Below are 72,089 nucleotides of genomic sequence, written 5' to 3'. Positions count from 1 at the left end.
GAACAACTTTGAATGTGAACAAGTTTGTACTTATCAGACTTATTTACATGACAATAATAATAAAAAAAGTAATAAAATATATACAAAGAGATAATGACCAATTAAACTAAAGATTAAAAAATAAAATAAAAGATTAAAGTCAAAAATTAATTAAAACGTTTAAATAGAAGATGGAAATAAATATTAAATAAAATAAGAAGAGGGTCCGACTCAGAACCAAATATGAGGTATTCTAAAATACCTCTCTGTCGAATTTTTCACCAAATATCATGGTCAAACGACGCGTGTCAGTGTATGAATGTAGGATCCTTAGGTCAAAAATTGGGGTATGACAGATGCCCCTATTTAAGTTTCTTCGTCCGAAGATTTGAAGATGGAATCTTTGATTCGATCGGACCGAAGAGACTTAAATACAAAGTACACCAATTTTGGACCTAAGATGTTATGAATGCTCGTGAAATGTTTGTATGAATGCAGGACAACAAAGATGATTTGACTTAACTGAGAAACAATAACGGGATACCCAAATTCGTTGAAGAAAGGGATCCGACTCCACTAGGGGATACTGTTGTTTCACTGGGGAAAATGGTTGTCTACTATCCGTATGATAGATGTATGAAGACAAATGACACGTATTACCTACTACCTGTATGGTAGTCGTATGAAGGTAAGATGAAAGAATGACATTGCCTACTATCTATAAGGTAGCCGTATAAAGACAAATGACATAGATTACCTACTACCCGTATGGTAGTCGTATGAAGGTAAGATGAAAAGGACATTGTCTACTATCTGTAAGATAGCCGTATAAAGACAAATGACATAGATTACCTACTACCCGTACGGTAGCCGTATGAAGGTAAGATTGAAAAGGACATTGTCTACTATCTGTAAGATAGCCGTATAAAGACAAATGACATAGATTACCTACTACCCGTATGGTAGCCGTATGAAGGTAAGATGAAAGAATGACAATGTCTACTATCTGTAAGATAGCCGTATAAAGACAAATGACATAGATTACCTACTACCCGTATGGTAGCCGTATGAAGGTAAGATTGAAAAAGACACTGTCTACTATCTGTAAGATAATTGTATGAAGACAGGTGACGAGATGTTGTCTACTATCCGTAAGATAGTTGTATGAAGACAACTTAATAAGACACACTGGGGATGACGCTTTTGAAATTGAAATTGAAATTGATCGGTGACATCACTAGAACAGCTAACGCTGGGGATGACACCTCTGAAATTGAAATTGAAATTGAAATTGATCGGTGACATCACTAGAACAGCTAACGCTGGGGATGACACCTCCGAAATTGAAATTGAAATAGAAATTGATCGGTGACATCACTAGAACAGCTAACGCTGGGGATGACACCTTTGAAATTGAAATTGAAATTGAAATAGATCGGTGACATCACTTGAACAGCTAACGCTGGGGATGACACCTCCGAAATTGAAATTGAAATTGAATTTGATCGGTGACATCACTAGAACAGCTAACGCTGGGGATGACACCTCTGAAATTGAAATTGAAATTGAAATTGAAATTGAAATAGATTGGTGACATCACTAGAACAGCTAATGATGTGGATGACACCTCTGAAATAAAAGAATAGTTTGCCAACTGTTTATTTACAAAACTTGCCGCTTGACACAACGATAAGTGAGGACCGGACCGAAAAGAGAGAATAAACTTCTGAGTGATCAATGCGACTATGTATGAATGATGTTGTGTACGATGTGTATGAATGAATGTAAAAGTATTAATGTATGTATGAATGAATGTATGAACGTAACTTGTATGACTGTATATACTCTACGTGACAAGTGACTCGATGAAACAAGACAGGACAGGTAAGATGGGAGACGGACTGACATCGCAGTACAAACACTCGACAAACTTCCTTGGAGATAATATTATTGTGAACAAAATCGAGCCGTTGACGGGGTGAAGCCTGGCACAAGGTAGCAGCTGATGCTCACGGGGATAAAGCCCATTGTTGACCAAAAGTCCGGAAGAAGTCGCCATTTGTAAACCTGCGCAGTGTGTAATTCCTATCGGCATGCTTCAGCAGTCATGTGTTTTTTTTTTGTTTGATTTTTTTCTTTTGAAAATCCCTAACTTTTGCCTGGACCGCCCTTCCGGGTTTTCAGTCCACCGGGAATATATTCCTTTTTTATGCCCCTAATTTTTGCCTGGACCGCCCTTTCGGGTTTTCAGTCCACCGGGACGCTCTCTATTGCCTAAGTCGCCTTTTCAGGTTTTCAACTTAGCGAGCTTTTATTTTTGTACTTCTTTTTTGTATTTTTTTTGACCGTGAAAGCATCTTGCTAGAAGCAGAGGTCCTCTTCATAATGCTTAGCCATGTTTCTCTTTCAGAATGTAACCGTTCTCGAGGCGGATGTTGATGTACACTTCAACTACTCATGAGTTCAAAGAGAGTGTGTTTGTTGTTCACACTTTTCAAAAGATGTAAAAAAAGAAGTTTCGTATTTTGAAAATTTTGCTTCAAGTATTGTCATCAAAAATAGAAGAAATTTTGCAAATAGAATAAATGGGAGTTCCAAATAAGTGGGCACAGGCTCAAATTTGATGAATTGAGTGGTGACCTGCCGAAGGCGTGGCTCCACGGATTTAAAAAAGTTTGGAAAATGGTAATTATAATGGGAAGGTACATTGAACACATATAACCGTTATTCTCCCTGACAACTTTGAATGCCCCAGTTCCGAGTCTTTGATCTGCAGATGCTTCGAATTGGAGGTTCTTTTGACGACTGGTTGCCCCATGTGGACTGTGCTGACTGATGCAGTTACTTGTCATGATCCTTAACTTTTGCATAGATCGCCCTTTTGGGTTTCAATCTATCAGGATAATCATCATTTTCTCTTGTCTCTAACTTTTGCCTGGACCGCCCTTTCGGGTTTTCAGTCCACCGAGACGCTCATTTTTGCCTGAGTCGCTTTTTCAGGTTTGCGACTTATCGAGCTCATTTTTTTGACAGAGTATTTCTTGACTGCACCGATATTCATAGAACATGCGAGTTTGTCACCATCCATAATTGTAAGAGTCATTGCACACAAGTCTTCATAATTAGGCGTCCAATTGCCCCTGGAGTCTGGTTGGAAAGTAGTACAAAGTTCCCTTCTTGAAATTCATGGGGACGAACCTTTTTGTTAGAAGCTTGTTTCAAACTTCTTTTGATATGTTCGTACAAGGTCGTCATGCGTTTAAATTCGATCAAGCTTGGACTTCAGCAGAACTCCTATTGACGGGACTTCGACCTCCACGGGAAGCACGACCTTCATGTTGTATATTGGGGAAGGAGGGAGCGTTGCCCCTGTTGAAGTGTGTATCGAAGCATGATACCCACGTCAGGTAACAGTAACATCTCATGACGGTCTTTGTAAATGACTGTCATCTTCTGGACAATGTTCTTGATTTTTGTTTGCAGCTTTGACGGCTAAGATGCCCCAGTATGTGAGAGATCTTGTCGGGAGTCTCTTCATTCTTGTTTCCTTCAGCTTCGGACACAAGGAACTCAAAGTTGGAAGAGAGTACATGGTTAATGTGTTCAACGGGTTCATTAATGCATGATTTGATTATTGATTTTGACAAGTTATGATTATGCAGATATTTGAGAATGATTTTTTTTGGTTTTTTTTTGTATTACCATTTTTCCAGAATAAGCACAAAATAAAATCAAAGTCGGGATCAAAACGACCTTTTTATTAATGATGGGAAAACATGAAGCAAAAGCCCTACACAAGTTTACTTTCGTCTCGGGCAGGACGAGAGGATGTTTTTGACAAGCGAAAAGCAACAAACAAACATTATTTGAACAAATAAGCAGTATGAGGAACATCAAAACGACCCAATTGCAGTTATCCACTCCATGTGTCACAATATTAGGCAATATAATTTGGCAGTGGATTAATTTGCACATCCGAATTCAACCTTCAAAGAGCAACATATTGGCTTCAATCAGCTTCTGGACTTCAATCTTCAAAGATAAACAGTGCTTGATGTCATGGCCGGGTGCCCCTTGATGAAAGGCACATGAGAGGTCAGGTTGATACCCAACCGGCAACTCGTTGGGCACTCGAGGAGGCTTTCTAGTTTTGACAAGGTTCTTCATGAGCAAGATGGTAAGCAGCTCCGCATACGTCATTGGGATTGGGTCAAACTGCATCTTTGGAGCCTGTTGTCGAGGCTGTTGTTGATGTTGGCGTTCGTGCCCCTGCTGGAACTGCGGCTTCTTTGACTCGCCCTGGAGCGTTGTGATCTCTTGTCCACACTTCTCCCTTTTTGTTTGCACGAGTGTCGAAGGTGCGAGTTGGCCTTGGGCGAGGACAGTCGGACCACTTTTGAAACAGATTGACCTCTCTGGAAAAGAAATTTTGTGAGACTCAGAATTGAGACTATGAAATGCAAAATGATGCATGATGCTTATGCAAAAATAGACACTTTTTTTTTTATCGAAGGACTTATAAAAGCAAATTTGTAAACATCATAATTGAAAATTTCATTGACTAATTAAAGTACTACAAGATAATTCCCTTTTAACAAAACTGAGCCAAGGGATGGACTCCAACGTACATCACAAAAAGCTAGAAAATAACATAAAGTGGTGAAACAGGTGGGAAACTCTTGAGCTCTTGTAGTAGACTACTCCTCGAAATCTGGGTGCGCCCCTGCGAAGAAATCCATGCACTCCTTCTTGCTTATAAATTGCGCAAGCGTCGCACTTTGGGCTTGGATCTGAGCATTTTTCTCGATCAATTGTCGCTTTTTGTTAAGGAGCTCATGCTTGAGTTGCAGTATTTCCACATCTTTATCCCCTACTTCAGACATAGCTTCTTCGTACTTCCTTTTCCAAGTAGTACACACACGGTTTAAGTCAGCCATTTTCTCCTGGTACTTCTCTTGGGTACTGAGAGGTAAGGGTAAAGGTAGTTCTGAGGTAGTTGATGACAAGTACCTCGGTAGAGGGTAAGGCATCTTATGCTTAGCAGCTCTGTCGATAACCCATTGGGTATAGGTTTCATAAGTGAGGTCCGACTTATCCCCCAATTGATTGCTGTTTTTCCTACGAATGGTACGCCAAGCTTTCACGAACTGGTCTCTCATACCTTTGCTATCGGTGAGGTTGAGATAGAATGTGCCCTCAAGTGCAATGTTGCAAGGCTTTTCTTTCATAGGATACCCGAATTAGCGTCTAGCAAGGATATGGTTGTAGCTGATTCCCCCATGTATACCGAGGAGAGGCACATTACCGAAATCTCCAAATGAGTCAATGATGGTTCCGGTGTCATAAGCTGGGTTGTACCAAACTACATCAGCTGGAGCAAGGGACATGATTTTTTCGGAGTATATAGCTTTGTCTTTGGAGAGGTAGAGTTGAGGTAGGTGTGAGATGTACCACCTATAGAGTAAAGGTGCACAGCAAAGAATGGTTCCGCCCTGCTTATCGGTTCTATGGTGGATGGAGTGGTAAGTATCAGCAAGGAGAGTAGGGACAGGGTTTTTGGTGAGGAAAATTTGGATGGCATTAGCATCGACAAAACCATTAACGTTGGGGAAAAGCACAAGGCCATATATGAGCAAGGCCAGGATGGACTCGAAAGCAACGGTATTCTTTGATGCACCAAAAATGTTGGCATTACTGATTAGGAATTTGGAAGTTAGCCCCTGGATTTTCTCTTTCCCTTTGGTAGTGAGGTTATCAGTTGTGTCGGATATCTTGAGGTGAAGGGCTTTCGCAATATCTGATGCCTTAGGGGCCCCCTCGAGACCACTGAAGGTACTATATCAAGTATGGGTAGACCGACCAAATAGGAATACTCTTCAAGGGTGGGGACAAGCAGGTAGTCCGGGAAGGTGAAGCAGTGGAGGAGAGGATCATAGAATTGGACCAAAGTCTTGAGGATCCCTTCGTCGAACTTTGTGTTGAGAATCTTGAGCAACTTCCCATGGTGAGACTGAAAACCTGCTGGATTAGTGATGACATCTCCTAAACTCCTCAAGCTTCCCAGATCTTGGCTTTGGAAGCTATACTTCTTAATACTCCTAGTAGCCATATCTACAATGTTTACAAAAACTTGTTTAAGTCCTTCGATATTTTTTTAATGAGAAAAGAGTTTGTTTATGAATGAATGCATGTATGCATGGTTATGCTAACACAAACGGTGAAAATATGGTGAGGTTAAATCCACATGTTGGAGTCAAGAGTAACAACGCCATTTGGTAAGGACTATGGTTTCATTTGCACTTGTAACAAAGGTTCTACCAAGTTCCCAAATTACAACTACCCTTATGAATATATCGGTGTATAGGAATGCTCCTAGTCCAATATCATCCACAAGGAAGTCTAGTTTGAGTGTAGTATCGCGTGTCAACTAAAGTCAAGAATGCTCTTGGTTTAGCCACCGCACTACGTCCCAAAAAGGCCAAGATGGGTTAAGGGTTACTAAGTTCCACGGCTTCGACGGACACTCACATTGAAAGTAATAACATCGACATGAATGCTCATGACAACAAGAGTACTACCTTCCGCGAGGCCTCCACTGACGTTAGGACTACCGTCTTATCTTATATTTCTCTCAAGTCCGGGTTAGGACTTATCTCACCACTCACGTTAGAAAGAAGAAAGAAGAAGGAAGAACAAATATATACACGAATTTCCATCTTTTATTATTTTTTTTATTTTTTAAGCAAGTTTTAGCACAAAATTTAAATAAGACCAAGTTAGGCTCAACCCTCTTAGGGGGGTCCCCAGTGAAGTCGCCATTTCTGACGCGTCATTTTTCGGAGATCAAGGCTATTTGATTAGCTTTTGACTCACTTGATTATTTCACGACTGAACATTTAATTTTTTTAAGAAAAGGGGAAAAGAAGTTCAAACACCCCATTTTGGAAAGATTTAGGGTTCGGGGGTTAGTTACATAAAGGGAAGGTGTTAGCACCCTTTATGTCCGTAGTACTCTACGGGAACCTCTTGGTTTCATTCAATTAATGTGCTATAACTTGCTTGTTTTTGAAAAAAATGGAGTTTGAAATGATAAAAGAAAGGAGACCTAGTTTATCTACATTTTATTGATTTGGAAGGACATGGTCCTCTGCCTACGTACCCGTGAGGGATCAAAACCTCGTAGTTCGGGGTAGAAATTGACGTTTGATTGGTTGAGTGTTTTTTTTATTAGTTTTGAAAAAGTTTTAAAGCAAAGAGCCAAGCGGCAAAATGGAATTGGTTTGTATTTTTTTAATATTGAAAGGAATAGACTTGAATTAAGATTAAATTGATTGAAGTTTGATTAAGAAAATAAAATGAAAAAAGGACGTCACTTGATTTAGGATCAAGGTTTATTTAAGAAAATATTTTTTTGTGATTTTTGGACTATTTGGATGTTTTTGTTGTTTTTTTGAATAATAGCTAAACTAAAGTTAAAACTATCGGAGCAAGAAAAAATAAAAGCGTAGGCACTTTGCGGTGACGTTGGATTGCCACAAAGACCATTAACCTAAACTAAACCTAAACTAGGAGCATAAGGATAAATCATACACGCACACATGCATACATGAACCTAAGCTATTACCAAAAACCTATTAATACATTTTACGATCTGCGATAAAAATAAATAAATTACATTAAGCCTATATTTACATTCTAAGTTCCATGCACGAAATAAATTAAATTACATTAAAGCCTAATTACATTCTAATAAATAAGAGAAACTAGATTAACATATGCAATGCTTCAACTAAACTAAAAAAATGCATGAATTATCTAAACCTAATATGCAAACTAAATTTCGCGTAATAGATAATGAATGACATAAACTAAAATATACACAAATAAATAAATAAATGAATAATGCATATGAAGCCTAATTTAAGAAATTAAAAAAATGCAAGAACAAATTAAAGTGCATGAATAAACATAAAAAATGATGCAGAAGGGGGTGCAGGCAGTATGTGTGTGTGCAGGAAACAAGCAGAAGGTGAAATGGGCTAAGAGTAAATGAACTGGGTCGGTGCAGATAGGTTATGGGTTGTGGTTTAATGGGTCATGTCCATGGATCGGTTTGGCATATAAAGACATTCCCTATGGTTTTTTCTTCATTTTGTTTTCACGTTTATCTCTCTTCATCTATTCTTTCTCAATTGCTCTCTCTTCTCTCTTGTCATTCTCATACATCTTCTTCTTCTCTACAGGAAATTGCTCTCAACTTCTCTCCCTAAGCTATATTCTTTCTTTTCCTTCCTCCATCACTCTTACTCTCTCATTCTTTTTTATTTCAAAAATTCAAAAAAAAACAAATAAAAGGTCTTAAATCTAAAAGGGACAAAAACTATACATTTGCGGTTTGCTTACTACGAATCGGTTCCGTCGAGATTGGTGCAAGCAGATTTGGCGTGTGCTGGATTCATGCTGCCGTCAATCTTTTGATGTGATTCGGTCCAAGACAGCAGCTGCCTTCGCGTTTTGGTATGCTTGCGACGGCTGTGTGAAACGGTTTGAGGGCTTTGACTGCTGCTTGCGACGGCGATGGCGAGATCGCCTTTGATGTTTTCTGGTCCGATCCAAAAGAGGCTTTGTGATACGGTTTGAGGGCTTTGATTGGAATTTGGTTTGGTATCGTGATTGGACTAATGCGTGTTGTTCCGACGTGATGATGATTATTGGTGGCTGCGTTTGAATTTGATCACTGGTATGTTGGGTTTGATTTATTGAGGCTGAAGGTTTTGGTTATGATGGTTTGTGCGTTTCTGTTGTGCGAAAGTCGCAGGTTTATGGTGTTGAATTGTGTGGAAAGTTGTTGCAAATTGCGGCTGATGGATTTTGTACGTTGAAAAATTGGCCTCCCTCCACTTGTGCTTTTGCAGGTTTAATTTATAGGGTACAGACTTTGATTAGGGTTTGTTTGAAAAGTAGCACAAAAATTGTGCTTCTGTTTGGGATGAAATAGATACGCGCTATGAACTTGGACTTGATGAACGTTTTCATGTGAACAGGCTGTAAACTTTAGATTGTTTGGGGATATGAACAACTTTGAATGTGAACAAGTTTGTACTTATCGGACTTATTTACATGACAATAATAATAAAAAAAAGTAATAAAATATATACAAAGAGATAATGACCAATTAAACTAAAGATTAAAAAATAAAATAAAAGATTAAAACATTAAAGTCAAAAATTAATTAAAACGTTTAAATAGAAGATGGAAATAAATATTAAATAAAAAAAGAAGAGGGTCCGACTCAGAACCAAATATGAGGTATTTTAAAATACCTCTCTGTCGAATTTTTCACCGAAAAGTCAAAGACTTAATCATGGTCAAACGACACATGTCAGTGTATGAATGTAAGATCCTTAGGTCAAAAATTGGGGTATGACAAGATTAATTTAATTTTGGCAGCAGTTAACAACTTTACCTATTCCTTCACAAATGTTGCTCTTTTATAACCTTCTTTCTCTTCTAATAACTATTCTTGAATTGCTTGAATTTTTTAGTGGCCTCTTCAGTACGCATTGTGCTGGGGGGACTGCTATATACTTCTGCAGGAAAAGGAAAAAAAAAAATAACAGGGAAAACAAAACATGACTGAGAGTGAGCGACGGTTACCACCAAAGGCCACCGCGATGGTATTCACCTTCACCGGAAGTAAGGCACTGGGGGGGGTGTTCCAAGCAGGGTGCCACCGGGGGGGGCGGGGGATAGGGGAGAGTGGTTTGACGTGAGACCGCGAAAGGGGAAAGACAGTCTAGGGTTAGGACAAGGCACGGTTCGGATTGGGGGAACTATGATTCAGAGGACTCACTTGAATTCTGCGAACAGTTCCTTTCTCACGATGGGCGGGTTATTCTGCAGTATCAAGGTATTACGGTGGAGGCGCGAACAGGTATGGAGGACGATCACCATCTCCTAATCGGCGATCACTATCAAGGTACATGTACCATAGCCGCGGTGCAGGTCCTGGTCATACAAATACTAGGGTTGAGCGTCAGTGGAATTCTGCAAAAGTTCAGAACATGACTGTCACACATGATCATAAGGCAGTAGCCGTAGCTGCAGCTAGTGCAAAGTCTGATTATCTTCCAGCTACGAGAAAACAGATGTAAGCTCATAATGGTACAAAACATTCTCTTCTTTCTTTTTATTTTACAAATGTACCGGACAACATTTCACATAGTACTTTAAGACAACGTTTTGAGGTATGCGGTATTATGGAGGATGTCTATTTGGCTAGGAAATGTAATGTTAATGGTGCTGTTTTGGTTTTGTCCATTATAGTAAAGTGAAAGATATTGATAAACTGCTGAAAGCTATGAACAATGTATGGTTTAGTGATTGTAAGGTGGTGGCTAAGGTGTCTAGTTCTGATCATTTTGGAAACAAATGTGATGAGGTTAGGGAACGGGGAGTGGGAGATAAAATTATAGAGGGAGAAAAAAGAAAGGTTGAGGGAGAAAAAATTATCGAGGGTGTCAAAAATAATCGAGAGGGAGAAAAAAGTACGGTTGGTGGGTTAGCTAGGGACGGCGTCAAACAGTTGAAGGGGGCGGGGTATGTTTCTGGCGGTAAATCGGTGTTGGAGGTGGGGACCATAGGTACGGTGAAGGAGTAGGATGTAGGTAGAAAGACTGGCAGTCATGAAGCACCATTTAAACAGGTGTACGTGCCCAAGTATAGATCCAATGCAAATGACTTAACATGGGCGAGAAGGGTTTGGTGGTGTCTGTTTTGAATGGGGATGCGATACTAGTGTTACAGTGACAAATTTTTTATGCGAGACAGATTTTTGATGTGGATTTTGAAAATCTTGTTATTATTCCATTGGAAGCTAATAAGGTGTTTTTGCGAACTATTGATGATGGGGATGCGAGTATTATTTTGTCAGATGCAACTGATTTTTTAATAATTTCTTTACCAAACCAGAGCGATGGAGTAAAGAAACTTTGATTCGTGAATGGGGTGCATGGGTGCCACTTAATGCTTGGAACATAGATTTCTTTAAATTATGTGTTCTTGATTGTGGTCGCTTACTGCGAGTTGATGGCATTAATTTGGATAGAGATCGTTTTGACTATGCACGGATTTCACTATCTACTTCATCATTGGAAATTATTAATTGAGGGCCTCGGTTAATGGTGGATAGTGTTCTTTTTTATATCCAAATTATTGAAGAGTGGGGCTTTTCTTTGGGGGAGGATGCTTTTCTATTTGATGAAGACAAATCTCAAGTTGATGAAAAGAATGATATACCGGAAGCACAAGCTAATATTGCCGGTTGTGGTGATGTCGACGACCTTTTGAATCATCTGTTGGCAGAATGGAAAAAGGATGTAAGTGGTCAACAATTTCGCCTTCCATCTCCTGAAAATTTAATGCCGGAGAATGCTACAGTTTCTACTATTTCACCGTCGGCCTGCATAGTTCCTCATGGTGCGGTGCCTTTGGTGAAGAAGTCGGGAACGATTGCTGCTGTAACAACCCGATTTTTCGCTAGATTTATTTTATTATTTAATTATGTGTGTTATGTGTGCTCATATGTGATTAATTGCCTCTATGTGTATTTTTGGTTGGGATTTGTAGAATTCGGTGTAAGAAGGGTATTTTCGTCATTTTGGACTCAGGGGTATTTTAGTCATTTTCTGTGTAGGGGTAATTTAGTAAATTCGTTGAGGAATGTTTCTAGTATTTAATGAGGGTTGTTATTTTACTAAGTTACCGGAGAGTGTAGTAATTTGTTTTGTCACCGGTAAGTGACCGTTAGTACTACATTTTACCGTTAAGTGAGGAGTAACATTTTGGGTTAGAATAGAAATGGGTTAGGCCCATTAAGGATTGTGAGTTGAGCCCAAATTAAGTAAAGCCTATTTAAACACTAGTGTTAGTAGAGGAATAGGGTTTTACCAACATTTTCACATTTCGGAAGAGATAGAGACAAGAGAAGAGAAAGGGTTTGAAGTAGGAGAGCTAGAGAGAGCTAGAGATCCAAGCTTTGGGAGCTAAAGTGAAGCCTTAGCTTGAGTTTGTGGAGAATTAAGGTAAGGGCGTTAGTCTTTGATCATAATCACTTAGTTGTAGCTTCTACCCTAATTTCTTACATAAGTGCTTATTTGAATAATTGATTAATTGTGAAATTAATTGTGAAATTCGTGCTTATGTTGTGATGCAATGTTTGGGTATGTAAATTGAATGCTAATTGAGTTGTTGATGATGAAATTGCAAGCTTAAATCATGTATATATGTATGCTTTGTGTTTTACCCAAAAATTGTTGATATGAGATGTTGTTGTTGATGAATTGATGAATTCATGATTGGTCGTTGTTGTTGATGTAGTGAGGTGTTGTTGTTGATGTTAGAAACCTTAGGTAATCATAATCATTGAGTTTGCTATGAATTTGTGTTGTTCTTGAAGTTTTCATAAAAATGGGTCAATGATGATTTTTGTTGTACGTATGTTTTGATGCAAGTTTTACATGATTTTGAGTGTCTTTTCATGTTTGTAAATGTTTAGACAAGCCTTGGGATTAAATTTGGGCATTGGGCAGTCAAAATTGGGGTTTTGGGGTGAAAATGGAGGTTTTCCCAAGAGCTTACAGTCACAACTCGCCACCGCGCTCGCGAGTAGAGGTGGACGCGAGCAGCAGGGCCTCCCTGGAGCTTACTCGCCTCGCGAGTAAAGCTACTCGCAACGGCGAGTTACACAGGGCAGCACCCCCTATTTCGCGTTCTTGCTTCTTTTTCCCTCGTTTCTGTTTTGATTTGATTTTTTGTGTAAACATGAAAGTTTTAGATAATCTTGTTATCTTTCCAAAGGCTTTGGTTTGGCGTGGAAATGATTTTTGGTTTTTAAGTTATGAGGAAAATACTCTTAGTAAATTTCACGAAACTTCTGCATAACTATTCCTAAGTCGACCCAAACCTTGTGGATTGTTTCCTAACTTCATACTATTGTTTTATGAGTTCATTTAAAGTGTTTAAATGGTCCCTAAACTGTGAATGTAGTGGACCTAGCTTGTTTTGATTTGAAAATGGAAAATTCCTTTAATGTGATACGAACATTGAGTTTTTATGATTTTGTCACATTTGGCCGGTGAAACGCCAAAATATCCTCTACTGCACTCACATGTGGCCTAGAGGTATACTTAGTTGAAGCATTGAATCTTATTTACTTGTTTTGGTTCAACAATTCCAATTATTTTGACAATGAGATACCGATAGACGAACTTTGTTGAAAACGGTTCCTTGAATCAATTACCTTGTAAATCTTTCATGAATATGATTTTTATATGATTAATTGATGATATGTGGATGATTGTGGATGATGAATATGATTTTTATCACGATATGATGTGTTGTTCCATTTTACTTGGTTTATCCGACTCATGATTTGGAATTAGCGGCCGTTGTTTATGTGTTGAAGATTTGGAGGCATTCTGTATGGTTCTAGGTTTGTAGTGTTCAGTGATCACAAGAGTTTGAAGTACTTGTTTGACCAGAAGGAGTTGAATATGAGGCAGAGGAGATGGTTAGAGTATCTTAAGGTTTTTGATTTTCAGTTGAGCTATCACCATGGAAAGGTGAATGTTGTTGTTGATGCTGTGAGTAGGATGTCGTTGCATATGTTTGCTTTGATGGTTAAAGAATTGGAGTTGATTGAGAAGTTTTGAGATTTGAGTTTGGTTAGTGAGTTGACGCCGGATGGTGTGAGGTTAGGGATGTTGAAGCTGACGAGTAATATTTTGGAAGAGATTAAGAATGGTCAGAAGGAAGATTTAGAACTTGTGGATCGAGTGGTGTTGGTTAACCAAGATAAAGGTGGAGACTTCAGGTTGGGCGAGAACGGTGTCTTGATGTTTCGTGATCGTGTTTGTGTACCAGATGTTCTTGAGCTTAAAAGAAGGATTTTGGAAGAAGGTCACAGAAGTAGTTTGAGTATTCATCCAGAAGCGACTAAGATGTATCAGGACTTGAAGAGGTTGTTTTGGTGGCCTGGAATGAAGAAGGAGATCATAGAGTTTGTGTATGCTTGTTTGGTTTGTCGGAAGTCTAAGATTGAACATCATAAACCGTCGGGTTTGATGCAACCGTTGTTTGTTCTAGAGTGGAAGTGGGATAGTATCTCTATGGATTTTGTTGGAGCTTTGCCGAAGACTATAAAGGGTTTTGATTCGATTTGGGTGATTGTTGATCGGTTGACGAAGTCGGCACATTTTGTTCCTATCAAGACCGGCATATCTGTGGCGAAGTTGGCTGAGACCTACATTGAGCAGATTGTCAGGTTGCATGGTATTCCTTCTAGTATTGTGTCCGATCGGGATCCGAGGTTTACTTCTAAGGTTTGGGAAAGTTTGCAGGCTGCTTTGGGAATTAAGTTGAGGTTGAGTTCTGCTTATCATCCCCAGACTGATGGTCAGACGGAGAGGACTATTCAGAGTTTAGAAGATATGTTAAAAGCTTGTGTGTTGGAGCAAGGTGTCAGTTGGATTGAATGTTTACCGTTGATTGAGTTTACATACAACAACAGTTTTCATTCTAGTATCGGGATGGCACCGTTTGAGGCTTTGTATGGTCGGAGGTGTAGGACTCCTTTGAATTGGTATGAGTCAGGTGAAAGTGCTTTGTTAGGACCGGAGGTTGTGCAAGAGACTACGGAAAAGGTTAAGATGATTCAAGAGAAGACGAAAGCGTCTCAGAGTAGGCAGAAGAGTTATCATGATAAGAGGAGGAAGGACATTAAGTTCCAGGTTGGTTATCATGTGTTTTTGAGGGTGAACCCTGTAACCGGTGTTGGTCGTGCTTTGAAGTGTCAGAAGTTGACTCCTCGTTTTGTTGGACCGTTTGAGATTGTTGAGAAGGTTGGGGTTGTAGCGTATCGGATTGAGTTACCACCATCTTTGTTGAATCTCCATGATGTGTTTCATGTGTCCCAGTTGCGGAAGTATGTGTATGATGCGTCTCATGTGATTCAAGTGGATGATTTGGAAGTAAGGGATAATTTGACCGTTGAGACTTGACCAGTTAGGATTGAGGATCATGAAGTGAAATGTTTGCGTGACAAGGAGATCGTTTTGGTTAAGGTGATTTGGGTTGGACCACTTGGTGAGAGTGCCACTTGGGAACCGGAGAGGAAGATGAGGGTTGCGTATCCAGAGTTGTTTCCTTTAGGTAATTTTCGAGGGCGAAAATTCTTTTAGTGGGGGAGAGTTGTAACAGCCCGCTTTTTCGCTAGATTTATTTTATTATTTAATTATGAGTGTTATGTGTGCTCATATGTGATTAATTGCCTCTATGTGTATTTTTGGTTGGGATTTGTAGAATTCGGTGTTAGAAGGGTATTTTAGTCATTTTGGACTCAATGGTATTTTGGTCATTTTCTGTGTAGGGGTAATTTAGTAAATTCGTTGAGGAATGTTTCTATTATTTAATGAGGATTGTTATTTTACAAAGTTACCGGAGAGTGTAGTAATTTGTTTTGTTACCCGTAAGTGACCGTTAGTACTACATTTTACCGTTAAGTGAGTAGTAACATTTTGGGTTAGAATAGAAGTGGGTTAGGCCCATCAAGGATTGCGAGTTAAGCCCAAATTAAGTAAAGCCTATTTAAATACTAGTGTTAGTAGACGAATAAGGTTTTACCAACATTTTCACTTTTGGGAAGAGATAGAGACAAGAGAAGAAAAAGGGTTTGAAGGAGGAGAGCTAGAGAGAGAGCTAGAGATCCAAGCTTTGGGAGCTAAAGTGAAGCCTTAGCTTGAGTTTGTGGAGAATTAAGGTAAGGGGGTTAGTCTTTGATCATAATCACTTAGTTGTAGCTTCTACCCTAATTTCTTACATAAGTGCTTATTTGAATAATTGATTAATTGTGAAATTAATTGTGAAATTCGTGCTTGTGTTGTGATGCAATGTTTGGGTATGTAAATTGAATGCTAATTGAGTTGTTGATGATGAAATTGCAAGCTTAAATCATTTATATATGTATGTTTTGTGTTTTACCCAAAAATTGTTGATATGAGATGTTGTTGTTGATGAATTATGATGAATTCATGATTGGTTGTTGTTGTTGATGTAGTGAGGTGTTGTTGTTGATGTTAGAAACCTTGGGTAATCATAATCATTGAGTTTGCTATGAATTTGTGTTGTTCTTGAAGTTTTCATAAAAATGGGTCAATGATGATTTTTGTTGTAAGGATGTTTTGATGCAAGTTTTACATGATTTTGAGTGTCTTTTAATGTTTGTAAATGTTTAGACAAGCCTTGGGATCAAATTTGGGCATTGGGAAGTCAAAATTGGGGTTTTGGGGTGAAAATGGAGGTTTTCCCGAGAGCTTACTGTCACAACTCGCCACCGCGCTCGCGTGGCGAATTCTACACGAGCAGCAGGGGCTCCCTGGAGCTTACTCGCCTCGCGAGTAAAGCTACTCGCAACGGCGAGTTACACAGGGCAGCACCCCCCTGTTTCGCGTTCTTGCTTCTTTTTCCCTCGTTTCTGTTTTGATTTGATTTTTGGTGTAAACATGAAAGTTTTAGATAATCTTGTTATCTTTCCAAATGCTTTGGTTTGGCGTGGAAATGATTTTTGGTTTCTAAGTTATGAGGAAAATACTATTAGTAAATTTTACGAAACTTCCGCATAACTATTCCTAAGTCGACCCAAACCATGTGGTTTGTTTCCTAACTTCAAACTATTGTTTTATGAGTTCATTTAAAGTGTTTAAATGGTCCCTAAATTGTGAATGTAGTGGACCTAGCTTGTTTTGATTTGAAAATGGAAAATTCCTTTAAAGTGATACGAACTTTGAGTTTTTATGATTTCGTCACATTTGACCGGTGAAACGCCAAAGTATCCTCTACTGCACTCACAAGTGGCCTAGAGGTATACTTAGTTGAGGCATTGAATCTTATTTACTTGTTTTGGTTCAATAATTCCAATTATTTTGACAATGAGATTCTGATAGATGAACTTTGTTGAAAACGGTTCCTTGAACCAATTACCATGTAAATCTTTCATGAATGATTTTATATGATTAATTGATGATATGTGGATGATTGTGGACGATGAATATGATGTTTATCATGATATGATGTGTTGTTACATTTTACTTGGTTTATGAAAAGTACGTGGAAATGTTATGATATTTGGTAAGAAGATATTGATGTGTGTGATGATGACTCTTATGTAAATTTGTGATTGTTGAATGCGTGGACATGTATACTTGATAATGCAATGTTGTTGAAATAGTCAATGTAATTGGAGGTTTACTTTTACATTGTCGTTGTTGTGGTGAAGTTGTGCATTATCGGGTCGTTGTTGTATGTCCATGCATCATAATCATATCGAGTCATATGTGAAATGTAAAAGAGGAGGTGTACTTTTACATAGGTGAATTGTAAGAGAGGAGGTGTTCTCTTACATATGATGTTTTTGTTGCATCATGGGTGACGACCTTGAGGAGATTTGGTACCACATGCATATACGTGTCGAGTCTAGGCGCATTGCATATTATAATGATGTTGTTGTGGCATGTGAATGATGTGGTTAGTGATGAATGTGTTGATAAATGCTAGTTGTGATACTTGAGTTGTTGCATGAATGTAATCGTGGGAGTTAATTGTTCATGTAATCTAATTGAGAAATGAATTGAATTAATTATGATAATTATTGTTTATTGATTATGATTAATGTAATGCTTACCCCCAGTGGTTTTTACCGCCTACTTGTCTCGGTGGATGGGTAGACGCTGTGCAGGATTAGTTGCTTGGTGAGTTTGCTTGGTGGATGTTTGGATGGTGGGAGCTTTCTCCGCTGTCGTGTCTTAGAGTCTAGGACAGGCTCTGATTAGGCTTTAGTGTCTTATGTCTGATGTTGATTTGACTTTATTGTCCATGTGTTTAGGACTTGGAGGATTTATATTTTGGTATATTTTGACCATGACATGTATTTGAGGAGTTATATGTTTTTCTCCGCTGAGACTGCTGAGATATTTTATATATATGCATGTTGAGTTTTGGATTGTGTTAGACGTAACGTCTATTTCTTGAATATTTGTTATATTCGCGTGTTTTGTCGCTTTAATAGAAATAGGGTGTTACAGCTTCCACATCGGTTATACCTCTTGCAGTGCCTCCCATGGTCGACACACAGTTACACTTGCAGGCTCTTGATGGTGTTGGTGGTACTAAGTCAGGATATCCTTTGATTGGTGAGAAGAAAGTTGTGAAGCATACCTCATCCTGCCCACCTGGTCGGAGAAGTTCAGCACAATTTGGTCCGTGGAGCTTAGAATGGGTCAATATACATTATAAAGAGGACTCTGGTACGTCACTTTTGTCAGAGCAGAAGGTTACTGTTAAATCTTCTTTGAATGGTCCATCGAAAGTTACCAAGAAGAAAGGTAATGGCTACTTTCGTCACTGTGCTCAAAGTTTGAAACACATTGCTAGACTTTCAAATGAAGACCGAAAGGAGGTTCTTCGTGCTTTTCGAAGGACTATGAAACAACGTTGAGCGGTGTCTAATGTGTCAAAGGACAAGGTATTGTCTAACATAGATTCTTCAAATAGTGAGTCTCAGTTATCTGTTAACAATGATTGGAAAAATTGGTTGGTGCTTCATGGTAATGACAAGGCGGCGTCTGAGGATGTCTATGGTATAGGGAAGGCTGTAATAATATGTTTGATGTTTTGTCCGGGGTGGGAAGGAAAAATAATGAAGGGGGGGTGGTCTGAAGTTGTGTGGTTGTAATGAAAATAATTTATTGGAATGTTTGGGAGTTTTGAAAAAAAGGAGGGAGGTGCGTAATTTGGTGAGGGAGAAAAATCCTTTTATTCTTTGTCTTCAAGAATCTAAATTATCTGTGTTTGATGATTCAGTCTATAAATCCATTTGGGGTGATGTAAATGTTGATTTTTCTTTTAAACCTTCATTGGGAGCCTCTGGATGTTTAGTTACTATGTGGGATGTTACGGAGCTCGAGGAGTGGTCGTCTATGTCTTTTGATCATGTTTTCGTGATTTTCGGTCGTTTTGTGAAGACTGGAGAGCAGTTTGTTGTATTTAATGTTTATGCTCGTCGTCAGCACTTTCCCTGAAATAATTTATCAAATAGATTGGGTTCTTTGAAAGATCAAAATATATGTGTATGTGGTGATTTTAATGTGGTTCTGTGCATAGAGGAACGTCGAAGTGTTGGAAGTTTGTTTAGTCAGGTGTGGAGCGAATATTTCAACAACTTCATTGACAACAATTTTTTGGTGGATTTACCTCTTTGGGGCCGCAATTTCACGTGGTTTCGAAGGCATGGTAAGTCAATGAGCCGCATTGATCGGTTTTTGCTTTCCGAGAAATGGTGTTTGGCTTGGCCTAATTGCTTCCAGCTGACATATCTCGTGGTTTATCGGATAACTGCCCTTTGGTGCTATCTATTGATGAAGAAAATTGAGGACCTAGACCTTTGACGATGTTAAAATGTTGGGAAACTTTTTATGGCTATAATAATTTTGTCTGTGAAAAATGGAGCTCTTTTCAGATAGATGGTTGGGGTGGATATGTCTTGAAAGAAAAATTGAAGTTATTAAAATTGGCTCTGAAGGAATGGCCTCAACGTCATTCTATTTACCCTGGTTTTTGGTAAACAAACGCTGGTTTCCGAAAACGGTTAACTCGAGAGATCAAGATATCAGGGCATATTGTGTTTATGTTTGGCAGAAAGTTTCAATGTTCTTGATGTAAAACAAAAATTAAACGTCGGGATCGATCACGCGTCGAATCCGCTGAAGCAAATTGCTTAAAAGAAAAAGGGTAAATTGCAAGGAATTTAAAGGATAAACTTAAATTGTATAAATGAATGTAAAGTGGTACACAAATTCATACATTTGCAACTTGTTTACTCGTTTCTCCTATAGCGCGGATAATTTGAGTGTGTAAGTTTTGTGTGTATGCGAATTTTACTTTTTAATCCTTTTGTTTGCAATCTCAAACCCGTCGAGAGATAATGTCTTTTGTTTACAAACCTGTCCTGCTCTCTAAGTAACCTGAGTGCATCTCGTGGTCTTTTTTCTGCTAAAAACCCTTTTTTCGATCAAAACCTTTGCACAACATGCTCCTGAGATCTCTAGTTCGGTCTTGCTTGTAATAATCAGAACTACTCCGTAGTTTGCCAAAAACATAGACAAACACCTATACAGAAATCGTTGAATGTAACCGCTAATAACCACCCTAGAGTAATAACTATCGTAGTTTGCTTAAGACTTCTCTTCGATATCTTGCTTGCTTGTCGAAGACGTTGTCGAACAAAAAGATCGTTAAAGATGGACAGAATGCCATCCCTGTCGAAACCTTCGTTGGCCAACACCCTCAGCATGATCAAAAAATATGTGGCTTCATCTGATTCTGCAAAGTAGGCTTGGCTTTGAAGGTGAGAAAAACACAAGAAGGGGGGTTGAATTGTGTTTTTGAAAAATTCTTCGTTTCTCCTAAAAACTGAACACACTGATCAGAAGCTAAGTGAGACAGCTTCTGAAGTGATAATCAGAATCTAAATGCAGCGGAATAAAACAGAGAGAGAGAGAAGAAGAACGACACAAAGCAATTATACTGGTTCCTTCCACAATCCGGAAGTAGTCCAGTCCCCCTTGCACTTCCAAGGAGATTTCACTATGAGTAATATCTGATTACAAATGCTCAAGCACACAAGCAAGAGACTTCCAATGCTCAAGCACACAAGCAAGAGACTTCCAATGCTCAAGCACACAAGCAAGAGACTTCCTTTGCTCAAGAACACAATCAAGAGACTTCCTGCTCAAGCACAACTGCAAGAGACTTCCTAACTAAACAAAATTACACAGAAAATTGTTTAAGGTTGAACACTTGATATACAATCAGAGGTGCTCACAATACAAATCAGATACAGACTCAATGGACTTAAGAATTTCTCAGATATGACTTTGAGACACAGAAATTCTAAGTGAATGCAGAACAATTTCAGCAGAGGTTTGGTACTTGTGAAAATCTTGTGAGTCTTTCGTTCAGCGTTCTTGCATTGCCAATTCTCTAAGTCTTCACTCCTTTATATAGAGGTGTGAGAGAGACGTTGTGAAATTGCCAGCACACCAAAGAGTCGTTGTTGAAGCTTGATCTTTCACCAATAATCTTTTGCCTGATTTGGCTGTTGTCCTATGAAGAACAAATTTGAAATCCATTCCTTATCCAAAGGAACATCTATGCAGGCGAAACCGTATTCTGGAGCTGTTTTCTTGTCTTGTAGCGTGGACACAAAACAGAGTAGTGGAGAACGTGGTTGTACAATTCGTACAAAGTACAATGTCAACGCTTTCGTCCAAATTGCAAGCACAAGCCTTCAAACACCTTTGAAATGACCGTTGCAAAACTCCACTAATCCTTTGTTTGTGTTTTCGAATCCAATAGACAGCTTTTGCATTGATGATTCTTCAATTCTTGATTCTTTGCAAATCCAGTTGATATTCAGCTTCTGGTGAAATGGCTTCTGATGAGGCAGCTTCTGATGATGCAGCTTCTGATGATATGACTTCTGCAGCTTCTGATGACGCAGCTTCTGATGATGTGGCTTCTGGACCTCTTGTCTTCAGAAGCACTATTCTTCAGGAGCAGCTTACTTCAGGAGCGCTATTTCTTCAGGAGCGCTTTTTCTCTTCAGTAGCAAGATGCCTTCAGGAGCGTCCAAGCTTCAAATTTTTGTTGTTTCCATAGCTCTTTATTTGCTCATTCAGAACCAATGATGATGTAACTTTATAATTATGGTCCTGTACACTTGAACAAATATTAGCTAGTCCAATTTACAATTTTTAATACCTTGTTATCATCAAAACCCTTTAAGGTTCATTGTTAAACACATTTTGTTCCAACAATCTCCCCCTTTTTGATGATGACAAACAAAAGTATTTAAAATTGATCAATTGTTGTTAATCTAATTAACAAGTTGACTTTGGGGTTCTGAGGTTTGTAAGCTCAGAATCTGAGGTTTGTAAGCTCAAACTCCCCCTGAGTCTGATAGTCTTTAAGGTGAGGTTTGTAAGCTCCCCCTAAGTTCTATCCAGGTTAATTAAATTCATTTTTCGCACAATAATATTATCAGAGCTTAAAAACAAAATTGAATCATTGAAAGAATTAATTTATAGATAAGAAGAATGGTTCAATTAATTTTACTTGAATTTTGATACTCCTTCGTTCGTTCATAGCTTATACCAATAAGGTAAAAAAATGATAGAAGGTTTTCAAAAATTTCAAATGCCATTAATGGGGCTCAGAGCCTTTAAATACTTGTCACATATACTCCCCCTTTTGTCATTATCAAAAAAAATTAAAATAAATTTAAGCATAAAAGACAAAAAGATATGAGAAAAACTCAAACAGGAGAGAGTATAAAAGAAAATGAACTAAATAAGTCAGAGCAAAATATATGAACATGTATATCAATTGTCAGAAGCAGCTAAACAGTCAGAATCAGTAAGCATTCAGAAGCAAGAGAAATAAGACAAGATGGTTTCAGAAGCAAGGACTAAGAAATTTTAAAACAGACAACAAACAAAGAAAAACACAAGGGTGTGCAACTAAGGGTTGGTTTGTTGTTGTTTCTTCATCTCTTCCATTTCTTCAATCTTCTTCTTCAACAGTTCTTCAAGTTGTTGTTGCCTCTGAAGAAGAGCTTGTTCCCTTTCTCTAGCTTCTTGCTGCTGCTGTGCCATCTGTTTCTTCAGAAGCTTACACAACCTGGCTTCTCTGGTCAAGTAATCCGTTTCAAAGAAGAAAGGCTGGTTTGCCAGGAGCAGTGTAGAACTTCTTACTCTAAGACTCTGATTCAGATTTTCCATTAGCCTTCTGACTGAAGCTTGCTTGACTCTGATGCATTTAACCCTTATGCTTTCAATTAGCTCAGTTGCCCGGTTCTGAAGAGATGCCCAGGAGTCATCATATGCACTTGTGAGATCAATTGTCCTTCGTTGATCCACAAGATTATGCAACTGACTCAAGATTGAGAGAAGCTCAGAATTAATATATCCAGATTCCAGGATGTTTGAGGGTGGTTGTTCAAGGATTTCAAGATCAGAATCACTGATTTCCAAATCTTGAACAGGGTTAGGAACTGGAATGGTAAAGTGTGTTTGTGTGTTTGAAGATGAAGGCTGGTCAGAATCAATGTGTGTGGTGGAGGTTGAGTCTTGAACATTGACTAGAGAGATGTCAACATCCATGGGAGTTGGTTCTGGAGAGTGTTCAGGTAAAGGTTGAAATTCAGTTTCAGTTGGTGGTTGTTGTGGTGAAGTTGTTGTTTGATTGTTGAGTTGGGGGTCAATGATGGCTATTGGTGATTGTGGGGGTGTTGTGGGTTTTTGTGGTTCAGGTGTTTGTTGATGGGGGTTTTCTGAAACAACATTTTCAGAAGCAGCTGCTTCTGGAGTTGTTTCAGAGGCCTTTTCTGAAGTTTTGTCTATGGGTAATTCACCTGAGTAGTGGAGAGCAAGATTGTCTAAGACAGAAGTGTCTTCTATTTGTTCAGGTGCTGATGGTGCTGATGGTGAAATGGGGAGAGAGGTGACTGGAATCTGAATTACTTGATCTGCAGGGCCAGCTTCAGAAGTGATCTTCTGTGGATCAGCAGATTGAGAAACTGCTTCTGAAGTTCCCTCTTCTGGAGCAGTTTCAAAGACGAGCATCATATCGTCTTCCTCATTGTCTTCAGTAGGTTTACCAGCAATGGCTCTTACTTCAGCCAGTTTATCTTTGTAGAACCTATCACAGTCCTCCAATCCCAAAGCCTTGAGCTTTTCATCTCTTTGATGAGTGTATTGAGCTTTTTGATCCTTTCTTTCTGATATAAGATCAGCAGCATCTGAAAGATCAATTCCAGAGTAGTATCCAGAGGCTGCAGCCTTGAGAACATACTCTATGTGCCATTGTGCAAGTCTTATTGGAATACCACAGATGCTGGACCTGATTTCATCTTCCATAAATGGCGCAAGACCCATTTCTTCTCTTGTTTTCCCTTCTAATTCAGGATACATTAGCACCATCTGACTTTCCTCAGCTAAGGATGCCGCTTTGTTGTAGAATTTTGCTCTTACCCAGAAGTGTCTAACCAGAGCTTCATATGTTGGTCCATTCAACATTTTGAAATAATCCATGAGTCCTTGCTCTTCATAGTAGCTTCTGATTGAACACCTATGAAAATTCAGAGAATCAAAGTCCACTGGATTCTCTATCTGAACCTGCAAATCCCATTCTTCCAATTTCATGCTTCTTCCTCTGTAGTCATATTCAGGGACTATTCGTGAAGTAGACACTGAATCTTCTCGTTGCGAGCTTGATGATGCCATTTGATGATTTACGAAGATTTGAAGAAGATGAAGATTTTAGGGTTCTAAGGTTGAGAGAATGCGCTTACTTCGCAAGAGGTTTGAGAGCAAATGTGTTTGTTGTGAGTGAGTAGTGTGTGAATTGTCAAAGTGTTAAAAGTAAAACGATTGCAATTCAAAAGAGACAAACAAACATAACATTAATGACAAAATTGGGGGCGCGTGAAAAGTACTTTCAAAGCTTTTAAATCATCATTGCCCTTTTAGTTATACACCAACACATATAGGCCACGTAAGAAGTTCACAGAGTAACTACCAAGTTAGTGGGCCAGAAGTTACTTTTTAAAAGGTAACTTCCAACGTTTCCACTAATTCAACTATTCAGAAGCAACAAATCCAGCTTCTGGACTTCAGATGCTGACGTCATCATCAGAAGCGAGTTTTCCTCAGAACCTCAATAAAGAGCTTCTGATGGACTACCGCTTCTGAACTAACTTCAGAACCTAAAATCCTATTCAGGAGCAAGCAAGCATTTAATCAGATACAAAGTGCATGTTCAAATTTTTCTTTATAAATCTTTCAACAGTTAAAGGCTTAGTAAATATATCAGCCCATTGATTTTCAGTATCAATGAATTGTATATCTAAAATTCCTTTTTGAACATAATCTCTGATAAAATGGTGTTTGATTTCAATGTGCTTCGCTCTTGAATGCAAAATTGGATTTTTAGACAAACAAATAGCAGCAGTATTATCACAATAAATGGGAATACTGTTAGCAGTTATCTGATAATCTTCCAACTGATGTTTCATCCAAAGTAGTTGTGTACAACAACTTGCAGCTGAAATGTATTCTGCTTCTGCTGTAGACATAGCAATAGTTGTTTGTCTTTTGCTAGCCCAGGATATAAGATTATCACCCAGAAATTGACAATTGCCACTGGTTGACTTTCTTTCAATCCTATCACCAGCATAATCAGCATCACAGAATCCAATTAGCTTATAATCTAAGGATTTCCTATAAAGGAGTCCAAGATTGGTCGTTCCTTTCAAATACCTGAAGATTCTCTTGACAGCAGTCATATGAGATTCTCTAGGATCTGATTGGAATCTTGCACACAAGCATACACTGAATAAAATATCTGGCCTAGATGCAGTGAGGTATAACAAAGAACCAATCATACCTCTATACAGCTTCTGATCTACTTTAGTTCCTTCATCTTCTTTGCTCAGGTTGCACGTAGGATGCATTGGAGTGTTCATCACTTTACAATCTTCAAGTTTGAACTTCTTCAGAAGCTCCTTTGTGTACTTTGATTGATGAACATAGACTCCATCTTTGCATTGATTGATTTGAATGCCAAGGAAGAACTTCAGCTCTCCCATCATGCTCATTTCAAATTCATCCTGCATTAACTCAGAAAATTCCTTGCAAAGAGATGCATTAGTAGAACCAAATATTATATCATCAACATATATTTGCACAACAAGAATATCTTTCCCAAGGGTCCTTCTGAAGAGTGTAGTGTCAACCTGTCCTCTCTTAAAATCATTTTTGATTAAGAAATTACTTAGTCTATCATACCAAGCTCTGGGAGCTTGTTTCAAGCCATATAGTGATTTCTTCAATTTAAAAACATGGTCAGGATATTTAATATCCTCAAATCCAGGAGGTTGCTTAACATACACTTCTTCTTCTATGACACCATTGAGAAATGCACTCTTGACATCCATCTGATATAATATTATGCCATGATTAACTGCATAGGAAAGAAGTAACCTGATTGCTTCCAATCTTGCAACTGGAGCAAACGTTTCAGTGTAATCAATGCCTTCTTGTTGACTATACCCTTGTGCAACAAGCCTGGCTTTGTTTCTTGTTACTTCACCTTGCTCGTTCAGCTTGTTTCTGAATACCCATTTTGTTCCAATAATGTTCTTGTGCTGAGGTTTGGGTACCAGATCCCACACATCATTTCTTTGAAATTGATTCAACTCTTCTTGCATAGCTAGGATCCATCCATCATCTGAAAGTGCTTCATCAACTGTTGTAGGTTCAATCATTGAGATTAGTCCAATCATTGACTCTTCTTGTCTGAAATGTGATCTTGTTCTTCTTGGACTATCTTTGTTTCCAATGATTAGCTCTTCAGGATGTGAAGACTTGTGTTTGAATGTGTTTCTGGGAGGATCTGCTTGATGTGAGCCATCTTGTGCTTCATCAGAAGCAGCTTCATCTTGTGCTTCTGATGTGGGTTCAGCTTCTGAACTATCTTCAGATTCAGCTATCTGATCAGGTTCTGGAGTAGCTTCAGGAACCTGTATCTCTGCAGAACTTTCACCTTGCTTTGAAGTTTTATCTTCAAGCTCCTTGTCATCAAATTTAACGTGCATAGATTCTTCAACACAAAGTGTTTCTGAATTATACACTATGTATGCCTTTGACCTTTCAGAGTAACCTAAAAAGATTCCTCTTTGGGCCTTGGCATCAAATTTCTTTAGGTAGAGCTTGTTGTTCAGAATGTAACATGTACATCCAAATTGATGAAAGTAAGAGATATTGGGTTTTCTTCCTTTAAAGAGTTCATATGCTGTTTTCTCCAAAATAGGTCTAATATAGATCCTGTTTTGAACATAGCATGCAGTATTCACTGCTTCTGCCCAAAAATGTTTTGGTAAATTGTTTTCATGAATCATGGTTCTGGCCATTTCTTGTAAAGTTCTATTCTTTCTCTCTACAACCCCATTTTGTTGTGGTGTTCTAGGAGAAGAGAATTCATGGAAAATTCCATGTTTTTCACAAAAAGCTTCAAATGGCTCATTTTCAAATTCTCCACCATGATCACTTCTGACTTTCAAAATTTTTGATTCTTTTTCAGATTGAATTTGAGTGCAGAAGCTACTGAATACATCACACACAACATCTTTACTCTTTATGAATTTCACCCAAGTCCATCTGCTGTAATCATCAACAATGACTAATCCATATCTGCTTCCATATAAGGATGCAGTACTTACTGGTCCAAATAAATCAATATGGAGTAATTCTAAAGGTCTTGAGGTTGAAACAATATCTTTTGTTTTAAAAGATGATTTCACAATTTTCCCTCTCTGACATGCACCACAGAGTGCATCTGAATGATAGTCAATGTCTGGTAGCCCTTTCACAAGTTGTAACTTACTAAGCTTAGAGATTAACCTCCAGTTAGCATGTCCCAACCTTCTGTGCCACATCCATTTCTTATCATTCACTGATAGTAGGCAAATCACCTTCTGATCAGCCAGTTCAGAAAAATTGATTTTATAGACATTGTCAACTCTCTTTCCTTTGAACACAATGGATTTGTCTTCCTTGTTGATTACTGTACAGTTGGGTTTTTCAAAAAGCACATCATAACCATTATCACAAAATTGACTAATGCTCAAAAGGTTATGTTCAAGACCATCTACCAACCATACATTATTAATTGAGGTAGAGGAGTTACCAATAGTTCCTGTACCTATGATCTTGCCTGACTGGTTGCCTCCAAATTTCACATTTCCTCCCTCTTTCATTCTTAGGCTGAGGAACATGGACTTGTCTCCTGTCATGTGTCTTGAGCAACCACTGTCTAGGTACCATGATCTTTGCTTTGGCACTGCTCTTAGACATACCTGCATCATTGACATTTTTAGATTTAGGTACCCATTGTTCTATGGGTCCTGGAAGGTTGGTACTTAAGGCTTTACTCTTCACTTCTTGTACCTTGTGCTGTGAGTTGGGTTGCTTCTGATTAACCATCACCTTAGGTTTTGGTACTTCAGAAGCAGTAACTGTCTTCTTCTGAAACTTAGACTTCAGAACCCCAGATTTTGGTTTCACCAGACTCTGAGGAATAGGTTCTGATCTTTTCAGGATCTTAACCTTTGAAGTTTTGGAATCAGATTTGATCATAGCCTTTGACTTAGAGTTCTTTGGCTTTGAAGTAATCTTAGCCTTAGAACTAGAAGCTTCAGGTTCTGATTGAACAACAGTTTCCAACTCAGCCCCTTCTGGTACAAAGAATGTTTTCAGACCTTCCTTGATGCATTCACAACAAGACTTTAGATTGGTTTTATCAAGTTTCACTTCTGGAAAACCAATTCCTCTGCCATTGTTCTTGTAAATGCTATAAATCATAGAAGCTACTCTGCTTCTGTCAATGCCAGATATAATAAAATCTTCAAGAGCAATTTCATGGTTACTTAAAGGTTTTTCATTACACTTTTCTTGTAGCTTCTGACATAAGAACCTGAGCTGATCTTCATATGTTTTACACATGAAGTCAAAGCCCCTAAGTCCTTGTTCAGAAGCTTTCAGATCCAATAGAGTTGATTTTTGCTGTTGTACCAAATCAGCATATTTTTCTTTTAAATCCTTCAACTCATTGGTTCTTACTTCAAAATGTGTAAGAAGTTCTTTAAGTGACTCAACAAGTTCATCTCTGGGAATTTTGGAATATACCTCATTTTCATCTTCTGAGTCTGAATCTGATCCAGCTTCTGAAGTTGCTGTTGCTACCAACCCAACAGCTACCTTTGCATCTTCATCAGCTTCCTCTTTATCAGATCCAGATTCACTACCCAAATCATCCCAGGTTGCCATTAAACTCTGCTTAATCTGCTTCTTGAGTTTGCTTGGTTTGAATGTAGACCTCTTTGACTTGTCCTTTGACTTTTCTCTTTGAAGATCAGGGCATTCAGCAATGAAGTGTCCAGGCTTCTTACAGTTGAAGCATCCCTTCTGATCTTCTTTCCTTGAGCTTCTGGAGTTACCCCTTCTGGAGAGAAACTTTCTGTTCTTCTTGGCCAGATATTGAAGTCTGTTTGAGAGCATGGCCATTTCTGCAGCATCTGGTTCAGAATCTGAACTTGACTGTTCTTCCTCTTCAGATTCAACCACTTTGAGAGCTTTTGATGACTTGCCTTTGGATGGAAGAGCTATTGATTTACTCTTCTTAGTAGACTCATGTTCATTAAGACTTAACTCATGAACTTTGAGAGAACTAACAAGATCTTCGACACTTAAAGTGTTTAAATCTTTAGCTTCCTCAATGGCAGTCACCTTCGGTCTCCATCTGGCAGGTAAGCTTCTGAGAATCTTGCTTACATGATCAGAAGCAACATAGCTCTTCTTTAGAATCTGTAGACCAGAAACTAAGGTTTGAAACCTTGAGTACATCTCCTCAATAGTTTCATCATCCTTCATTTTGAATAACTCATACTGATGTACAAGCAGGAGAGCCTTTGCTTCTTTGACCTTCTTGCTCCCTTCATAATTTGAACAGAGAGAAGCAAACATAGCTTTAGCAGTGGATTTGTCACTCATCTTCATGTATTCTGCTTTGGGTATGGCAGTGACAAGAGCTCCTCTGATAATATGATGCTTCTTGTAAAGTTTCCTCAGTTCTGGAGTATGTTTCTTTCTATCCACAGCAGCTCCTTCTTCATCAAGGACTAAACCACCAACGCCGTCTTCCAGAATATCCCACAATTCTTCATCTAGGCTCATGATGTAACTGTAAAAATTGGTCTTCCACCAAGAGAACTCTTCAGCATCTCCATTGAACTTTGGAACTTTTCCAACACTGGTTTTCTTACTATCACTATAATCATGTGAGACATTTTTATAGCTAGTATCACCATCAGGAGGAGGAGTAGTCATGCTTTTCTCAGATCTTTGACTGTTGCACGGTTAAGTGATACACAACAGACCAAGGCTCTAGATACCAATTGAAGGTGAGAAAAACACAAGAAGGGGGGTTGAATTGTGTTTTTGAAAAATTCTTCGTTTCTCCTAAAAACTGAACACACTGATCAGAAGCTAAGTGAGACAGCTTCTGAAGTGATAATCAGAATCTAAATGCAGCGGAATAAAACAGAGAGAGAGAGAAGAAGAACAACACAAAGCAATTATACTGGTTCCTTCCACAATCCGGAAGTAGTCCAGTCCCCCTTGCACTTCCAAGGAGATTTCACTATGAGTAATATCTGATTACAAATGCTCAAGCACACAAGCAAGAGACTTCCAATGCTCAAGCACACAAGCAAGAGACTTCCAATGCTCAAGCACACAAGCAAGAGACTTCCTTTGCTCAAGAACACAATCAAGAGACTTCATGCTCAAGCACAACTGCAAGAGACTTCCTAACTAAACAAAATTACACAGAAAATTGTTTAAGGTTGAACACTTGATATACAATCAGAGGTGCTCACAATACAAATCAGATACAGACTCAATGGACTTAAGAATTTCTCAGATATGACTTTGAGACACAGAAATTCTAAGTGAATGCAGAACAATTTCAGCAGAGGTTTGGTACTTGTGAAAATCTTGTGAGTCTTTCGTTCAGCGTTCTTGCATTGCCAATTCTCTAAGTCTTCACTCCTTTATATAGAGGTGTGAGAGAGACGTTGTGAAATTGCCAGCACACCAAAGAGTCGTTGTTGAAGCTTGATCTTTCACCAATAATCTTTTGCCTGATTTGGCTGTTGTCCTATGAAGAACAAATTTGAAATCCATTCCTTATCCAAAGGAACATCTATGCAGGCGAAACCGTATTCTGGAGCTGTTTTCTTGTCTTGTAGCGTGGACACAAAACAGAGTAGTGGAGAACGTGGTTGTACAATTCGTACAAAGTACAATGTCAACGCTTTCGTCCAAATTGCAAGCACAAGCCTTCAAACACCTTTGAAATGACCGTTGCAAAACTCCACTAATCCTTTGTTTGTGTTTTCGAATCCAATAGACAGCTTTTGCATTGATGATTCTTCAATTCTTGATTCTTTGCAAATCCAGTTGATATTCAGCTTCTGGTGAAATGGCTTCTGATGAGGCAGCTTCTGATGATGCAGCTTCTGATGATATGACTTCTGCAGCTTCTGATGACGCAGCTTCTGATGATGTGGCTTCTGGACCTCTTGTCTTCAGAAGCACTATTCTTCAGGAGCAGCTTACTTCAGGAGCGCTATTTCTTCAGGAGCGCTTTTTCTCTTCAGTAGCAAGATGCCTTCAGGAGCGTCCAAGCTTCAAATTTTTGTTGTTTCCATAGCTCTTTATTTGCTCATTCAGAACCAATGATGATGTAACTTTATAATTATGGTCCTGTACACTTGAACAAATATTAGCTAGTCCAATTTACAATTTTTAATACCTTGTTATCATCAAAACCCTTTAAGGTTCATTGTTAAACACATTTTGTTCCAACAGGCTTAACACGAAGTGAATCCTTGGTAAGCTAGGATGGGGTTGATAGAACATTTCAGCAGCTTTAACAATGCATAAAAGCACATGGCCGCTAAGGGTGAGTTGTCGCATGAACTTCCTCTGTCCCACGTTGGGTGAAAGGATGGTGAGAAGATGCAAACAATCGACAGACACAACCCTAAGTGTAACACCCCATTTTCCCAACGTAAAATTTTCATAAATAAAATCAGAGTTTTTCATCATAAAACGGAATGTCACATTTCTTAAAAATCATAAATGGAATAAATAATAATTTATCCTTCAAAACGTTCAACAACATAATATTTAAAACTTCGCAGTGGAATAGTTTGACAACTTAAATAATCTTTGGCACAAGGGCCTCAATATAAAATCTCATAAAACTTAGTTCAACATCAATTCTTGAAAGATTCATAAAGTAATACGTAAGGAACAGAAAGTAAAGACATAATCCCATCATGTTACGTATCAGAGCACCTAAGACACACACACACTTGTGAGGAGTCCACTCACTACCGCAACGAATCTTGGTTACCTGCAAGTTACCCATACGAAGAGCAACATTTTCAAGCAGAAGGGGTGAGATTTCACAAAACAATAATATTAGGCATATAATTCAACAATTATATCTAACATCTTAAACTTCATTAACTAGCATCATTAATCTTCCTACAGTAGTCATAAACTTCATCATACATCATCAAAAATACAATCATAAACATCATCACATATCTTCATAAATATAATCATAAAACATCATCTTATAGCATCATAAGTACAAACATAAACGTCATCATATATCATCATAAATATATTCATAAAAGCATCATCACATATCATCAAATAATAAACATAACATCGTCACATATCATCATCTAATAGACATAGACATCATATCATAAATCATATAGCATCATATCATAAATCATATAGCATCAACATAACATCATCATCATCATAAACAACTTCATAACCATTCATCATAAACAACTTCATAATCATTCATCATAAACAACTTCATAATCATTCATCATAAACATCTTCATAATCATTCATCTATAGTCACTTCGTTAAAACATCACAAATTAACATCTTGACTCGACAATGGATCTAAACTCAACTATGCAACTCTTAACGTCTTAAACCATCTCGAATCATCATTAAATGTAAATGCATGTGGTACCATTCTAGGGCATAAGCCCTCATCGTCGTTAAGCATAAATATACTCCTAGGGCATAAGCCCTCTTCGTCGTGGGTTGAGCAAAAGCTCCTAGGGCATAAGCCCTCATCGTCGTGGGTTGAGCAAAAGCTCCTAGGGCATAAGCCCTCATCTATAAATGAGTGTGCATGGACTCAACATCTTACGTCTTAGAAACTTCATGAACATCTATGACATCTTAACAACTTGACGACTTCATAACCACTCGACGACTTAACAACTTCATATCATCTAAACGACTTAACATCTTAACATCTTAGCATCTTAAAACATCATATATAATTCACATTAATACTCATATAACAATATCACATTGATAATATTAACAACAACATGACAGCACACAATTAATTCACCATATATCATCGTATTCAAGTATCAACAATTCATCATGCATCTTTGTAAGAACATAAATAATCATGCACAACATATTTTCATGTCAAACCAAGGCTATTGGAAAGATATTACAATTATCAACAACTTTCATGTTTACAACAAAGATCAATTCAAAACAGAAACATATGAACAAAAAGCAAAAACATGAAACAGAGAATGTTGTCACCGTACAATTTTGGTAAGACCTCCTTGGAGTATTTTCATCATAACTCAAAAACTAAAAATCATATTCACGTCAAACCAAAGCCACAGGAAAGCTAACAAAATTATCTAAAACTTTCATGTTTACGCCTAAGACCAATTCTGTACCGATCAATATCAGTTTTCATTTTAAATTCGGAAAAGTTGTGTTGAAAGTCCATAAAAATTCACTGTGACCTACGTGCAGTAATTTGACCATAACTCAAGTTCTATAAATCCTTTTGAAGTCAAACCAACGGCATTAGAAATATAACATCCATACCTATAACTTTCGTGTTTACACCTAAAGACAATTCAAAACTGAAATGTGTGAAAAAGATGCAAAAACATGAAACAGAGAATGCTGTCAGAGATAGCTCTCGGGAAAACTCCATTTTTCATCCCAAAATCCCAATTTTGAATCCCCTAAGCCCAAATTTGGTCCCAAAGTTTGTTTAAACGTTTCTAAACATATATTCACTTCAAGTTCTATTATTATGATTACCCATTGCATCAATCATTAACAAAAACATATCATAACAATAACAACAACAAGCAGCCATGAATTCATCAACAACAACATTATATTTCATCAATTTTGAGTGAAACCTAATTTCTCTAATCATCAAAATCAAACAACAACAACCATTAATTCTCAATTCTTCACTTAAACCCTAATTCTCGATCTCTAAAAAACTCTTCCTACAACTCGTTAAATCTAATCTTTAGAATCATACACATAATAAGATTGAATGTTAGTCTCACCCTTACCTTAGAATTTTCGATGCAGCCTCTTCTCTCTTCTCTTCTCTTCTCTTCTCTCTAAACCTTGTTTTCTCCAAAAACTGATCGTACGTTGTATGTCTTTCTAAACCTAACTTCTCTTATTTATAACCCCTCGTCTAATTTTTCTTACACTTTCCTCATAATCTTATTTATTTCTAAATTAAATATATATCTCTCCCACTTAATAATATTAATATACCAAATAACACATAATAGCATATTTCATCAAAATATATATGTATATAATATTTTAACACCAAATAACAAATATACCTCTTCACTGAATAACAAATATATTTCTACACCAGATAACATATATATTTCCACACAAAATAACGAATATATTTCTACACTAAATAACATATATATTTCTACACAAAATAACAAATATATTTCTACACCAAATAACATATATATTTCTACACAAAATAACAAGTATATCTCTACATCAAATAACAAATATATTTCTACACAAAATAACAAATATATCTCTACATCAAAAAACAAATATATTTCTACACAAAATAACCCCACAACTTAATATTTATTTTATTTTCGAATCTTATTTTATTAAACAATAAAATAAGTCACAACGTCTCATAAATTTCTCTAAAATCATATAAATCACATAAATCTTATAAATCATACTAATCATATAAATATATTCTAAAACTCATTAAAATAATTAAATAATAGAAACAGGCGTTACACTAAGCACCTCAACGTCCTCCGATAGTTGGCGATAGACTGGTACAGATGCCCAAAAAGATAACAACCCTCTACTGCTTGAAGCAGCGATCCTTTTGGCGATAAAGATTTGGAGTTCCAAGGGAAATACATCCATAACGTAAAACTGGTACATTTTTCTCTACAAGAAAGGAGAAAATGTAAAGGAAACGCGGGTTTGATAAAAAGATAGTAAGAGAATCCATCTTTTTATATTGACAAACCCAGATGATGAAGGGATTTTACCGTTTCTTCCTTTCATAAGTTGTCACATGTATAAATGAAGGTAAAATGCTTTGAGATAGTGGACAATTAATGGTTTCGGGAGATGTAAAATCTCGGAAATCTTGGGAAGAAAGGAGTAATGATGACGGGCGTAGGGAGTCGCGAAGGGGTGCACTTGAAGAAGTTCAACCAACGACAAATGGCCCCCTAGGGCCATAAATAGACTTCTAGGCGGTTTGTAAGTGAAAAGACGTGTTCCGCAAGATCTTGAAGAAAGTGGGTTTTTTGAAGGAACATGAAAAGATCGTGTCCAAAGATAATGATGACCATGACGACATGAGAGCAAAGGAGAAAAGTGTTTTCCAAAATGCCAATTCTCTCCTCTTTCGAGTCGTATCGTCGAAAATGACATTTGTGGGGGGCATTTTGTTAGCCTGTAAATTCAACAGGCTCATTTAATATGGTCAACATTTGTTTGACCTTTAATTTTGCAGGAATCAAAGGCTTTCTAATCTCAAGTTGAGGATTTCGATAAGAAAGCATGCTAGCACGCGTGACTTGAAGTTTGATAGAACAAAGCTAAAGGAAGATCGCATCGAAGACAAGTAATGCAGGCGGGAAAGCGCGATTTCAAACTTGGAAACAGTTTCCTTAGTGGAAATGTGGGGCAAACGGTTGCCCAAGATGGAGGAAGTGTTGTTCATGGGGTTAGTGGTTCAACAGTTAGTTATTTTAGTATAAATAAGTGTTTCCTTGCCGGAAAATGGGTTGCAAATCAATTATAGAATTCTACAATACACAAACTACCGGCGTCTAGGGAAAAGAGTTATATAGAATGTATGTAAACTGATTTGTAGACCACCTTTATTTTAATGCAATACATTTTACCTTTCCTTTAAGTTTACGTGCTTAAAGCCTTTTTCTTTACTTTTTACTTTTTAATCATTTTGTTTGCAATCTAAAACCCGTTGAGAGATAATGTCTTTTGTTTACATACCTGTCCTGCTCTCTAAGTAACCTGAGTGCATCTCGTGGTCTTTTTTCTGCTAAAAACCCTTTTTTCGATCAAAACCTTTGCACAACATGCTCCTGAGATCTCTAGTTCGGTCTCGCTTGTAATAATCAGAACTAGCCCGTAGTTTGCCAAAAACATAGACAAACACCTATACAGAAATCGTTGAATGTAACCGCTAATAACTACCCTAGAGTAATAACTATCGTAGTTTGCCAAAGACTTCTCTTTGATATCTTGATTGCTTGTCGAAGACGTTGTCAAACAAAAAGATCGTTAAAGATGGACAGAATGCCATCCTTGTCGAAACCTTCGTTGGCCAACACCCTCAGCATGATCAAAAAATACGTGGCTTCATCTGATTCTGCAAAGTAGGCTCGGCTTAACACGAAGCGAATCATTGGTAAGCTAGGATGGGGTTGATGGAACATTTCAGCAGCTTTAACAATGCAGAAAAAGACATAATCGCTAAGGGTGAGTTGTCGCATGAACTTCCTCTGTCCCACGTTAGGTGAAAGGATGGTGAGAAGATGCAAACAATCGACAGACACAACTCTAAGCACCTCAACGTCCTCCGATAGTTGGCGATAGAGTGGTACAGATGCCCTAAAAGATAACAACCCTCTACTGCTTGAAGCAGCGATCCTTTTGGCGATATAGATTTGGAGTTCCAAGGGAAATACCTCCATAGCATAAAACTGGTACGTTTTTCTCTACAAGAAAGGAGAAAATGTGAAGGAAAAGCGGGTTTGATAAAAAGTAAGTAAGAGAAACAAGCTTTTTATAATGACAAACCCGGATGATGAAAGATTTTTCCGTTTCTTCCTTTCATAAGTTGCCACGTGTATAAAAGAAGGTAACACGCTTTGAGATAGTGGACAATTAATGGTTTCGAGAGATGTAAAATCTCGGAAATCTTGGGAAGAAAGGAGCAATGATGACGTGAGTAGGAAGTCGCAAAGGGGTGCACTTGAAGAAGTTCAACCAACGACAAATGGCGCCCTAGGGCCATAAATAGACTTCTAGGAAGTTTTTAAGTGAAAAGACGTGTTCTGCAAGATCTTGAAGAAAGTGGGTTTTTTGAAGGAACATGAAAAGATCGTGTCCAAAGACAATGATGACCATGACGTCATGAGAGCAAAGGAGAAAATTGTTTTCAAAAAATGCCAATTCTCTCCGCTTTCGAGTCGTATCGTCGAAAATGACATTTGTAAGGCGCATTTTGTTAGCTTGTAAATTCAATAGGCTTATTTAATATGGTCAACATTTGTTTGACCTTTAACTTTGCAGGAATCGAAGGCTTTCTCATCTCAAGTTGAGGATTTCGACAAGATAGCAAGCTAGCACGCGTGACTTGAAGTTTGATAGAACAAAGTTGAAGGAAGATCGAGTCGAAGACAAGCAATGAAGGCGGGAAAGTGTGATTTCAAACTTGGAAACGGTTTCCTTAGTGGAAACGTGGGGAAAACGGTTGCCCAAGATGGAGGAAGTGTTGTTCATGGGATTAGTTCACCAGTTAGTTATTTTAGTATAAATAAGTGTTTCCAAGCCGGAAAATGGGTCGCAAATCATTTATAGAATTCTTCAACACACATACTCAGAACCCGCTCCGGCAAGTAGCCCAACATCCTGGTTTTGTCGGCCATGATCCATCCAGAGTACCAGCATACATCCTGAAAAGGCATCAGGTCTCGTCGATGCTCATACGACCTCCAGATTGATATGAGCATGCTCCATCAAATCAATCCTGAGTCTAAAGTGTCCAACATCAGAAAATCCTCTGGGAGGTTTACATCTACCCACAAACGGGTCTGCATGATCGTAATCTTCATAAGGCTTTCTCGGAACAAGCTTCCTAAAGTTAGCAAAAACCCATCCCTGCAAACAGAAAAAGGCAAATTAATACCAGCACACAAGTATCATACAAACAACTATACATTTACGATTCACTAAAAAATAAGAAAAAAAATATTACCATAAGCAAGGTCATGTAACCTCTAACGGTTCCATCCTACCCCATGACCACTCACCTAGCTCATCCAAATCCTGAAGCGCAAACAGCCACAACAAATTAACGGTTTTGCTGTTCTTATCGGCAAAAAGGATGTAGCCAAGCAAGAGCAACAAAAACGCCTTAACGCATGCGGTTCTAACAACACTCTGCTCCACCTCCTCCGCCTCTGTGTCAGGATCCACCAGTTGATTACACCTATTGAACAACTCCTCATAACACCTTTTCAAGGCTGTGTAACTGACATGAGCACCACTATGTTTTACCACCTGACCTACCACATCCTGATCTGTAAAACATAGCTCATCTTGCAACAGCTCTACCACATCCTTCTTATACTTGGCTGGGTTTTGATGATAACAAACTCACATCACAAAAGAAGAAAAACCATGGAGGCTCAAGTTGAAGAATGAAGAAATGGGACTTGGGCTTCATAGTTGTATTTTTGTAAGTATGGTCCTTATTTTTTGATTTATTATTCTTAACTTATGGAACAACTTAGAATGCTCAGAAAATAATTCCTAACATTTTTCTAAGTCTCCATATGATGCAATGTTAATACTCATGAAAACAAATCACACACTCACAAATAATTTTTGAAATGTGATTTTGCCTTAAATAATTTTTGTATGAAAATGTTTTTGATTAGAAAAATCATATAACCAATTATGCCACAAATAATTTTGTTTCAACACATTTATCTTTGTAGGCATGATTATGTATACATGCTTTAACGTTCAGCATATATTTTGAAATTCATTTAGCATGTATACATACTTTAACCTTAAGCACATTTCGGCTAGTTTCATTTTTTTTTTAAAACGGCTAGTTTATTTTTAAAATGCATTTCATACTATTTTTTATGAATATGTACAATTTTAAATATGTGTCTATTCATTGGTAACCATTTTTCAAAAAAGAGTATTGCTTCATAAACATCTTTTTAGCCTCTATAAATTCAATTGAGAATCAAAGCAATTTACACAACAACTTTCATTATCTCAATTGACATTTTCAATATCACTTGCTTTTAAACTTTCATTCAAATTGTTTGGAAAACTTTGCATACACTTTAACATTTATTAAAAAGTTTTCTGAGCACAAGTCCATTTGTTAGAGTGATATTGATAAAGATATACAGCCATAAATTTGTTATTTTTCAATTACTTTGGTGTAAAGTTTCTTGCCATTGTTGGTGAGAATTATTGTTAAAGATAGTGGGGTGCTATCTTGTGATTGTCGTAAAAGGTTCTTTGATTCGGGAAGATTCAAAGTCCACCAAAAGTGTTTGGTGTTTGTGTTGTAATCAAGAGAGAGGGTTTCTTTCTTGTGTTTATGTTAGAAAGATTGTTAGGGGGTCTTGGGGTGAGATTGCTTGTAACAAAGATTCTAACATAGTGAATTCCTTCGTGGGGTGTGAAGGGAGTGGACTGACCCTAAGGTTTAGAGGGGAACCACTATAAACTCTCTTGTGTCTTTTCTTCTTGCCTTACTCTTTTATTTTTCCGCATTCATACATTCATCATTATTTACCGAAAAAATTATCAAGAACGCTAACTCTAAAAAATTAACCAATATTCCTAGAAACCTAATTCACCCCCCTCTTAGGTTACAATCTGAACTTACAAATGAGCCTTCCAGTGATGGGGGTGTGTAGAAGACACGCCACATCATCTAGTGTAACGGTCATCTCCTCAACAGGCAGATGGAAGCTGCTGGTCTCCTTATGTCATCTCTCTGACAAGGCACAAACGAGCACGTGAGAGATGTCTTCGTACCCAGTCTTAAGGAGGGAGGGGGGGGGGGGGGGGGGGGGGGGGTAAGACCGAAATCATTCACCGCGTCCTAGAACCACACTCATTTTCTTCTACCGACAACAGAAATGTCAGTTATTATCCTGTGCGAGACACCTGTCATCTTATGGTCCATTTGAAACTGAAATACAAAAGAAAACAAACAAATAAGTAAATTTTCTAATTAAAGTAAACAACATATCATTAAAAAATGTGACGTATTCTAAAAAACACCGTTAAAAAAATAATAAGTAAAATAAACATGAAATATTCTAACATAAACATGAAATAAGTAAAACAATTGTATTGTTGATTGCGTGATTTGATGATAATTCGGTTGAGATTGGTGAAATTCGGAAAAATGGGGAGAAAAATCGTATTTTGGATGGTTTGAAAGTGAATGGCTTATGTGTTTCTGTTGTTGTATTATCTGAGTTAAGTCATGCAAGAACATAAGTATCGTAAGTTAACTCACGCAAGGGCAATTACGTCTTTTCAGTTGGGAAGGAACAAAAAACAGTTGTGTAAGGAGCATAATTCAGGAAAAAAAATGCAATTACTTGCCGTTTGTAGAAGAAAATAAATAATGAATGGAATGATTTGGCAAATCCAGTATATACAGTAGTGATATGTAATAGAAATAGTAATGGGTGGAAATATTAGCAACAAAAGGAACTAAAACTAGGTCAGCTAGCCAAAAAAACGGAGAGAAGAAAATTGAGATGGTCGCGAGAGTGAGAAGAGTGGAGAGTCGCGACGGTTTCTGGCCTGACCAGAGACTGTCTCGCCGGTACGTTACGCCGGAGGTGAGGAACAACGGGGGGATAGGGGTCCAAGCTGGGTGCTACCAAATGGGTGGGATATGGGAGATTGGTCCTTGGTGATGCCGCGACGTAGGAAAGTGCAGGTACAGGTTCATGTGGATTGATGTAACGCCCCGAATTTTGATCCAAACATTACTTGAAATATTCATTTTCTTTAGAAAATAGGAGCTATTATTTTTTTTTTTAATAAACTATTGTAATGAAACTAATAGAAATACAAACTATTAAAATAAGTTAATAGAAAATTAATCTTTATAATTTGTTATTTCTCACAGAAGAAAATAATACACTTCAAAAATATATTAAATTACATATACAATTTAATAAACCCATTTTTATCCCCGCGTACGCATAAACCACACATCACTTCACATATTGCATTCTTTGGAACCTACAACATTTATTTAATGTAAGGGTCAATTTCCTTATCCAAATTGGGACATGCCAAACGGAAGGTAAATGTCATAAAACAATTAATAGAACAATTTACCATAAAAAGAAATTAAATAAAATTTATATATTAATTCTTTTAACACAAATGAATGCTTTTTATGCATGAAAATGCAGACTCATGATCCGGATAAATTCAGCCACGGAGGCAAAGTTCACAATTCAGCCACAAAGGCAAAGTTCAGCCACAGAGGCACAATTCATCCATAGAGGCAAAGTTCAGCCACAAAGGCACAATTCAGCCACAGAGTCACCTACCATGCATACTACATGATGCATGTCTCAAAAATATGATGTATGTCTTCAAAATCAACTAACAATGTTTTATTATGCTAGAGTACTTGAATCAAAACTAATACATTCACAATCAATCCCACACATAAATCACATAACATCGTAAACACGTTCAATAAACATTTGATTTTTTTTTTTTTTTGATAAAGCTTAGATGACATTTTAATTTGTTAAAGGTGATTTCCTCTTTATTGGTTAAATATTCTATTACTTATTTCATAACATAAACTTATTCCTAGCACGAACGTATGGGGAAAAAGCCCTTACCTTAAACACAATTTCTTTCCATCCAAGACATCCTTGAGATTGATTCCGAACCGAACACAAGAGTAAATCGTCGAGCTACTTAAGAGCTAACTAAAGAGGATAGGGGATGGATCCATATAATATTTATGGGCAAGGTTATCTTGATAATTATGGGGCGTGAGCTTTTTAAAGTAAAAGGGAGGGTGGCTACATTTACAAAGAAGTAATGGGTATGATAATTGCGAGACTTAGAAATACTGATCAATAGTGAGAATAATGGATATTCATGGACCTTTATTTGAAATTAGTGGTAACGACTATACTACAAATTTAAGGACGAATAATACAGTTTAAATATCAATTATTGTGGGCAAGTCAATAGGGGTGGTACAAGATCAACACAAATCACGTTTGTGTTAATGCTGATGAACTCTAATGGAAAGTCCTAAAATAGGTTTTAAACTTGGTCAAAAACGTTACATGAGTAGTGGAACCTTAGAAAACAAATCATTTTCTTGTTTTGCTACAAGGGTTCATTCTCGTAAGTAATGATCTAGGAAGCTGTCCAAACATTCATTGGTTTGCTAACAAGAATTGATCCAATTAATGAAAATTACTTAAAATGCCTTACAAATTGGTCAAAGTAAAAATAGTTTATAACATAATTAATTTGGCTAAATTAAGTAAATAAAATAAAATAGAAGACTGTATAAATTTATTAAAATAGTAGATTTAACAAAAATTCTGTTCATTAATTTAATCGAAGGTGTCAAAAAGGTCGTCTATGTTATGTAAAAATAAAATAAATTATCCTTTGAATAAATTAAGAAAATTACTAAAAAAATAATGCATATAAAATACTGGGATGTTACATTATTACCCCCTTAAAAATAGTTTCGTCCTCGAAACTTGGTGATCAAAAGATTAAGGTAGAATTTCTCATAAAATAAAATCATAAATGATTGAAACCACTTACTCTATTTTTTTTTAATAAAAATTAAATCACAAAATTCCAACATATAGGTAAAAAGTAAATAAAAATTGAAACAATCATTTCTTCCGTCCATCTAAAAATAGCTTCCTTCTCGAAAACTGACAATAGAAAAGATTAATGCAAAGTTTAGAAAAAAATATTTTTCGTGAAACAACTCAAATTTTGTTTTTAAATTCATAGTTGAAAACTATTTTAAAAGATGAAAATTAATGCAATGTAATCGCTGACTTAAAGAAGGACAGATATGAAATTTTAAGAACATAATTAGTAACAAAAATCTAGTGTTAATGAAATAAATACTGCAATTCGGCTGCGCACTTTGATTTCAAATCTTTCCAAGACAAAAAATAAAATAAAATAAAATAAACATGGAGGACACAACCATCCATTTAATATATAGTTCACAAAAAAAATACTTTAATATCAAGTTTTAAAAAAAATAGTAGCATAAAAAAATTGGAACAAAATAATTGATAGAAACTATAACCAAATAATATCGAGGAGGAAAATACAAATCTCACCATTAATTAATCCAGACAAAATTATAGTATAACAAAATACTCCTTAAATACGAGAGGAAAAAATAAAATCTAAAACAGTTTGTATTAAAATCGATAAATTAACAGCTCACGAGAGGTCAAAATTTTAGAATTCTCTATCAAGGTACACTTTTAAATCAAATTACCCACTACCTATTTCCTTCGAAATTCAACAGGCAAACAGGTTGTGGTTTACGGTGATAGGAATAATGCACATGGTGTATGTGTGGGAGGTGTACGTAATGGCAGGAATGATGTGAATCATGTATCAGGAAGCAAGCAACAGAATATGGAACAAGGATTTCGTAGGTTTGTCACTTTCTATATAACAAACTTTCCTGAACGTGCTTCGACTGTGTTTTTGAGGAAAGGTTTCGAGGTGTGTGGGATTCTGGATGAAGTGTTTGTGGCAACTTGTAACGCCCTAAACCTCGAAAGCAATAATCATGCGATTTTAAATAATAAATATCCAAAAAAAAAGGTTTAGACGTCACGTCGTCGTTCGTTTCAAGACATACAAATATTCAGTTTCAAAAAAAAACATCGCAGCGAAAAATTTCAACAATCAACATAAAAATCTCAAAGACAATACAGTCATCCTCAAGTACATCTAGTAACCGTCTCAAAGGCCATAACAAGGCTCAAAACACAAGAAATATCTCAACAGTCATATAAAAATTTCAACATAAAGCAACGACAAAAGTAAGACTCGATATCCTAATCAGAGCCCGACACTACTAAACTCCAAAGCAGATAAAGAAGGAAGCTTCCGCTCAAGCAAGCTAAGCAACTAATCCTGCACACCGTCTACCCATTCATAAGAATAAGGCAGGCGGTCAACCAAACGACCCATGGGGGTTAGACATCATTCAAATCAATTAAAGCATAATCAAATGTAAATAAACGACATAACCAATTTCAGATGATCAACGACGTCTAATCACATTGTTCGCAAAGATTCATCGTCATTTATTCAACCTTAATCATACAAGTGTGCTATATCATAACAAGTGTACTTTCACACCTTCATATATCATCAAATTTCACTAAGTATGCAATCACCAAAATTTCATCAATGTACATATTTCACCAAGGTTCACCAAGCACATATCAAACATAGCACATTTAAACATTAATGAATGTATGTAATGCGCCTAGACACGACTTTATATGCATGTGGTACCTAATCATCGTCAAGGTCGTCACCTCAAAACATCGCCTCTTGATACGAAATTGTATCATAAACATCGCCTCTAAACATCGCCTCTGGACACTTATGAATGCATGAATATATGACACCTTAATGCATACGTTCATACAATAATTTACCAACATGAACACCGACACCTTTCATACATGCAACCACCATCAGTATCATCACCAAATTGCATGTAAGAATTCACCTTTCATTACAAATCACCAACTCCAAAATCATCATCAATAACATTCATCTCATAGAAGCAACAAGGTTCCAAATTCACATTTCACATATAACGGACATCTAACAACATCATGATATTCATCACATTAAACACCCAAACAACATTAATTCATCATCTTAATCATCATGAACACAGTCAACTTAAAATCACTATGAAAATTATAATATACTCTTATAAGTTCAACAAGTCAAATATAAGAATATTATAATTCAAAGTAGGCATGGCGTATCTTTACTAAGGTTCGAATAAGACCAGAAATAAAACAATTTTAGGCACTCTAGAAACTAAGCACTGTATGGATGCCCAATGGGTTCCTATATCATATAAACTCAAATTTATATATATGTACTATTGGATTAATTATTTAATTAATTAATTATGGATTGACAATAATCAATTATTATAAGTTGATGTCATAATATAAATTATGGTCTATTGTGTTAAGCACTAATTATATGATGAATTTGAGTGATTGGGCTTTTGTTACTAAATGGACCGTGATGGGTTGGACCATTTAGATAAGCCCAATGAGAGGTCCCTGCCCTCAGCCGTTTAGCTATTTAAACGTCATCCCATTAGACGGTTAATTATTCTGAAGATTGGTGAGAAAACCTAGAGCTAGACGGAATGAGGGTAGTTACCCCTCTCATAGTTGTCAGCGTTGTCTACGGTTATCCTTGATCAACCTAATTCAAAGGTACACAATCTCTTGTCCTTTTTTGTTATTGATGATATGCTATAATTTGTATCTAGTGATCTATGGTTAAACACTAAAACTTTCATCAATTGGTATCAGAGCCAAGTAGATACAATTTATGGCTATTATTATTTGAATCGTAGCTTTGATCATTCTTGTGATTGTTTAGTCTTATCATATAATCAAAGTTATTGTTAACTTAAGTAATCATACGATGAATCTAAATACTGATCGGCTATCATATGCATAAATTGATTCATAGATTGTTAAACATCATAGTCTACCCAAAACAGTATATTGATGGTAAATATAATTTTGCTTTGTTGTTGTTTACATCGTAATATTTATATCCTACAACAACATGAATGATCTCAATTGATTTATTTTGCCGTAAGCAATTTTGTTGTGTGAAATTATATGAACAGTGCATCCTTAATTCAATATCGCTTACGAATTTCAATCGAGATTTGTCAAGAGCCCTAATTTCTCAACCTCTGATTGACTTAATAATTCTCAAAATTGATATGTGGCGTCCCTTTGTCTCTCAATCGCGATCAAAATGGCTTTTGAACCGTTAAATTCCGCTACATAAATCACCATAACACATCGGGTTGAACACGGGTCGAAAACGACCCGTTTATTTTCTTTCCGGGCGAAGAAGTACCAGCTTTTTGTTTTATTTTAAATAAATAAAAAAAAAAAAAAAGAGGAAAGGAATTTAAACCCAGACCTGTGTCAGGCGTGTGGGAGAACGTGTGATCAAAATATCCCAAAATTGTTTTATAATATAATGCCAGATAATTATTACTTATTATTTTCATCAATTTGGCATTAATCTTGGAACTATTTTGACAACTATAAATATTTAAGTGTTATTATTTGGGGATAAATTGTTTTTTTAAGAATATCATATTTTCTTGTATGAAGATTCCTTACTCTTTTTCACACTTATGGAAAATCTCATTCTCCCTAACTTGAGATTAATGTGTCAATGAGGAATTTTACATCCCTAATTAATTAGTAAATATTATATTATTTTGGGATATAAATATAATTTATCTTGTACCCAAAATATTCGGAAGTTTTGATTTATTTTATACCCTTAAAATTTGGGATTTAAATTACTTTTGAGATCTCTAAATATTTGATGTATACTAATATGAGAATCTTATGTTCTTTTGAATCATGAATTCTTTAGATTTGAGTCTAAAATATAACACTTATGTAAATTTATTCTTTTTAAAGTGTTATAATTGTGAAAAATTCTTATACTCGGACTTATATTTTTGCATCAAATATTCTATATTAATATATAGTTTGAGATTTGTTGATACCCTCAAAATTATTTGTCGTGTCAAGAATAACTTGACTATTATACTATTCTTGATTTATGGGTTTCAAAATTTTGTCAAATCTTAAAAGGATCGTTGAGAATAATTTCTCTTCAAATCATATATTCTCAATATTTGAGCCTAAACTATTTTGAAAATTCACTCTTACATTAGTAACACTAACTATTTAATCAATTGAAATGTTACTATTGTGAATTTCTAGAAGGTTCAATTTATTAATTCTAATGTCAAATATATTGAATATAATATATTCTTTAATTCATATTGTTTTAGCATAAAGATCCAAAATTTACTAGTTGATAATTTTTTGGCGACATATTTAAACTAAGACACTTGTCTTTGATTCTTGTCACAAATTGTTTTGAAGGGTCCTCATAATATTTTGTTTTCAAAATGAGTATAGTGAGTTGTATATATATGTCATTTATATTAATTGAATATCATATTGACATATTTCTCTTTAATATACATTATGCTTTCTGCTATACTCTCTAATCTAGACCCATAATTTATTACTCTAAATTTTGTGATAAATACTATTAGTGTGCCTTGTCGCAATTAAATATTTGGATCACAATTATGTTAAACTATGTATTTTTGTATATAGTAAATAATGCATTATTGCATTTTTTATGCTAAAATTATAACGATGAATTAAAATTTGTAAGCCTCTTTGTTGTTTATCTGTTAACTATTATCAAAACAACTTATTAAGAATGGAGGCAATTTTTGAAATATGTATCATCCTTACATCTGAATTCTTATATAAATCATATTGATTTATAATTAGAGTCTCACATATGCTTATTTATAATTGCTTATTCTCTATTGATGAATATTTTTGAGATGACTATATTATAAGATATTCTCGTTAAGTCATCAAAATTCAGTGGCTCTAAGTATAAGGATGAATGTCACACTCTGCGAGGTAAGTTGTTATTTAATTATTTTATCCTCTTGTGACTTATTGCTTATTATTGCACATATGAAGAAATTTAGTTCTTCTTCTCTTTTGTTGTGCAATTATGATATCTTATATAAAAGTGAAATCCTTTTTCGGAATATTCTAAACAGAACTATGTTGTTATATACTATTTTCTTACTATAATGCTCCATTTTGTATTTGTGTTTTTTCTAATTTATAGTGGGAGTATTGAAAAATTTTATTCTAAGAGTTCTTTTCTGGATAAATTAGAAAACTATTTGACACACTTCTATTCCAAATAACAACTTTTGTTATTATACTACTTCATATAAAAGAAATTCTAAAGTCATATTTATGATGTGCTAATTTAAAATATTGTTAAGCACATTTTTCTATCATTTGAATATGACCGAAGTTGAGTAAATTTAAGTATAATTGTTTATGCATGATATTATTGTATCATATTCTCTTAAGCATAAACATTATTTCTTTGTATAATTGTAATCTCACCTATCGTGGGTACAATTATGCAAATTTTGTTAAATAGATTAGTATTATATTGGTAACAGTCATACTCTATCGGTGTGTTGTTATTAATATAATTGTTATTATTCAATGTACCTAAAATGTTTATACTTATGTCAATTATAATTAGAATACTCTATCAATGTTTAAATTTTGTAAGACATAAGAATGATACATTGTGATGATATAGTTCTTACTTATTATCGTTAAGATCCTTGAATGAGATTAATATAAGTAAGTTACTTTGTTAAAAGACATGTAGAAAATTGTATAAATTTTGCAATCCAATATTATTACATTTTGAATTAAATTTCTACCTAAATGTGTTTTTATATATATATATATATATATATATATATATATATAAATATATCGGATTGCTACTATCCCTTTGTTATGTGAGTGACGGACATACCCTATCGGTGTGACGTTACTTAACATATCATTTTGTGATAGAGAAATAGTTGAATATTTTATTTAAAATATCTTTCAAACCTTTTTAATTCAACTATCATTGTCTATTCTCTATCAAGTGGGAGAATCATTGCTATGTATTCTGTAACGTGATGGACATACCCTATCGGCATGGCTTTGTGGGTAAGATAGTTTAACTATCATTCTTCAACAAGTGAGAAAAATTCTACATGTCAACTAACTATATCTCATAAACAAATATATTTATTTGTTTTCATATTTTAGATATGAAATAGAGACTTATATTGAGGATATTAATTATCTTATTGCTATTCTTTAATACTTATGGAAGCTTATGACTATTTTCTCTTATATCCTCATTAATAATAAAATATAAGTCTTATGTATTTCCTCTGCTTGTAACCTAATTGTTTCTCAAATTTGTGTAAGTATAATTGTAGCGTTTGAGTTTTGAGTGAGTTATTAAAATTGTGAACAGAGTCTTATATCCTATTTTTAGAGACTCATCTCACTCATATGATGATAAATTTTTTATATAATCATCATACTCTGTCATATAACGGTTACTATGTTTATAAAATTCTGTGGAATTTTAATTGTGAAAAGGAGATCTTGTGTTATAAAATTCTTAAATGAAAATTTACGTTCTCCTTAATTGTAAATGCAGAATATGTGGTTAACTACGAAACACAATTCTTGATAACATCTGCCATTGATAAAATATATATTTATGGGGTTTCATATTATCTTTGAGTTACCACTTGTGTTAATAATTCTGCTATGCTCATGTGCAAAATATGTGGTTGAGTTCATGAAACTCTATTGGCTAAAATTATATAACCACTTATGTTGATGATCTTGCACTAGTAATTAAGTATCCCACTGTTGAATATTACATTATTATAATATTTTGTATCAGTGATCACTAATGAGAATTCCACTTACTCTTGTTTATATATATGTGGGATCAGTGGGAGTGTGTACACAATATTATATATTATGAGCTCAAATGAGAAATCTCACTCTTGTTTATATATATATGTGAGATCAAGAGAAATGTGTACACAATATTATTGTCGTTATCGCCATATACTCTTGTGCACACTATAAAACATGGCATAGCTTAAGAGACTTTAAACTTTAGTCTCATTCTATTATATTGAGATATATGTTAAAATTCTATCGATCTCAATGAGCATCATAATTGGATGCTTAAGTCAATTTTGTTGGAATATGCACAATAACTTCTTGGCATGCAAATATACATTGTGTTTCTGTTTTACCAACATTCCACATTTTTGAGGTCATAAATAGTAAGTACAATGTATAATATCAATACTCCTATCGAGTATGATATTGTGTTCTTGTGGTACTTATAATTTGAGATAATCATAAATGTTCTTTTGTTATTGACATTCTAGTGGCCACATTAATCCACATATTTTTCTTTAAACTACGTGTCTATGTTAATCCAATTTGGGGATTATTGAATTTCCTATTTTGCTTTTATGGATTTTCATAGTCACATTTTTTTTATATAAAACTTGGATTAATTGAATGTCATAGAACATTTATCGACTTTGACTAAATGTAATTACTATCTCTTTATAGACTATCCCTATAAGTAATTACTACTCTTATACCTATGTGGATATATGACTTTTATGTAATTGAAAACTCATTGGCAGAACCACTAACCACATACTTATATATGAGTATTGTAACTCATAATGATTTGATTAAGTCTTTGTTATGGTTAGTGGAAGTTTGTTATAACATTTTTAAAATGCTTGGGCTATTCTTTAGTGACATATTCTTTTTAATTCAAACGTGTCACTATAGATTCATCATTTGTTAGAAAAGTGAGTCTTTGATCTGTATGATTTGTTTTCCCTATCGGATTCAATTTCTGTAGCATTAAAGCTTACTTCTCTTTTGAATGATTAGTGCTTTGACCATACATGTAATTTTAAATTTTTAAATTCTTTATGACAAGTGAATTTTTTTATTTTTTCAGTAATTGAGTATTGTCATCCAAGTGGGAGATTGTTGGATTAATTATTTAATTAATCAATTATGGATTGACAATAATCAATTATTATAAGTTGATGTCATAATATAAATTATGGTCTATTGTGTTAAGCACTAATTATATGATGAATTTGAGTGATTGGGCTTTTGTTACTAAATGGACCGTGATGGGTTGGACCATTTAGATAAGCCCAATGAATGGTCCCTGCCCTCAGCCGTTTAGCTATTTAAACGTCATCCCATTAGACGGATAATTATTCTGAAGATTGGTGAGAAAACCTAGAGCTAGACGGAATGAGGGTAGTTACCCCTCTCATAGTTGTCGGCGTTGTCTACGGTTATCCTTCATCAACCTAATTCAAAGGTACACAATCTCTTGTCCTTTTTTGTTATTGATGATATGCTATAATTTGTATCTAGTGATCTATGGTTAAACACTAAAATGTACTTGTTAACTAGTGGAAGGAAGTTCTTACATAGCAGGGAGCAATAATATTAGCTCATAACTACTATTAAGAAGGTATAAGATTCATATGCCCAAAATTTTTGACTATGCACACAAATATAGCAAAAGAATTCAAAATATGAAAACAAGTACTCTATAAAAAAAAATTGCATATAATTATTCCCTCAAAAAATAGTGTTACGGTTCCAAAAATTTATGGGATATACATGATTTGAATTTAATTCAATTTCTCATTCTCAAAGGTCTCCTGTTAAACAATGTGCATCGATTCACAAAATAAATACATCAAGGATTTACATGTTTATTGAAAATCTCGTAGACATAGCTCATAGTTGTATGACTGGATAAAAGTTCTTTTCACACCAATTTACTTATGACAATGACATGAGCAAGTGAGCAAGGCACCAAGAGAGAATAAAGAAAACAAATATTGTGACAAACATCATAGTAATAATAGCTTTGGCCATGTTTTACAATCAGGAACTTTTAAGAAAGAAAAAGAATGCAGGAATGCTACAGCTACAGTGAAAACAAGCAGCCACATGAATTGAAATAGCATGGCAACATGGATGAATTATTATATATGAGATTAAATATCAATTAATGAGAACTCATGGTAACATCAAATGCAGCGTGGTTATAAAAGGGAAAAAAAAAATAGGTCATACATTTATGTCCATTAAAGATACCTATCTCAATCAAGTAGCCACACCAGTACTCCGCACTCATGGCAATGTGAATGAAAATCATCTAACAGGAAAGAAAAAAAAAAGACTAGCGCAGCAATTGTAGGAATAAAGAAGGAATTGGAATTGAACATAGTAGTCAAAATTAAGTAGCAGCAATGTGAATTTGGCACGACAACAGTGAAGAAAAATTTCAGTGTTCTGTTTTCTCTAGTCACCTAATAACAACTTAATCCATTTAATTCATCCACGTCCAACCAAAAATCACATTTCTCCCAGCTAATTTCATGGATTCTCAACACAAATATTTACCCAACAACATTCATATCATATAGATCATAAATTTATCTTCATTCAACAACAACAATTATGATTTTCAACATTTTAAGCTAAAATCACAAAAGCAACTTATTATGAACCAAGAGCATGAATATGAACATGTTAATTCACCATTTCAACAAAAATTAGTATACACATAAATACCCACTAATTAGGAGTACGAATTTCACAAAACAAAATCATCAATTCATCAATTAATCATAAGCTAAGAAAAGTGATTATGAGAATTAAAATAAGTATCTAACCCCCTTACCTCAAAGCTTTACCAACACTAGCTATGGCTTCACTCTCCCCTTAGCTCTTGAATTTCACCTCTCCTAAGCTCTTGGTCTTCTTTCCTCTAAGCTGTTCTCTTGCTCCCACTTTCTCTCTCTACTTCTCTCTATGTTTATGACAATTTGGGATAATGAGAAAATGACCTAATTTTTCTCTTAAGGGATATCCTTATATACACCACATGTTGGGCTAAATTAGGTTAGAGCTTAATGGGCCTCTAAAACTCATGTCACTAAATTCTCAAAAAGGTACTACACTTATTTAAACCGTTAAAACACCGGATAATTAATATCTCTAAATTATTACAACTAGTTATTTCTATCTTAGTAAAAATAACTATTCTCACAAAAAAATAACCTTCTTAAAAAAACTAATTTACCCTCGCTCACCAAATAACCAAAATACCCCTAAGTCTAAAATGACTAAAATACCCTTCTTAAGCCAGAATCCAATAATCCCGAATAAAATACACACAAATACAAGTAATCACACACAAACACACATAAAAACAAATAAAATAAATCTGACGAAAATCGGGCTGTTACAACTCTCCCCCTCTAAAAAGAATTTTCGCCCTCGAAAATTACCTGAAGGAAACAACTCCGGATACGAAACCTTCATCCTACTCTCCGATTCCCAGGTAGCACTCTCACCAGTTGGTCCAACCCAAATCACCTTCACCAAAATAATATTTTTTCCTCTTAAGCGCTTCACTTCCCAATCTTCAATTCTAACTGGCCAAGGCTCAATAGTCAAATTCTCTTTTACTTCCAAATCATCCACTTGAATCACATGAGACACGTCATACACATACTTCCTCAACTGAGACACATAAAATACATTATGAAGATTCGACAACGACGGCGGTAACGTAATCCGATACGCTACAACTCCAATCTTCTCTATAATCTCAAACGGTCCAACAAAACGAGGTGTCAACTTCCGACACTTCAAAGCACGTCCAACACCGGTTACATGATTCACTCTTAAAAACACATGATCACCAACATGAAACTCAATATCCTTTCTCCTCTTGTCATGATAGCTCTTCTGCCTACTCTGAGATGCTTTCATTTTCTCTTGGATCATCTGCACCTTCTCCGTAGTCTCTTGCACCACTTCCGGTCCTAACAAAACACTTTCTCCTGACTCATACCAACACAACGACGTCCTACACCTCCGTCCATACAAAGCCTGAAACGGTGTCATCTCGATACTAGAGTGAAAACTGTTGTTGTAAGTAAATTCAATCAACGGTAAACATTCAACCCAACTGACACCTTGCTCCAAAACACAAGCTCTCAACAAATCCTCTAAACTCTGAATCGTCCTCTCCGTCTGCCCATCAGTCTGGGGATGATAAGCAGAACTCAACCTCAACTTGGTTCCCAAAGCTTCTTGCAAACTCTCCCAAAACTTAGAAGTAAACCTCGGATCTCTATCTGACACGATGCTAGAAGGAATACCATGCAATCTGACAATCTGCTGAATGTAGATCTCAGCCAACTTCGCCACGGACATACCAGTCTTGATAGGAACGAAATGTGCCGACTTCGTCAAACGATCAACAATCACCCAAATCGAATCAAAATCCTTCACAGTCTTCGGTAACGCTCCGACAAAGTCCATAGAGATACTATCCTATTTCCATTCTGGCACAAACAACGGTTGCATCAAACCCGACGACTTCTGATGTTCAATCTTCGACTTCTGACAAATCAAACAAGCATAAACAAACTCTGCAATTTCCTTTTTCATTCCAGGCCACCAAAAAAAACTTCTTCAAATCCCGATACATCTTCGTCGCTCCTGGATGAATACTCAGACTACTCCTGTGATCTTCTTCCAAAATCCATTCTTAAGCTCAAGTATATCTGGCACACAAACTCGGTAACACCGTTTTCATTCAATCTGAAGTCCCCACCTTTACCTTGATTAACCAACACCACTCGATCCACAAGTTCCAAATCTTCCTTCTGACCATTCTTGATCTCTTCCAAAATATTACTCGTCAGCTTCAACATTCCCAATCTCACACCATCCGGCGTCAACTCACTAACCAAACTCAAATCTCGAAACTGTTCAATCAACTCCAACTCTTTAACCTTCAAAGAAGACATATGTAAAGACTTCCTACTCAAGGCATCTGCCACAAAATTCGCCTTCCCAGGCTGATAACTCAACCGAAAATCAAAATCTTTAAGATATTCCAACCATCTTCTCTACCTCATGTTCAACTCTTTCTGATCAAACAAGTACTTCAAACTCTTGTGGTCACTGAACACTTCAAACTTAGAACCATACAAATAGTGCCTCCAAATCTTCAACACAAACACAACTGCCGCCAATTCCAAATCATAAGTCGGATAATTCTTCTCATGCACTTTCAATTGCCTCGACGCATAAGCCACAACCTGACGATTCTGCATCAACACACCACCAAGACCCATCTTAGAAGCATCACAATACACGACAAACGATTCCTTTGGATTCGGCAAAATCAACATTGGCGTTGAAGTCAACTTCTTCTTCAACTCTTGGAAACTCTTCTCACACTTAGCATCCCAAACATACGCTTCTCCTTTCCGAGTCAACTGCGTCAATGGCAACGCCAACTTAGATAATCCTTCAATAAACCGCCGATAGTAACCTGCCAATCCAAGAAAGCTTCTAATCTCAAAAACAGACTTTGGAGCTTCCCACTGCAATACTGCATCAATCTTCGACGGATCCACCGCTATACCACCTTTCGAAATCACATGACCAATAAAACTCACATCTTGCAACCAAAACTCACACTTCGACAACTTAGCAAACAACTTCTTCTCCTTGAAGACACTCAACACGATCCTTAGATGCTCAGCATGCTCTTCATCCGACTTCGAATACACCAAAATATCGTCTATAAACACCACCACAAATTTGTCCAAATAAGGATGGAAGATCCTATTCATATATTCCATAAAGACACCCGACGCATTAGTCACACCAAATGGCATCACAGAATACTCATAGTGACCATATCTCGTTCGGAACGCAGTTTTAGATATATCTTCCGCCTTCACTCTTATCTGATGATATCCTGATCTCAAATCAATCTTACTGAACACTTCTGCACCAACCAACTGGTCCATTAGATCATCGATCCTCGAGAGTGGATGTAACGCCCGTCTTAATTATTTACTTAATTTAATGAGGATTTATATATTTATTTATATACATATTTATATGATTTAAGAATTTAAATAGTTTGCATGATTTATAGATAAATTATGTGATTTTCTAGAATGACGTGAAGTATATTGATGTTGTGAAGTTGTTATGTTGGTGTGACTTATTTTATTATTAAATAAAATAAGATATGAGAAATAAAATAAAAATATTAAAGATTGGGCTGCGTGGTGAGATGAGCAATTAGTAGTGAGAAGAGTAAAAAGGAGAAATAAATAGACAGACATAAGTTAGGAAAAGTAGTACGTAAGTTTTTGGAGAAAAGTCAGAAAGAGAGAAGAACCAAAGGAGGGCTGCGATTCTGCTATTATCAGGTAAGGGTGAGACTAATTTTCAATATTATTAAGGGTGTAATTCTGTAGAATGAATTTAACATGATTAGGTTAAGTTTTGGTGAGAATTGGGAATTAGGGTTAAGATCGATTTTGATGATTGAACCATGAAAAGATGTTAGAATGATGCAAAATTAGTGTACAGACCTTAGATATTGCCTAGGATGATAATTAGATGCTAATTGGATGAAAGAAACATGAGAATAGGTGAAAAGTTGAGATTTTTAGGTTTCTGGCCGTACTGACATTCATCGCTCGCACCTGCGAGCAAGAACACTCGCAATTGCGAGCTAGGAGCCATCGCTCGCCATTGCGAACAAAACAACTCGCAACTGCGAGTACCCAAACACTCGCCATTGCGAGCAGGATAGCTCGCCATTGCGAGCAGGACCTTAGGAATCCCAGAATGTGCGCTTTGCTCTCCATTGCGAGCAAAGTTACTCGCCACTGCGAGTTAGGCTGTTAGTTGCCCAAAATTGTCCCGATGCGATCCTTTCGCACGTGTAGTCTTGAGATGACCTTAGAAGTAAGTTAGAGAGCTGTTTAGGATGTTTTCATAAGCTCCAGAAGTCTGTTATGGTGACTGAAATTAGAGGTGTTGCTGCATGAATGCTATAATGATGTTTTATGATATTTATATTGATGTAATTAATTCTTTATGTGAATGTTAACACATTCAAGCGTTGTTAATTGTTGTATGTTGCTGCTGTTTTCTGTTGACGACTGTTAGTGTCTTGAGGTCGCATGAGTCGGTCTATGTTGTTGGAATTTTAAGAAGTTGTCCATGATTATGAGTCGTATGAGTTGTACACGTCGTTGTCTAAGTTGTTGGAAGTTGAGTTCATTGCATACTCATTAAAGTTGGGGGCTTTAGGCCCGGCAGCCTTTGTGCTCATTAAAGTTGGGGGCTTTAGGCCCGGCAGCCTTTGTGCTCATTAAAGTTGGGGGCTTTAGGCCCGGCAGCCTTTGTGCTCATTAAAGTTGGGGGCTTTAGGCCCGGCAGCCTTTGTGCTCACACGTTGAAGAGCCTATTATGCTCATTTTGTTGTTGATTGGTACCACATGCATTTGCATATCAAGAGGTTCATGATGTTTAAGTTGTCAAGATGTTGTCGAGTCGATAGAGTTGCATGGTTAAGGATGAGTTGTGCCGTCAAGTTGAGTGTTAAGTTGATTATGATTTGTGATGAAAAATTATGCTAATTGTTAATTGTTGATATGTTATTAATGTTTAAGTTGTTAAATGCATTTTATTGGATTATATTCTTAATGTATTGATTATGAAATCTCACCCCTTCTGCGTATATGTTGCCTCGACCGTGGGTAATGTGCAGGTAATAAAGATTAGAGGCGTTCGTGAGTGGACTCCTCAGTTGGTGTCTAGGTGCTCTGATACGTAACGGGATGGGGGCTTGCTTTTACTTCTATTCCTTACGTGTCTCTTTTGTGAACTAATTTATGAGATTTTCCAATAAGGCCTGCGTGCCAAGACTTTAAAATGTTGAACTATTTTCCGCTGCAATAGTTTAAGATATTTCATGATGTTGAATTTGAAGGATAATCATTATTATCCATTTTATGATTTAAATGAAGTATGTGACATTCCGTTGTGATCAAAATACTCTGATTTTAAATGAAATTTTTATGTTGGGAAAACGGGGTGTTACAATTGGTATCAGAGCAGGTCGGTCCGTCCGGCCAAGTAGTGAGTCGAGTTGTGTCTTTAGGAGTTGGAATACCACTATTATGATATTCTAAATGTTGTGTGTTGTGCAGAGAAGAGACCTAGAGGCTGCGAATCTTATTTGCTATAAGAGGACTAGAATGGCTGGAAGAAATGATGCTGCGATTGCTGCTGCTTTGGAAGCTGTAGCCCAAGCTGTAGGACAACATCCAAATGCTGGTGCTGGTGCGAATGCTGATGTGAGAATGTTGGAGACCTTTCTGAGAAATCATCCTCCTACCTTTAAAGGAAGGTACGACCCTGATGGAGCACAGACGTGGCTCAAGGAGGTTGAGAGAATTTTCAGAGTTATGCAATGTACTGATGATCAGAAGGTGCGTTTTGGAACGCATATGCTGGCTGAGGAGGCTGATGACTGGTGGGTGAGCCTCCAACCTACCCTAGAGCAGGATGATGCAGTTATTACTTGGGCTGTGTTTAAGAGAGAGTTCCTCAACAGATATTTTCCTGAGGATGTTCGCGGAAGAAAAGAGATCGAGTTCCTTGAGCTGAAGCAAGGAAACATGTCGGTGACAGAGTATGCAGCAAAGTTTGTGGAGCTGGCTCAGTTCTATCCACACTACACTGGGGACAATGCTGAGTTCTCTAAGTGTATCAAGTTCGAGAATGGTTTGCGTGCTGATATTAAGCGAGCCATTGGTTACCAACAGATCCGTGACTTTTCTGCTTTGGTGAGCAGATGCAGAATCTATGAAGATGACAGCAAAGCTCATTATAAGATTATGAGTGAAAAGAGGGGTAAGGGCCAACAAAGTCGCCCAAAGCCTTACAGTGCTCCTGCTGACAAAGGAAAAGGAAGAGCTAATGATGAGAGGAGGTCAAATAAGAAGGATCCTGGTGCTGAGGTTGTTTGTTACACTTGTGGCGAGAAAGGCCATAAGAGTAATGCTTGCACTAAGGATATTAAACGGTGCTTTCGTTGTGGCAGTAAAGGACATACACTTGCAGAGTGTAAGCATGCGGACATTGTGTGTTTTAACTGCAAAGAAGAGGGTCATATTGGGTCTCAGTGTACGAATCCGAAGAAGACTCAGACTAGAGGGAAAGTGTTTGCTTTGACTGGTACTCAGACTGAAAATGAGGATCGTTTGATCAGAGGTACTTGTTATATTAACAATACTCCTTTAGTTGCTATTATTGATACTGGTGCTACACATTGTTTTGTTGCTTTTGATTGTGCTTCTAAGTTGGGTCTTGCTGTGTCTGATATGAGTGGAGAAATGGTCGTCGAAACTCCAGCTAAGGGTTCGGTGACTACTTCTCTTGTTTGTTTACACTGTCCTTTGTCTATGTTTGATCGTGATTTTGAGATTGATTTAGTTTGTCTGCCTCTGAGTGGAATGGATGTAATTCTTGGTATGAACTGGTTAGAGTACAACCATGTTCTTATTAATTGTTTTAGTAAGTCGGTGCGTTTCTCTTCTGCTGAAGAGGAAAGTGGAGCAGAATTTTTGTCTACTAAGCAGCTGAAGCAATTAGAACGCGATGGGATCTTGATGTTTTCCTTGATGGCATCCTTATCTTTGGAGAATCAAGCAGTGATTGATAAGTTGCAGGTGGTGTGTGATTTTCCTGAGGTTTTCCCTGATGAAATCCCTGATGTACCACCGGAGAGAGAAGTTGAATTTTCTATTGACCTTGTTCCGGGAACGAAGCCTGTGTCTATGACACCTTATCGTATGTCAGCTTCTGAGTTGGCTGAGTTGAAGAAACAGTTGGAGGAATTGCTAGATAAGAAGTTCATTAGACCGAGTGTTTCACCTTGGGGAGCGCCGGTATTGTTGGTTAAGAAGAAAGATGGAAGTATGAGGTTGTGCATTGATTATCGACAACTTAATAAAGTAACTATAAAGAATAGATATCCACTTTCTAGAATTGATGATTTGATGGACCAGCTGGTGGGTGCACGTGTGTTCAGCAAGATTGATTTAAGGTCGGGTTATCATCAGATTAAAGTAAAAGATGAAGACATGCAGAAGACGGCCTTTAGGACGCGATATGGTCATTATGAATATAAGGTGATGCCTTTTGGTGTGAGTAATGCGCCTGGCGTGTTTATGGAGTATATGAATCGTATTTTCCATGCATTTTTGGATCGCTTTGTGGTTGTGTTCATCGATGATATTTTGATTTACTCTAAGACAGAAGAAGAACATGCAGAACATTTGAAAATCGTTTTGCAAGTGCTGAAAGAGAAGAAGTTGTATGCTAAATTGTCTAAGTGTGAATTCTGGTTGAACGAGGTAAGTTTTCTGGGCCATGTTATTTCTGGTAGTGGTATTGCAGTCGATCCATCTAAAGTTGAAGCAGTATCACAATGGGAGACTCCTAAGTCAGTTACAGAGATTAGAAGCTTTTTGGGTTTGGCAGGATACTATCGAAGATTTATAGAAGGATTTTCTAAGTTGGCACTTCCGTTAACTCAGTTGACGTGTAAAAGTAAAACCTTTGTGTGGGATGTTCATTGTGAGAATAGTTTTAATGAATTGAAGAAGCGTTTGACGACGGCTCCAGTTTTGATTTTGCCAAAACCTGATGAACCTTTTGCGGTGTATTGTGATGCGTCTAAATTGGGTGTAGGCGGTGTGCTTATGCAAGATGGTAAAGTTGTTGCTTATGCATCAAGACAGTTGAGAACTCATGAACGAAACTATCCTACTCATGACCTTGAATTAGCTGCAGTCGTATTTGTCCTTAAGATTTGGAGACACTACTTGTATGGTTCGAGATTCGAGGTGTTTAGTGATCACAAGAGATTGAAGTATTTGTTTGATCAGAAAGAATTGAATATGCGACAGCGACGGTGGCTCGAATTGTTGAAGGATTATGACTTTAGTTTGAATTACCATCCGGGTAAAGCTAATGTTGTTGCGGATGCCTTAAGTAGGAAGAGTTTACATATGTCTGCTATGATGGTGAAGGAATTTGAATTACTTGAACAGTTTAGAGATATGAGCTTAGTTTGTGAAATGTCGTCTCGGAGCGTTAAGTTAGGAATGCTGAAAATTGATAACGATTTCTTGGAAAGTATTAGAGATGCACAGAAGGTTGATGTTAAGTTTGTGGACTTGTTGGTTGCTAGTAATCAAACTGAAGATGGTGACTTTAAAGTTGATGATCAAGGTGTGTTGAGGTTCCGGGGTAGGATTTGTATTCCAGACAATGATGAGATAAAAAGGATGATTCTGGAAGAGAGTCATAGGAGTAGCTTGAGCATTCATCCGGGAGCTACAAAGATGTATCATGATTTAAAGAAGCTGTTTTGGTGGTCAGGATTGAAACGTGATGTGGCACAATTTGTGTACTCTTGTTTGATTTGTCAGAAGTCGAAGGTAGAGCATCAGAAACCTGCTGGGTTGATGACACCGTTAGATGTACCAGAATGGAAATGGGATAGTATATCCATGGATTTTGTGACGAGTTTGCCAAATACTCCTAAAGGGAATGACGCAATTTGGGTGATTGTTGACAGATTGACGAAGTCGGCATATTTCCTTCCGATTAATATTAGTTTTCCTGTGGCTCAGTTGGCAGATATTTATATTCGAGACATTGTGAAGCTGCATGGTGTTCCTTCGAGCATTGTGTCAGATAGAGACCCACGATTTACTTCTAGATTTTGGAAGAGTTTGCAAGAGGCTTTAGGCTCTAAGTTGAGATTGAGTTCGGCTTATCATCCTCAGACAGATGGTCAGTCGGAAAGAACAATTCAGTCACTCGAAGACTTGTTGAGAGTTTGTGTACTTGAGCAAGGTGGGACTTGGGATAGTCATCTCCCGTTAATAGAGTTCACATATAATAACAGCTATCATTCAAGTATTGGGATGGCACCTTTCGAGGCTTTGTATGGTCGGAAGTGTAGGACTCCGTTGTGTTGGTTTGAAACAGGTGAAAGTGTAGTTTTAGGACCAGAAATTGTTCAGCAGACTACTGAGAAAGTGAAAATGATTCAAGAAAATATGAAAGCGTCGCAGAGTCGACAAAAGAGTTACCATGATAAGCGTAGGAAAGACATTGAGTTTCAAGAAGGGGACCACGTGTTCTTGAGAGTTACTCCGATGACCGGTGTTGGTCGTGCATTGAAGTCTAAGAAGTTGACTCCGAAGTTTATTGGTCCTTATCAGATATCTGAGAGAATTGGCACGGTGGCTTATAGAGTTGGCTTACCACCGCATTTATCAAATTTGCATGATGTGTTTCATGTGTCGCAGTTGAGGAAGTATGTCCCAGACCCGTCCCATGTGATTCAGAGTGATGATGTGCAAGTTAGAGACAACCTTACGGTGGAGACTTTACCTTTGAGGATCGATGATCGCAAAATGAAGACGTTGAGAGGCAAAGAAATACCTCTAGTGAGAGTTGTTTGGAGCGGCACTACTGGTGAAAGCTTGACGTGGTAGCTGGAGAGTAAGATGATGGAGTCTTACCCAGAGTTGTTTGCTTGAGGTAAATTTTCGAGGACGAAAATTCTATAAGTTGGGGAGAGTTGTAACGCCCGTCTTAATTATTTATTTAATTTAATGAGGATTTATATATTTATTTATATACATATTTATATGATTTAAGAATTTAAATAGTTTGCATGATTTATAGATAAATTATGTGATTTTCTAGAATGACGTGAAGTATATTGATGTTGTGAAGTTGTTATGTTGGTGTGACTTATTTTATTATTAAATAAAATAAGATATGAGAAATAAAATAAAAATATTAAAGATTGGGCTGCGTGGTGAGATGAGCAATTAGTAGTGAGAAGAGTAAAAAGGAGAAATAAATAGACAGACATAAGTTAGGAAAAGTAGTACGTACGTTTTTGGAGAAAAGTCAGAAAGAGAGAAGAACCAAAGGAGGGCTGCGATTCTGCTATTATCAGGTAAGGGTGAGACTAATTTTCAATATTATTAAGGGTGTAATTCTGTAGAATGAATTTAACATGATTAGGTTAAGTTTTGGTGAGAATTGGGAATTAGGGTTAAGATCGATTTTGATGATTGAACCATGAAAAGATGTTAGAATGATGCAAAATTAGTGTACAGACCTTAGATATTGCCTAGGATGATAATTAGATGCTAATTGGATGAAAGAAACATGAGAATAGGTGAAAAGTTGAGATTTTTAGGTTTCTGGCCGTACTGACATTCATCGCTCGCACCTGCGAGCAAGAACACTCGCAATTGCGAGCTAGGAGCCATCGCTCGCCATTGCGAACAAAACAACTCGCAACTGCGAGTACCCAAACACTCGCCATTGCGAGCAGGATAGCTCGCCATTGCGAGCAGGACCTTAGGAATCCCAGAATGTGCGCTTTGCTCGCCATTGCGAGCAAAGTTACTCGCCACTGCGAGTTAGGCTGTTAGTTGCCCAAAATTGTCCCGATGCGATCCTTTCGCACGTGTAGTCTTGAGATGACCTTAGAAGTAAGTTAGAGAGCTGTTTAGGATGTTTTCATAAGCTCCAGAAGTCTGTTATGGTGACTGAAATTAGAGGTGTTGCTGCATGAATGCTATAATGATGTTTTATGATATTTATATTGATGTAATTAATTCTTTATGTGAATGTTAACACATTCAAGCGTTGTTAATTGTTGTATGTTGCTGCTGTTTTCTGTTGACGACTGTTAGTGTCTTGAGGTCGCATGAGTCGGTCTATGTTGTTGGAATTTTAAGAAGTTGTCCATGATTATGAGTCGTATGAGTTGTACACGTCGTTGTCTAAGTTGTTGGAAGTTGAGTTCATTGCATACTCATTAAAGTTGGGGGCTTTAGGCCCGGCAGCCTTTGTGCTCATTAAAGTTGGGGGCTTTAGGCCCGGCAGCCTTTGTGCTCACACGTTGAAGAGCCTATTATGCTCATTTTGTTGTTGATTGGTACCACATGCATTTGCATATCAAGAGGTTCATGATGTTTAAGTTGTCAAGATGTTGTCGAGTCGATAGAGTTGCATGGTTAAGGATGAGTTGTGCCGTCAAGTTGAGTGTTAAGTTGATTATGATTTGTGATGAAAAATTATGCTAATTGTTAATTGTTGATATGTTATTAATGTTTAAGTTGTTAAATGCATTTTATTGGATTATATTCTTAATGTATTGATTATGAAATCTCACCCCTTCTGCGTATATGTTGCCTCGACCGTGGGTAATGTGCAGGTAATAAAGATTAGAGGCGTTCGTGAGTGGACTCCTCAGTTGGTGTCTAGGTGCTCTGATACGTAACGGGATGGGGGCTTGCTTTTACTTCTATTCCTTACGTGTCTCTTTTGTGAACTAATTTATGAGATTTTCCAATAAGGCCTGCGTGCCAAGACTTTAAAATGTTGAACTATTTTCCGCTGCAATAGTTTAAGATATTTCATGATGTTGAATTTGAAGGATAATCATTATTATCCATTTTATGATTTAAATGAAGTATGTGACATTCCGTTGTGATCAAAATACTCTGATTTTAAATGAAATTTTTATGTTGGGAAAACGGGGTGTTACAGTGGATACCGGTTCTTAATTGTCACCTTGTTCAACTGTCGATAATCCACACATAACCTCATGTTGTCATCCTTCTTCTTAACTAACAATACTGGAGCACGCCACGGCGAAACACTGGGCTTAATAAACTGCTTATCGAGTAAATCTTCCAACTACTTCTTCAACTCGCCCAACTCTGATGCAGACATCCGATACGGTGCAATCGAAATAGGACTCGTTCTTGGTACCAAATCAATTGCAAATTCCACTTCTCTCTCCGGCGGTAATTCGGTAATGTCATCTGGAAAAACTTCTGGAAACTCTTGCACAACCAGCAAATCGCTAACTCATTTCTCACCACTTTCTTTCAATGAAGCAAACATCATAAACACACTGGCTTCATCGTCCAAAGACTTCTTCACTTGCTCCATGGTTACGAACTTCCCACCTACCTCAGCTACTGGCTTAGAGAATGTTATACTCTTGGTTAAACAGCTGATGTTCACACCAAAAGACAACATCCAGTCCATACCGAAAATCACATCCATGTGCTTCAACGGAAGGCACACAAGATCCAACTCAAAATCAACATTACCAAAATTAACAGGACATTTAGCACACACCAAGGAAGTAGTCACCGAGCCACTGGCCGGGGTGTCGATGACCATCCCTCGCAACAACGGAGTTACAACCAGATTCAAACGTTCAACACAACTAACCGCGATAAAAGAATGAGTATCACCACTATCAATAATTGTAATCAAAGGAGTACTATTGATAAAACACATACCTCGGATTAGATTATCCGGTTGCTCCACTTCCTCTGCATTCAAAGCGAACACCTTACCCGCCGCCTTCTTCGGTTTGGTACACTTAGTACTGACATGACCTTCCTCTCCACAGTTGTAACAAGTAATATCCTGCTTGCACTCAAATGACTTGTGACCAGCTTTCCCACACTTGAAGCAACTATCACCCCTCCTACAATCATTAGCAAAATGACCCAAAGTTCCGCACTTGTAGCACCTCACCTCAGCAACATTCGGCTTAGAGCCTTCACCCACCTCTATCTTCTTCCCTTTGTCATTGTTGTACGGCTTCCCAAATCCATGACCCTTTCCTTTCTTATCATGCAATGCTTTGTAATGGTCCACCTTGACCTTTCCGGCATCATCAAACATACGACACTTGTGCACCAAAGTATCAAAATCTCTAATCTCCTGAATACACATATACTGATAGATATCCGGCCTGAGTCCACTTTCAAACTTCACACACTTAGAAACCATCGCATCCTCGGCATTGATATATGGGCAAAACCTTGAAAGCTCTTCAAACTTTGCAGCATACTCTGCCACTGACCGATTCTCCTGCTTCAAGTTCAAGAATTTCACTTCCTTCCTGGTCCTCAAATCCTCAGGAAAGTACTTCCTCAAAAACTCAGTCTTGAACCTAGCCCAAGTCACAACCTCTTCACTAGCCTCAAGTCTCCCCTTAGCATTCGTCCACCAGCACTCAGCCTCCTCAGCAAGCATGTGCGTAGCCAATCTGACCTTCTGGTCGTCACTAGTCACCATAGCACGAAAGATCCTCTCCATGCCTTGCACCCATGTCTGAGCTCCCTCTGGGTCAAACCTTCCCTTGAACGTTGGCGGCTTGTTTCGCAAGAAACGATCGAGCCTCCGCTCCTCCGCTTCTCCATGATCCTGATGACCATTCACAACCTGCTGGTTGGTTTGAGCCAACACTTGCGCTAATGCGGCCAAGGCTGCTGCAATAGCCGCATCATCTCTACCACCAGCCATCTCTCACCACACACAAACCACAACCAACATATGAGAACAACAGAACAATTATCGAAGATATTCCTATACCATTCACATACAAACAGAAATAATCACCCAATTCTGATCCAGACAAGACCGACATGGCTCTGATACCAACTTGTAACGCCCTAAACCCCGAAAGCAATAATCATGCAATTTTAAATAATAAATATCCAAAAAAAAAGGTTTAGATGTCACATCATCGTTCGTTTCAAGACATACAAATATTCAGTTTCAAAAAAAAAAAACATCGCAGCAGAAAATTTCAACAATCAACATAAAAATCTCAAAGATAATACAGTCATCCTCAAGTACATCTAGTAACCGTCTCAAAGGCCATAACAAGGCTCAAAACACAAGAAATATCTCAACACTCATATAAAAATTTCAACATAAAGCAACGACAAAAGTAAGACTCGATATCCTAATCAGAGCCCGGCACTACTAAACTCCAAAGCAGATAAAGGAGGAAGCTTTCGCTCAAGCAAGCTAAGCAACTAATCCTGCACACCGTCTACCCATTCATAAGAATAAGGCAGGCGGTCAACCAAACGACCACTAGGGGTTAGACATCATTCAAATCAATTAAAGCATAATCAAATGTAAATAAACGACATAACCAATTTCAGATGATCAACGACGTCTAATCACATTGTTCGCAAAGATTCATCGTTATTTATTCAACCTTAATCATACAAGTGTGCTATATCATAACAAGTGTACTTCCACACCTTCATATATCATCAAATTTCACTAAGTATGCAATCACCAAAATTTCATCAATGTACATATTTCACCAAGGTTCACCAAGCACATATCAAACAAAGCACATTTAAACATTAATGAATGTATGTAATGCGCCTAGACACGACTTTATATGCATGTGGTACCAAATCATTGTCAAGGTCGTCACCTCAAAACATCGCCTATGGACACTTATGAATGCATGAATATATGACACCATAATGCATACGTTCATACAATAATTTACCAACATGAACACCGACACCTTTCATACATGCAACCACCATCAGTATCATCACCAAATTGCATGTAAGAATTCACCTTTCATTACAAATCACCAACACTAAAATCATCATCAATAACATTCATCTCAAAGAAGCAACAAGGTTCCAAATTCACATTTCACATATAACGGACATCTAACAACATCATGATATTCATCACATTAAACACCCAAACAACATTAATTCATCATCATAATCATCATGAACACAGTCAACCTAAAATCACTATGAAAATTATAATATACTCTTATAAGTTTAACAAGTCAAATATAAGAATATTATAATTCAAAGTAGGCATGGCGTATCTTTACTAAGGTTCGAATAAGACCAGAAATAAAACAATTTTAGGCACTCTAGAAACTAAGCACTGTATGCATGCCCAATGGGTTCCTATATCATATAAACTCAAATTTATATATATGTACTTGTTAACTAGTGGAAGGAAGTTCTTACATAGCAGGGAGCAATAATAATAGCTCATAACTACTATTAAGAAGGTATAAGATTCATATGCCCAACATTTATGACTATGCACACAAATATAGCAAAAGAATTCAAAATATGAAAAAAAGTACTCTATAAAAAAAATTGCATATAATTATTCGCTCAAAAAATAGTGTTACAGATCCAAAAATTTATGGGATATACATGATTTGAATTTAATTCAATTTCTCATTCTCAAAGGTCTCCTGTTAAACAATGTGCATTGATTCACAAAATAAATACATCAAGGATTTACATGTTTATTGAAAATCTCGTAGACATAGCTCATAGTTGTATGACTGGATAAAAGTTCTTTTTACACCAATTTACTTATGACAATGACATGAGCAAGTGAGCAAGGCACCAAGAGAGAATAAAGAAAACAAATATTTTGACAAACATCATATTAATAATAGCTTTGGCCATGTTTTACAATCAGGAACTTTTAAGAAAGAAAAAGAATGCAGGAATGCTACAGCTACATTGAAAACAAGCAGCCACATGAATTGAAATAGCATGGGAACATGGATGAATTATTATATATGAGATTAAATATCAATTAATGAGAACTCATGGTAACATCAAATGCAACGTGGTTATAAAAGGGAAAAAAAATAATAGGTCATACATTTATGTCCATTAAAGATACCTATCTCAATCAAGTAGCCACATCAGTACTCCGCACTCATGGCCATGTGAATGAAAATCATCTAACAGGAAAGAAAAAAAAGACTAGCGCAGCAATAGTAGAAATAAAGAAGGAATTGGAATTGAACATAGTAGTCAAAATTAAGTAGCAGTAATGTGAATTTGGCACGACAACAGTGAAGGAAAATTTCAGTGTTCTGTTTTCTCTAGTCACCTAATAACAACTTAATCCATTTAATTCATCCACGTCCAACCAAAAATCACATTTCTCCCAACTAATTTCATGGATTCTCAACACAAATATTTACCCAAAAACATTCATATCATATAGATCATAAATTTATCTTCATTCAACAACAACAATTATGATTTTCAACATTTTAAGCTAAAATCACAAAAGCAACTTATTATGAACCAAGAGCATGAATATGAACATGTTAATTCACCAATTCAACAAAAATTAGTATACACATAAATACCCACTAATTAGGAGTACGAATTTCACAATACAAAATCATCAATTCATCAATTCAACAATTAATCATAAGCTAAGAAAAGTGATTATGAGAATAAGTATCTAACCCCCTTACCTCAAAGCTTTACCAACACTAGCTATGGCATCACTCTCCCCTTAGCTCTTGAATTTTACCTCTCCTAAGATCTTGGTCTTCTTTCCTCTAAGCTCTTCTCTTGCTCCCACTTTCTCTCTCTACCTCTCTCTATGTTTATGACAATTTGGGATAATGAGAAAATGACCTAATTTTTCTCTTAAGGGATATCCTTATATACACCACTTGTTGGGCTAAATTAGGTTAGAGCTTAATGGGCCTCTAAAACTCATGTCACTAAATTCTGAAAAAGTTACTACACTTACTTAAACCGTTAAAACACCGGATAATTAATATCTCTAAATTATTACAACTAGTTGTTTCTATCTTAGTAAAAATAACTATTCTCACAAAAAAATAACCTTCTTAAAAAAACTAATTTACCCTCGCTCACCAAATGACCAAAATACCCCTAAGTCTAAAATGACTAAAATACCCTTCTTAAGCCAGAATCCAATAATCCCGAATAAAATACACACAAATACAAGTAATCACACACAAACACATAAAAACAAATAAAATAAATCTGACGAAAATCGGGCTGTTACACGTTGTAATGTGCGTGGACAGGTTTATGGATTTGTGAGATACCTAAAGGTTAGAGATGTGGACAAGCTTGTTCAAGCGTTGAATAACGTATGGTTCGGTGACCTTTGTGTTTGGACAAAGGTTGCAAAATTTGCTTGTAAGGAGGAAGTTGTAGAGGAGAGGGAGATTGTAGGGAGTGTCCAAGGGAGGATGGCCGGTGAGGGTGAGGGAGAAAAAATTGTTGAGAGGAAGCAGGGAGGCGTGGTAGGGAGTGAGGGATAAAATATTGTGAGTAAGATGGGTATTGGGGAGGGTGGTGTGAGTGGGAAGGGACCAGTGTTGTTAGGAAGGACCAGGGAAGTGACGATGGTGAGGGTGGGGGGTGTGGTGGTGCGTGTTGAGGGAGGGAAGCGGAAAGGGAAAGGTATGCAGAGGGAGTAGGAGGTCCGATGGTGAGGAAGACAGAGGTAGAGAAGAAGGATGGAGGTGCAGCGGTGTCTGTGGAGGATTCTCATTCGGAGCAACGCAAGCTTGTACGCATGTATCGTTCTCAGGAAGGTGATATAGTATGGGCTAGACGTGGAGTAGTAGCTATGGTAAAAAATGGAGAATCATTACCTATTGTTTAAACTAGAATTACGGACGTAGGGTTCGAGGATTTAAACATTATTCCACTCGGGGCGGATTGAGTTTTTGTGTCGTCGTTGAGCAACAATGATGTGATGAACATTATTACTAGTGCAAAGTATTTTTTTGAACATTCTTTTGTGAATATTGTTCGGTGGAAGCTGGAGGATGTGTCAATTCAGAGAGGAGCTTCGGTTCGTATCTATGGTATTCCGGTGCATGCTTGGAACGAATATTTTTTTAAACTCTGTGTTATGGATTGTGGCCGCTTCTTGAGAGCTGATTGTGTGTCCCTTGATAGAGATCGTTTTGACTATGCGAGGGTGCTTATTGCTACTAATGATTTGGATGTTATTAATATGTCGGATAATATTCTTGTCGATGGTGCGTTGGTAAAAATAAAAATTATCGAAGAGTGGGGTTTAAATTTGGGAGAGGATGCTTGTTTGATCGAGGAGGACTCTAATTCTGTTCAATCAAATTGTGAATAGGATGATGTTGAAAGGGGAGAGGATGTTCTAGATACGGTTGATTTAGTGGTGGAAAAATTGAGAGAGCACAGAGAGGAGGATGAGATTGAAAAGGTTTTTGAAATGGGCGGGCACTGTGTTGACACTCCTCCGATTGATGACCCTAAGCTAGTGGAGGTTGAGGAAGTGCAGGTTGCTTCAAATGAGGTGGATGAGCATGTTATTCTTTCAGAGGTAGATAGCTTGCCAAAGAATATTCCAAGGGTAACGACTTCATGCCCGGCGGGGGAGGAACAATTGAATAATTGTGGTCCGTGGAGTACTGAATGGATGCAGGACCGTTTGTCTGATGAGGCAGGTATTATATTTTCTTCAAAGAAAAAATGTTCCAATCCAAGTGAATCTAATATAGAGGTCAGTACGGGTCGTGGATGTGCTCCGACTAAACAGAAAATTGGCGGAGGAAGGTTAGAAAGAGGAGTGGGAGGCGCAAGGCTTGTGGAAGAATGGAGGTAGTGAACCAGTCATCGAGTAGTAATGATTCATCTTCGACGTCAGTTAATAGCGGCTGGTAACATTGGGTTGTTATGCATGGTAATGAGAAGATGGTGGTGGAGGATGTGTGGGGGGTAGGTAAGGCAATAGGGGTAAAATTTAATGGGGATCCTGCCAATATATTCAATGTTCTTTCTAGAGCAAGAAAGGGAAAAAAGAAGGTTGGTGAGGGTGAGAAGGGGGGCCGAATGGTGTGGTGGTGGGTTGTTAGTGGGTTTGTGGGTTGGTAGGGGGTCGGTGGTTGTAATGAAGATCATCTCTTGGAATGTGAGGGGGTTGGGGAGTGTGGAGAAGAGGAAAGAAGTTAGGAATTTGGTGAGGTAGAAGGGTCCATCCATTTTGTGTATTCAAGAGACCAAACTTTCGGTGTGTGATGCTATGTTGTGCGCCTCTATGTGGGGCGATACGTCTCATTCCTTTTCGTATCGTCCTTCGATGGGGGCATCAGGTGGTTTGTTGATTATATGGGACTGTTCTTGGGTTGAGGTTTGGTCGACGGTTAGATTTGAGCATGTCATTATGATTCATGGTCGCTTTATTCGGTCAAATGAAGAATTCTTTTTGTGTAATGTGTATGCCCCATGTGATAATGGTGCGATGCAGTTGTTGTGGGAAGCTTTGTCTGTTCGATTGGAGCAGGTGATGGGTAAAAATGTTTGTATTTGCGGGGACTTTAATGCAGTGCGGTTCTCGAATGAAAGACGTTCCTTGAGGTCTCAATATACTCAGAATCATGTGGCGCCTTTCAACAGTTTCATTGAAGATAATTCGTTGGTGGACCTTCCTCTTTGCGGCCGAAATTACAAGTGGTATAAAGGTGATGGTTCATCAATGAGTCATATCGATAGGTTTCTATTATCTGAAGAATGGTGTTTGGTGTGGCCTGGAAGTATGCAAAGTGCTCATATGAGGGGGTTGTCAGATCATTGCCCTTTAATGTTATTTGTTAGTGAGGAAGATTGGGGTCCTAGACCCTCAAGGATGTTGAAGTGTTGGTCCGAGGTTTCGGGTTATAAACAATTTGTGACAGACAAGTGGAATTTGTTTGGTGCATGGATGGGGCAGTTTTGTGCTTCAATAAAAGTTG

General features: G+C 37.0%; 2 protein-coding genes, 1 long non-coding RNA gene and 1 pseudogene across 3 annotated transcripts; 1 reads left to right on the top strand and 3 right to left on the bottom strand.

Annotated features, from left to right (window-relative positions):
• Positions 1 to 5,219: 5,219 nt before the first annotated feature.
• On the bottom strand, positions 5,220 to 6,088 carry LOC146915834 (uncharacterized). The gene is made up of 2 exons (XM_085721452.1): positions 5,853 to 6,088; positions 5,220 to 5,805 (listed from the first exon to the last, which is right to left on the bottom strand). The coding sequence occupies exons 1-2, from the start codon at positions 6,086 to 6,088 to the stop codon at positions 5,220 to 5,222; spliced, it is 822 nt and encodes a 273-aa protein (XP_085577578.1).
• A 34,904-nt stretch (positions 6,089 to 40,992) lies between these two features.
• On the bottom strand, positions 40,993 to 42,628 carry LOC146915833 (uncharacterized). Its single transcript, XR_015013588.1, has 2 exons — positions 41,780 to 42,628; positions 40,993 to 41,159 (listed from the first exon to the last, which is right to left on the bottom strand). It is a non-coding gene; the product is annotated as an uncharacterized LOC146915833 (long non-coding RNA).
• A 15,224-nt stretch (positions 42,629 to 57,852) lies between these two features.
• Positions 57,853 to 59,318, top strand: LOC146915832 (uncharacterized; annotated as a pseudogene).
• A 5,258-nt stretch (positions 59,319 to 64,576) lies between these two features.
• Positions 64,577 to 66,034, bottom strand: LOC146915831 (uncharacterized). Its single transcript, XM_085721451.1, has 3 exons — positions 65,682 to 66,034; positions 65,516 to 65,630; positions 64,577 to 65,416 (listed from the first exon to the last, which is right to left on the bottom strand). Exons 1-3 carry the CDS (start codon positions 66,032 to 66,034, stop codon positions 64,577 to 64,579), a joined length of 1,308 nt encoding a protein of 435 aa, XP_085577577.1.
• Positions 66,035 to 72,089: the final 6,055 nt, after the last annotated feature.

Source organism: Medicago sativa, chromosome 6 (genome assembly GCF_051527215.1).
Source record: "Medicago sativa cultivar Bolivia chromosome 6, Bolivia_mono, whole genome shotgun sequence".
Classification (NCBI taxonomy): Eukaryota; Viridiplantae; Streptophyta; class Magnoliopsida; order Fabales; family Fabaceae; genus Medicago; species Medicago sativa.
The sequence above is the reverse complement of the archived record's forward strand: the minus strand, read 5'-3'. Positions and strand labels throughout refer to the sequence as shown.

What these genes read in the sequence shown, in the direction of transcription:
- LOC146915834 (XM_085721452.1), bottom strand. Translation starts at nt 6,088, where the DNA reads ATGGCTACTAGGAGTATTAAGAAGTATAGCTTCCAAAGCCAAGATCTG. An exon ending in CTTGTCCCCACCCTTGAAGA is followed by an intron (nt 5,806 to 5,852) that starts GTATTCCTATTT and finishes TAGTACCTTCAG; the next exon opens with TGGTCTCGAGGGGGCCCCTA.
- LOC146915831 (XM_085721451.1), bottom strand. Translation starts at nt 66,034, where the DNA reads ATGGCTGGTGGTAGAGATGATGCGGCTATTGCAGCAGCCTTGGCCGCA. An exon ending in GAGGTTGTGACTTGGGCTAG is followed by an intron (nt 65,631 to 65,681) that starts GTTCAAGACTGA and finishes TTTGAGGACCAG; the next exon opens with GAAGGAAGTGAAATTCTTGA. An exon ending in TCAATGCCGAGGATGCGATG is followed by an intron (nt 65,417 to 65,515) that starts GTTTCTAAGTGT and finishes TTGGTGCACAAG; the next exon opens with TGTCGTATGTTTGATGATGC.